General features: G+C 42.0%; 1 long non-coding RNA gene and 1 pseudogene across 1 annotated transcript; both read left to right on the forward strand.

The window, feature by feature from the left end:
- Positions 1 to 15,462: 15,462 nt before the first annotated feature.
- On the forward strand, positions 15,463 to 15,557 carry LOC116978840 (annotated as a pseudogene).
- Positions 15,558 to 19,658: 4,101 nt separating this feature from the next.
- Positions 19,659 to 39,284, forward strand: LOC116978774. Its single transcript, XR_004413546.1, has 3 exons — positions 19,659 to 19,703; positions 23,309 to 23,311; positions 39,274 to 39,284. It is a non-coding gene; the product is annotated as an uncharacterized LOC116978774 (long non-coding RNA).
- The last annotated feature ends 32,805 nt before the right edge of the window (positions 39,285 to 72,089 follow it).

Consider the following 72,089-nt stretch of genomic DNA (forward strand, 5'->3'; position numbering starts at 1 on the left):
ATATATGGTCATAATAAGATGATTTCCTCTCCAACATGTATGAGTACAGGTGGAGATGGGCATTATGCGAATAATAACATAATTTGGTGTGCAACTAACATTGGGAATACTCATTGGATGCATGGATGTAAACTGTGCATGGAAATATCGATCCTATATCATTCTGAATTGATCTCCAATGTTAACTACTCAGGAAGCTTCAAAACTAGAAGACACCCCAGAAACAATCCAGTTTTGTTCTATAGCTTAAAAAAGCCTTTCAGTTAGCTTAAGTCGACTATTAAAGTTTAATGAGAAAAGAAAAATAAACTCATCCCTTCCAAAAACGTTCAACTACAATTCTTCCCCTGGTCATCCTGGTTATTAGAGAAAGTTGGAAACATAACCATTAAAATACCTCACCTTAGTAACCATTCTTTTTACATGCATATGTGATTAAACTAAAAAGATTAATTCCTGTTGAAACCATGGTGACAGTTTTATTCATCAGAAGAGAAACACGAAGCAGAAAACAGACCTTGTGTGTTTCCTGTAAAGATTGAAGTCACACTTAACGTAATTTTTTCTATCCTTGGGGGCCTTTACAGAAACAATGTGGAGAATTTTAATTTCCTGATGCATTTCTTCCTTTACCTATCTTATACTTATAATGATGCAGAATGAAGCATCGACCCATCAGAGCCACGTTGGCCCCATAGGAAGAAATTCATTAGTCTCATTCCTTCTCTCCTTATTCCTCTGTAGACCTGCAACGTTCTTTCTCCCAGATCCCTTTTGATTTAATTCACTATATAGCTGCACTAACCAGAAACATATCGTAGATGGTGGATGTGCAGGAGTGGGCGCCGTCTGTGTATGGCAGCCTGCCCGCAGTCCGTCTCTTCACCTTTTTTTTAATTTTAAGTCCTGTCATAAAATGTCATTAAATGTTAGTTGGAGGTCTTTAATGTGGTGGGTGGGGGGGGGGAAAGGGGGGGGGAAGGGGGAAACTTAATTTCTTAGTCCCCTACCTGGTCGGAGAGGCATCATCCCTTCGAGCTGCTTCTTCGTCCCGTCCTCGCAGCCTACCATCGAGAATGGAGCGGCGTTTCCTGTCAGGACCGGCCGGGACTACCGCTTCGGCCGCGGTACAGCGCTGGGACACCATCATGGAGCGGGTGATGCCTTACTGGGTCGCCGTGCAGTAAGCTCCGGAGCGCTGTGGCCGCCTACTCCCAACATCACGGAGCTGTGGCTGCAGGCGTCCGGCGCTGGATTTGGAGCACCGCTGAGCCTGGGATCGAGTTCGCCGGGGTCGGAGCTCCAACCGACGTGAGGGCTTGAGGGCTACGAGTGCCCCGGTCTCCGGTCTCCGGGGAGGAGGCAGCCGCTCCAGACTTTCCAAGCCGCTGAGGAATGTTTCACCCGACGCCGGTGTTCCATCTTCTCGGGAAGAGGGCCCTGAAAATTATCGGACTGGCTGCAAGGCCACAAATGGGCCCCGACCTCGGGTGTTTCACAGAGGAACAGGACTTAACTTTCTGGTGCCTTTCCCCACAGTGGAAATTTTTGATTCTGTGGGGATCGTTTGTGTTGAACTCTATAATGTGTTGTGTCCATTTTCTTTATTTTTTAAACCTTTTTCTATGGTTTGTATGGAAACTTATTATCTATTTAATGTAAAGCACTTTGGTGTCAATGCGAGTTGACTTAAAATTTGCTATATAAATAAAACTTACTTACTTACTTACTTACGTACTAGAGAATTAGCCTACCAGTATATCATTGGGATATGAGAGTAATCCAGAGAACTCTAAGGAAATCAGAGCACGCAAAGCAAACCAATGTTGTTATGGTTGAACCAAATGGGTGTGGTCATGGTGCGCAGGCAATTAGCAGGAAAATGTCAGTGCAGTTGTGAAGATGGGATGGCTTGGTCTGCTTCAGCCCTGGGGTGCCCTGCTGAAGAGACAACTGAATTAACTGAATTGTCCAGTGGATGGATGGATTTCATTGTACTGTTCTTGGACTTCATTTCTTGTGTTCCTCTGGGTATTATCTGGAGGTTGGAGTGCCTCAGAATGAAGCCAGGAAATTTTGCACATCCTTGTTTGGAAGTCATTTTGTGGTTCATCGGCAGTTGTGAGTTATAAATGTGAAAAGCCTTATGGTGGGCAAGTACCCTAGAGGAACTTTGATTGGAGCACTCATGCTACAATCATTTTTTTAATACCATGTGCAGCAGTCAGGCACATGGGACAACTATTTACTTCTCAAAAGAATGAAGAGGCCTGTTGGAGGCTTCAGTACTCTAAGGTAAGGTATATGGTGTAATGCCAATACTTATTGTCCATCCCTAGTATGCTTAAGATGTTGGAGGTGAATGTCACTAGTCTTCTGGTGAAGATACTTCTACATTACATATTAAATAGGGAGTTCAAAGATTCAGACCCAGTGACGATCAGGGTGGAGTGAGATTTAGAATGGAATCTGTAAGTTCTCACCATCTTCTTTGCCCTTCTCTTTGTTGGTGATAAAGGTCATTAGGTTAGCAGGTACCGTAGGAACACCCTAGGTGAGTAACTGCAGTGGTTTTTGTAGATGATGAACACATCAGTCAGTTGTCAAGTCAAGTCACTTTTATTTCTATAGCACATTTAAAAAACAACTCTCGTTGACCAAAGTGCTTTACATTGGTGGAGGTACTAACGTTATACAACATTGGTTCATAGATTAAGTACATACATAAATACATATATATAGCCCTCCCTCAGAGGATGTCAAGAAAGGCTTGAGAGTAAAGATGAGTTTTAAGTCTCGACTTAAAAGAGTCGATGGAGGGGCAGTTCTGATGAGAAGAGGGATGCTGTTCCACAGTCTAGGAGCTGCAACCGCAAAGGCGCAGTCGCCCCTGAGCTTATGCCTAGACCGCGGGATGTTCAGTAACCCCAAGTAGGCCAATCTGAGGGACCTGGAGGTGGTGTGGTGGGTAAGCAGACTTTTGATGTAGGTGGGGGCAAGCCCATTGAGGGCTTTGTAGACATAAAGAAGGATCTTGGAAATTATTCGGAACCGCACAGGGAGCCAGTGGAGAGAGGCCAGGATCGGGGTGATGTGGTCCCTTTTTCGGGTGCCCGTCAGGAGTCTCACTGCGGCGTTTTGGACCAGTTGCAGGCGGGACAGGGAAGATTGGCTGATGCCAGTGTAAAGGGAGTTGCAGTAATCGAGGCGGGAGGAGATAAATGTGTGAATGATCTTTTCAAGGTCATCAAACTAGAGGAATTGTTTTATTTTATCTATCGTCCGAAGCTGGAAGAAACTAGCTTTTACCACGGCAATATCTTGTTTGTCAAATTTCAATGCTGAGACAAATATCACGCCAAGGTTTTTGACGTGAGGTTTGAGTAAAGGGGTAAGGCTTCCAAGGCTGCCTGCTATCATTTTGATTGAGTCCGAGGGGCCAAGAAGGATGACCTCAGACTTACTCTCGTTTAATTGGAGGAAGTTCTGGGCCATCCAGTACTTTATATCCCCGAGGCAGCGGGTAAGGTTAAGTAGATTTGATCGTTTTTTGGGCTTCGGGGGGAGATAGAGTTGTGTATCGTTTGCATAGCAATGGAAGGAAATGCCGTGCCTTTGAATGACTTGGCCTAAGGGGAGCATATACAGGGAGAAGAGAATGGGGCCAAGGATGGAACCTTGTGGAACCCCGCAGCAGAGGCTAGCTGGGGAGGAGGAAAAGTTGCCTATATTAGTAGAGAAACTCCTACCTTTGAGGTAGGAGATGAACCAGCTCAGGGCAGTGCCATCAATACCAACCCCGTACCGGAGACAATCAATTAGGATGGTGTGGTCGACCGTATCAAGTGCTGCGCTGAGGTTGAGAAGGAGCAGGATTGCACAGTCGCCGGAGTCAACGGTGAGCAGTAGGTCATCATGTACCTTCAACAAGGCAGACTCTGTGCTGTGGTGGGCCCTGAAACCTGATTGGAAAGTTTCCAAAATAGTATTTTGGTGAAGGTATGGCATAAGTTGACTTAAATTTACCTTTTCATTACCTCAGTTGGTGCTGGTGGTATAAAGAATTATTTTTTAGAGTGGTGGCTGAGGTACCAATCAAGTGTACTGCTTTGTTCTGGATGGTTTTGAGCTTCTTAAGTATTGTTGGACCGCAGACCCCTAGGCAAGTGGAATGTCCTCCATCACACTCCTCACAAGTAAATAATAAGAACATCGATGAGTCATTCACCACAAGATACAGTTTTGACCTATTATTGCAGGCATAGAACAAATGAGTCTGCCCCAGATGAATTTCTGGTTAAAGTTGGTACCCACACTGTTGACGATGAGAAATTTTGCAGAAGTGATGTCATTGAATGTAAAGGGTCTCTTGCTGAAGAGGAAACTCAAAGAGGAAACTGATCTGTCACATATGTCACTTGCCTCTTGTCAGTGTATAAGATCGGTGTACGCTGCCTTTGTCTTGGTGCATACAGGGGTAGACAACTTCATTTTATAGGTTTTGCAAAAGTAACTGAACATGGTGCAGCTGTGAACATCCCCACATTCATCTTGATGATGGAAGGTAGGTCATTGATGAAGCAGTCAATGAAAATATTTGGGCTTAGGATGCTGTCCAGGCAACTCTTACAGTGATGTCCTGGGGCTTGGGCTGGAAATGATGACTTCCTCCAACCACAACCATCTTTTTGTACAGACATGACAATGATATTTATGGTCTGCAGTTCTGTACAGAGCAACGACAGAGAATGCATAGTAATATCATCAAAAGTACCTATAAGCACTTATTGTAGGAATAAACACTTTTGTTTGGAAGTCCTCTGTTCAATGACTTATTAACAATAAAACTTGCCTGAACATCAGCAAAATCGAAGTCAATTTAACAACGATAATTTGAAGGGAAAAAAATTTAATTAAAAAAGAGATCAATGTTGCACCTCTAAGAGAAACATTTTCATCTTGTGAACTCCACAATGGAGAGAAAAACAACAAAGGCAAAAAAGGGACAGGAAACGGGTTCTGAAGGTTAAATTACTTGTCTGCATGCAAAGTCAGAACATTTTGAGCAGTCAGAGCAAGAAAAATAAGACAATTGTGGCTTAAAGGGAAGCAAGCTTCCTAAGCAGCTGGGAATCATTTGTAACATGCAGGTTATGCTGCAATGAATGCTGCAATGATGGAATTGAAGAAACCAGTATTACTTATGGAAATCAGTTCTGAAGTGTATTGCACACTTCATACTCCTTCAGTGTTCCACAGAAAGCTACAAATATCACTATTGAAGAAGCAGCACAGACGTTGGAAGAATAATTTGATTCTCAGCTGCGTGAGGCAGAGCCACATAAATTCTAACAAAAGCAATCAAAAGCTGGGAGAAACTCCAAGTGATTATATTGTCACACAGATATATATATAGAGGTAGAGTAACTGACCGATTTTAGATTGCACACAGACAGGTTTGTGTGTTGGCTTGGGGAGACAAGTTCATTAGATGTCTAAGGAATCCAATTGAAGCTTTTAGGCACAAGAAAACATATTTTTGATTTGGCTTACGGTTTGTAATTTCCACGGAGATTACTGGAAAATCTGTCATGGAATTTTGTTCCATGCACCCATAAATGCATAGCAGCCTCTACGGAGGAAAATCTTCCAGCAGCCATTCCTCATGCCCCTGTTCACTTAAAGAACCAAAGTGACACTGTTACTGGAAGTAAGGACATGTATTTGGAGTGCATACAATGAAGCACAATCCATGAGAAGGAACTGTAATCTCATGTGCAACATTAGGATGGAAAGAATGCGTTTCTCATAAGGAGTCACATAATGAGAAAATGCACAATATTACAATCCACAGATCACACAGAATTTACACTGTATAACTTGAACACTGTAAGCAAATCATTGGAGAGAGGAAGATTACACAGTCCTGATTAATGGGAAGACATTGGGATATGGATTGATGTAGCAGCAAACCTTTCTTTTATGAGGTAACATTTTCAGTCATTGACTGTTTGAAAGGAACGAAACAGATGCTATGCATGCTTTGCAACAATAGCTATTGTCTTACATTACCGTAATTGCAATGCAAAACATAGACAGCTAACAAGATTGGACTAAGTTTTGGTAAACAGCATCAGAAATGGATTGGGCAGAAGAGTTGACAATTCACATATTTCCACTCAGAATATCACAGGAGTCATTGATGGTGGTTAGGAAAGCTTGTCTCTCACTGCAGCTTGAGTACTAAGATTTTCTGGTCTTTGCCAGTGTGATCACGTGGTTCAGCAAGATGAAATAATAAAACATGTCTATGAACACACTTTGGGAGGATGGACCCATGCACAGATTTACCAGCTTTACCAGAATTCTACAAGGTATAAATTATCAACTAGTCAATGCTTTTAAGATGATGATCTCATAAAGTTATTTCAAGTGTCCCAGGTAAAAAATAATAGGTGAACTACATGCTAAACATACAAGTCCTCAACGTGAAGTCCAAAGATTGATAAAGATGTAGCCATGTGTACAGTTTGCCAGCAAAACAGAGCAATAACACTTGAGACACTAAATGAAATGTCTGATTCACGTGCATTCATCAAAGGGATAACAATTGATTCCTTTTGCTTATCAATATATACATCAGAAATAGATTAAAATTTGATATTTTTATACATTTTGCTGCCATGAAAATATATTTCAATAATTGAGATCTTCGCTTCGCATGGAAAGTTTTACTCCAACGGAACTACAAATACATCATCAGTTCTGAGTACAACTAAACTTAGCGCAGCCTGCCCAAGAGGGGAAAGAGTGAGGCAGCAACTAAAGGATAGGACAATATTTAGAGGATGAATACGTAAGTTGAATTAAATGAGAGATTTAAAAACACCACACAAGCAATGGGATTCTGAGAAATTCTGAGTCCAAGACAGCAGTTGAAAAAGTTATTTAACTCATTTCTGAGCTACAGTAATATCAGAATTGACCCTAAGCTAGCAGCAACCCTTTAGACACTGAAGGAATGTATAATAATGAATTTAATCTTGACATTGATACAGAGTCAGCTACTGCTCAAGCGTCATGAAACAGTGGTGAGTCATGTTGTGATATTTTGACTTCCTCACTTTCAGCATTGAGATTGCAACCAGACAAATATATAGATGAAACCAGTCAATGGGCTAAATCAGAAATAACTGTGCATTGCGGTACAAAATGCTCACATACATTTTCATCAAAAGGAAAAATGTATTGCACAATTATATATCAATACCTTAATTCAGAGTACACAATGAAACTAACAATGATGTGAGCACAAGTTGTTGCACAAGTTGAGCGCAAGTGCTTTCCTGTTAGTCAGAAAAAATGCCTCCTGTTCAATCCTCCTATGGTCTGCAACTGTTATCAGAGGCCCAGGAGCCATTACAGAGGGAGGAGCGACCTCCGTGTGGTGAGTTAAAAAACCCATCGCGGGGCTTGTTTCAACAGAGGCCCAGGAGCCGTTACAGAGGGAGGAGCGACCTCCGTGTGGTGAGTTAAAAAACCCATCGCGGGGCTTGTTTCAACAGAGGCCCAGGAGCCGTTACAGAGGGAGGAGCGACCTCCGTGTGGTGAGTTAAAAAACCAATCGCGGGGCTTGTTTCAACAGAGGCCCAGGAGCCGTTACAGAGGGAGGAGCGACCTCCGTGTGGTGAGTTAAAAAACCTATCGCGGGGCTTGTTTTAACAGAGGCTCAGGAGCCGTTACAGAGGGAGGACTACCAAAATCTGCAACGTTCCATTCGCAGATCACACTTCAAATTAAGGGGGCTGGTGGAAGCCTCTGATTGGTCAAACGAACTAGAGGAAGCAGCCGTTACAGGACTAGAGGAAGCAGCAGATTGGCTTGTATCCCGGGAAAGGCTTTATTGTATTCGGATAAGGGGGAGAATGAGGGCCCGGGCAGTTTACTGTTCTGGATGTCAGATGTGGGAGGTCATGGAGTCTGAGTGCCCTCCAGACGCCCACATCTGCGCCAGGTGTGTTGAGATGGGGCTCCTAAGGGACCGTGTTAGGAACCTGGAACAGCAACTCGATGACCTCTGTCTGCTCAGGGAGAGCGAGGAGGTCATAGAAAGGAGTTACAGGGAGGTGGTCACTCCAAGACCACGGGAGACAGAAAATTGGGTCACAGTTAGGAAGGGCAACGGGCAGAGGTAGGGACTGGTGAGTACCCCGGTGGCTGTACACCTTGAAAATAAGTACTCATGTTTGAGTAAGGGTGGGGGAGACAGCCTACCTGGGGGCAGCGACAGCGGCCGGGCCTCTGGCACAAAGACTGGTCCTGTTGCTCAGAAGGGTAAGGAAAAGAAGAGTAGGGCAATTGTAATAGGGGACTCTATAGTCAGGGGGTCGGATAGGCGATTCTGTGGATGCAGACAGGAGACCCGGATGGTAGTTTGCCTCCCTGGTGCCAGGGTCAGGGATGTGTCTGAACGGGTCCAAGAAATCCTGAAATGGGAGGGAGAGGAGCCTGAGGTTGTGGTACATATAGGTACCAATGACATAGGTAAAAAAGGAGAAGAGATCCTGAAAGAAGAATTTAGGGAGTTAGGTAGAGAGTTAAGGAGAAGGACTGCAAAGGTAACAATCTCAGGATTACTGCCTGTGCCACGCGACAGTGAGAGTAGGAATGGAGCGAGGTGGAGGATAAATGAGTGGATGTGGGACTGGTGCAGTGGGTATGGATTCAAGTTTCTGGATCATTGGGACCTCTTTTGGCGAAGGTGTGACCTGTACAGAAAGGACGGGTTGCACTTGAACTCGAGGGGGACCAATATCCTGGCGGGGAGATTTGCAAAGGCTACTGGGGAGACTTTAAACTAGTATGGTTGGGGGGAGGGACTCAAATTGGGAAAGCTAGCAGTCAGTGTGTGAGGCAGGAGGCAGAGAATGGTAGCACACTGACCCAAAATGTAGGGGAGAGAGAAGAAAAAGACAATAAACAGAGAATAAGAGAGGGTGGGTTTCTTAAATGTGTATATTTTAATGCTAGGAGCATTGTAAGAAAGGTGGATGAACTTAGAGCCTGGATTGACACCTGGAAGTATGATGTTGTGGCGATCAGTGAAACATGGTTGCAGGAGGGCTGTGATTGGAAACTAAATATTCCAGGATTTCGTTGCTTCAGGTGTGATAGAATTGGAGGGGCAAGAGGTGGAGGTGTTGCATTGCTTATCAGGGAAGATATTACAGCAGTGCTTTGGCAGGATAGATTAGAGGGCTCGTCTAGGGAGGCTATTTGGGTGGAACTGAGAAATGGGAAAGGGGTAGCAACACTTATAGGGGTGTATTATAGACCGCCAAATGGGGAGCGAGAATTGGAAGAGCAAATATGTAAGGAGATTGCAGATATTAGTAGTAAGCACAAGGTAGTAATTGTGGGAGATTTCAATTTTCCACACATAGACTGGGAAACACATTCTGTAAATGGACCTCCTGTTAGGAAATGAGACGGGTCAGGTGGCAGAGGTATGCGTTGGGGAACAGTTCGGGACCAGTGATCACAATACCATTAGTTTCAATATAATTATGGAGAGGGTCAGAACTGGACCTAGGGTTGAGATTTTTGATTGGAGAAAGGCTAACTTTGAGGAGATGCGAAAGGATTTAAAAGGAGTAAATTGGGACAGTTTGTTTTATGGGAAGGATGTGGAAGAGAAATGGAGGACATTTAAAGGTGAAATATTAAGAGTACAGAATCTTTATGTCCCTGTTCGTTTGAAAGAAAATAGTAAAACTTGGAAAGAGCCATGGTTTTCAAGGAAATTGGACACTTGGTTCGGAAAAAGAGGGAGATCTACAATAATTATAGGCAGCATGGAGTAAATGAGGTACTTGAGGAGTATAAAGAATGTAAAAAGAATCTTAAGAAATAAATTAGAAAAGCTAAAAGAAGATATGAGGTTGCTTTGGCAAGTAAGGTGAAAGTAAATCCAAAGGGTTTCTACAGCTATATTAATAGCAAAAGGATAACGAGGGATAAAATTGGTCCATTAGAGAGTCAGAGTGGACAGCTATCTGCAGAGCCAAAAGAGATGGGGGAGATATTGAACAATTTATTTTCTTCGGTATTCACCAAGGAGAAGGATATTGAATTATGTGAGGTAAGGGAAACAAGTAGAGTAGCTATGGAAACTATGAGATTCAAAGAAGAGGAAGTACTGACACTTTTGAGAAATATAAAAGGGGATAAGTCTCCAGGTCCGGACAGGATATTCCCTAGGACATTGAGGGAAGTTAGTGTAGAAATAGCAGGGGCTATGACAGAAATATTTCAAATGTCATTAGAAACGGGAATAGTGCCGGAGGATTGGCGTACTGCGCATGTTGTTCCATTGTTTAAAAAGGGGTCTAAGAGTAAACCTAGCAATTATAGACCTGTTAGTTTGACGTCAGTGGTGGGCAAATTAATGGAAAGGATACTTAGAGATAATATATATAAGCATCTGGATAAACAGGGTCTGATTAGGAACAGTCAACATGGATTTGTGCCTGGAAGGTCATGTTTGACTAATCTTCTTGAATTTTTTGAAGAGGTTACTCGGGAAATTGATGAGGGTAAAGCAGTGGATGTTGTATATATGGACTTCAGTAAGGCCTTTGACAAGGTTCCTCATGGAAGGTTGGTTAAGAAGGTTCAATGGTTGGGTATTAATGGTGGAGTAGCAAGATGGATTCAACAGTGGCTGAATGGGAGATGCCAGAGAGTAATGGTGGATGGTTGTTTGTCAGGTTGGAGGCCAGTGACTAGTGGAGTGCCGCAGGGATCTGTGTTGGGTCCACTGTTGTTTGTCATGTACACCAATGATCTGGATGATGGTGTGGTAAATTGGATTAGTAAGTATGCAGATGATACTAAGATAGGTGGTGTTGTGGATAATGAAGTAGATTTTCAAAGTCTACAGAGAGATTTATGCCAGTTGGAAGAGTGGGCTGAAAGATGGCAGATGGAGTTTAATGCTGATAAGTGTGAGGTGCTACACCTTGGCAGGACAAATCAAAATAGGACGTACATGGTAAATGGTAGGGAATTGAAGAATGCAGGTGAACAGAGGGATCTGGGAATAACTGTGCACAGTTCCCTGAAAGTTGAATCTCATGTAGATAGGGTGGTAAATATAGCTTTTGGTGTGCTGGCCTTTATAAATCAGAGCATTGAGTATAGAAGTTGGGATGTAATGTTAAAATTGTACAAGGCTTTGGTGAGGCCAATTCTGGAGTATGGTGTACAATTTTGGTCGCCTAATTATAGGAAGGATGTCAACAAAATAGAGAGAGTACAGAGGAGATTTACTAGAATGTTGCCTGGGTTTCAGCAACTAAGTTACAGAGAAAGGTTGAACAAGTTAGGGCTTTATTCTTTGGAGCACAGAAGGTTAAGGGGGGACTTGATAGAGGTCTTTAAAATGATGAGAGAGATAGACAGAGTTGACGTGGATAAGCTTTTCCCACTGAGAGTAGGGAAGATTCAATCAAGGGGACATGTCTTGAGAATTAAGGGACTGAAGTTTAGGGGTAACATGAGGGGGAACTTCTTTACTCAGAGAGTGGTGGCTGTGTGGAATGAGCTTCCAGTGAAGGTGGTGGAGGCAGGTTCGTTTTTATAATTTAAAAATAAATTGGATAGTTATATGGACGGGAAAGGAATGGAGGGTTATGGTCTGAGCGCAGGTATATGGGACTAGGGGCGAATACGTGTTCGGCACGGACTAGAAGGGTCGAGATGGCCTGTTTCCGTGCTGTAATTGTTATATGGTTATATGGTTATATGGTTATAAGTAGAATCTACCTGAATTCATCAAAGGTCTACCTTAGGTCACATTACACTCTCCACTCAATCTTTAAATATAGCCACTTATCTATATTATTTCCTCTCATTTAACAGGTAGTCTTTGAAAAGAAGCCTGCTGATATTCCCCAAGCTTTGGATGATATTGTTGGTAGTCTTATCCATCTACAAGTTATGGGCAGAGCAACACCCTTTGCTGATATGGTTAAGTACACTCCGCAGACAATTACCTGTAAAATTTGACAACTGAACCACAAAGTTTGAAAAACTTTTCATTACATTGGTTAAAGAAATGTATCTTTATAGTTTTGCAAACAATCAACCAGCTCTACTCTTCTGCATGTCATTGTCAACCAACAGTCTGATGTTAGTCCACAACATTTCCTGGTATATTTGTCCATTAATTCTTGAGCCAGAGTCCAATATCAATGTTCTCTTGCCTTGTATTTACTGGTGAGTTTCAGGAATTTAAAATGAATGTACAAACTCACCATCTCCAGCCAAATAATATTGCTAACGTTGATTTTAGTAAATGGTTACTATATTGAAATTCTCAACTGCATCCCCTGAAAAAGCTTCCTGCGCACAGACAGATATTTTTGGTTAAAGGATGGAGGTCCATGAGCTGGAAATGGATTTGCAATGCATTCCACATTTAAGAGTCAAGAGTCAAGAGAGTTTTATTATCATGTGTCCCAGATAGGACAATGAAATTCTTACTTGCTGCAGCACCACAGAATATGTAAACATAATACAGAATGGGGGATAAAGTTCAGATGGCAACAGAGAGATGAGTGTGTGACCAGGATGGTGTGGGTCTTTGATGATGTTGGCTGCCTTTTTGAGGCAGCGACGACGATAGATCCATTCGATTGTGGGGAGGCCAGAGCCGGTGATGGACTGGGCAGTGGTCACATCTTTCTGCATTCTTTTCCGCTCCTGGACGTTCAAGTGGCCATACCAGGCCACGATCCAGCCAGTCAGTATGCTTTCCACTGTGCACCTGTAGAAGTTTGAGAGAGTCCTCCTTGACATACCGACTCTCCATAATCTTCTCAGGAACTAGAGGCCCTGATGTGCCTTCTTGATAATAGCATCAGTGTGCTGGGAACAGGAAAGATCTTTGGAAATATGCACGCCCAGGAATTTGAAGTTTTTGACCCTTTCCACCATTTGATATAAACGGGATTGTGGGTTCCTATCCTACCCCTTCCAAAGTCCACAATCAGTTCCTTGGTTTTGCTGGTGTTGAGAGACAGGTTACCGTGCTGGCACCATTTGGTCAATCGGTTGATCTCACTTCTATACTCTGACTCATCATCATCTGTGATTCGTCCAACAACAGTGGTGTCGTCGGCGAACTTGATGATGGAGTTCGCACTATATCCCAACTGCTTACTCTCTGGGAATAAATTGAAACACCCTCAGCCTACACCACAAACACAATCTAAAATGAGTTAACTGGTGCCTTTTGACCATGTCATTGGGGTGGATGAATAAGTTTTGATCAATGGTTGTGTTGCCAGATTTGTGGTTGTTTAGACAATTAATAGAAGCGAGCAACATTCTTGATTTTAGCAAAGCTAAATTGTGAATTGGCAGCTACATGTACCATATTAGATAGATTTAGAGCAAATATAAGAGATTTCGAAGAGAAATATAAGTACTTAGAGATTTAGAGAAAATAAATGTAACCAAGGTTCAGATGTTGGCACACTTCATAATGGATTTTTTTTATCACCTACAATGTGATAAATTTTGTGAGACACACCAATTGTATAAAAATACATTTTATTAGAATTTTTCTGTCTTCTTTCAAAAGTTGATAATTTTCATTGGCACCTTGGCATTTACCAGAGCTCGCATTTTGCCTGAGTCACTGTGTTTGTCAACTGTAATAAGCTCTTGTCTCATACAGTGTGTCTGAGATTTATACTATCACCTTTCTTATTAAATGTTTACCCAATTTTCATTTATAACATGTTAGCAAGTTTTTTTAGTGTTATTGATAAAAACATTCTGATTTTACTTCGGAGTCACGTGAGTGATTCCGTTAAGAAGCCCCGCCAGTCCGCATGCGTGTCATTACGTCATTCGCATGGTGAAGCACCGGACTGGCAGGCTAGTCGCTCCTGCCAGAGGTAAGTTTAAACCTAGGTAAGTTTTTATTTCTTACCAGGTTGTGTTTTCTTGCAGGAGCCTCTTCTTACAGAGGTTTCCTGCTGGATGTTGTAGCGCAGTCCGGACGAGCCGCGGGGAAACCGGCTTTGGGCTGTGAGGAGACTCCGGTCCAGACCGCGGAACGCGGGTAGCCGGCGGGCATCGGGTGCGCTACTCCAGCCGCTGACAAGGTGGTCAGCGGCTTCCAGACCGCTGTGGTTCCATTGTGAGCACTAATCCTGTGGGGAGGAAAAGCCATTTAAAAGTAAGCCCATGGACTCCGATGAGTCGGGCCAGGAGGATTCTCCTCCCACTAGAAGAGACATCTGTGGACGTCTTACAAATATGGAGCACCTGATGGAGAGGATGCTCCATCACGACATGCTCCAGGAGGAGCTTTATATCCGTGGGTCACCCCATGGGCCCATGGCAGCAGCTCTGTTCAAGGGCTGTATAGGGAAGATCTGCTCCATGAAGAGGAGCCTTATATCCACGGGTCTACTTGGGGGCCCATGGCAGCAGCACCAGTAGAAGGGCTGCATAATGTCTCCCTCATGGAGGAGGTGAGCTTACCAGGGCAGTTTTGTTCTGACCCTGAGGTTGGAGGAATTGCAGTGCATACCCCAAGGCATGAAAGCCAAGAACCAGGGGTGCCAGGCATGGCATCGAAATGTGCCATACCAACTGGGACTGGTGAGCCAATAAAAAGAATATCAGGGCTGGCTGGAAAGAGCTCCTGATGGAGGGGATGCTCCAGCACGATATGCTCCAGCAAGAGGAGCTTTATATCCTCGGGAGCCTCTGGCAGCAGCACCTATAGAAGGGCTGCATGATGTCTCCCTTTTGGAGGAAGTGAGCACATGGGGTCAGTTTTGTTCTGACTCCGAGATCGGAAGTATAGCTGGTGAGCATACTACGAGGCAGGTGCCTGCGGCAGCACCTGTTCAGGGCTGTCTACGAATCTCCCTCTCTGTGGAGGGGAGTGCGAGTGGTCAGTGTAACTGACTTCAAATTCTAAAGTATGTCTGTGGAACGTACTGGAATACATGCGTATGGATTCAAGGGAGTCCTCGCAAACGAAGGTGGCAGAATACCCGGAAGGGGCTAGAGTTCCCCTCATGCTATCAGTGCCGGGAATGAACAACGCTATCAGGGGTGACATTAAAAACAAGCCGCCGAATCTTCTCTTCAGGTATGACCTATTCAACAGGTAAAACCTGGATAAGGAAGCAAAAGCTGTCGGACCATTCGAGGTACCAACGACGAGCAAAGCTTCATCGTTGCGGCAACAACACACCCCACGCCTCCATTAGCAGTAAGCAGTTCACTGAAGTTGGTGGCAGCATGAAAGCTGGACAGAGGTCTTCAAATCCTAGACCCAAGTCGGGCTCAGGAAAAATATGGGACCATCTACAAGTTGGTAATATTTACACTTGTGTTTGTACAAATGATAATGATAACATGTGTTTAGTTTATGTGTTGTATGAAAGTAGCATTCCCTTTGATAAGGATGGAAGGGGTCCTAGTGGCCTTACAACACACACATGGTTGGCATCTAACCATGTAAAACTGCACAATACTAGGGTTCCAAGCACAGAATTGGGCCAGATTTGTCTTTACAGGCAAACTCAGAATTATGTCCAGAGTTGTCTTTCGAGGCAGGCTCAGTATTATGGCCAGGATTGGCTTTCGGGACAGGCTCGGAAATCGGGCCAGAGTTGTTGCTCGAGCAGGTGTGGCCTGTTCATTGTGAAAAAGATGCAGAATGTCGTTTAACTCGCATGTGCAGTATAAATTTTTCCGAATAGGAAACTTCACATCTGATTTCCTTAGGATGCTCCCATTTACAGAGATCACGGGAGACATTTGAAATTTATCTGAATAAAGGCAATGATAAAACATTGCAAAATGGGTTAACTTCAGTTCCCAGGTTATTTACCAGATTACTAAAACCGATGCGTGGACTGCTCAGAGCTCAAAAACATTTGTTATGTCTTGTCTGGAGGATATTCTAACACTGTATGTTGTTAAAATCAACAGTTTTAGCCTCAAACTATGTTTAAGAAAATTAAGGTGATACCAACTAGACTCGCTCATCATTGGGATTTACCTTTAACTATTAATTAGCCTGTGACTCCGCCCTGGGATAAGAGATTGGAATTAATTGGAGCCTCGAACAATCTTGTTGTGATAAAACAGCCTTCTACTCATCGTATAATTGGTAATATAGTGGCTGTGATTCAGCTGTGCAAGTGGGAGAACTTACATCGTGCAAAGTAGTAATCTCTCAAATGCCATGTAGGTCTTGTGACAGACCTTATGCTATTACCAGCTGAAGCTACCAAGGTCATTATGGTGGACGAACAGTATTCAGCATTGCCCCAGTAATCTGGTCAGTGAAATTTCAGTTATATTATAAACTGATGGGGCTCTAAGGTGGAAAATTATGAATGCCTTCTAGTTCGGAGGCGGAGGAGATTTGCAACAGTTAACAATTTTCAGTTATTGGTATGAACTACCTATAGACACTAGGTGCATTCTATAGGTTAAAGGGTTATTGAGTGAATATGCATAATCTGCATGCTCAACGTTAAGTTGATAGAAACATAGAAACATAGAAAATAGGTGCAGGAGTAGGCCATTCGGCCCTTCGAGCCTGCACCGCCATTCAATATGATCATGGCTGATCATCCAACTCACTATCCTGTACCTGCCTTCTCTCCATACCCCCTGATCCCTTTAGCCACAAGGGCCACATCTAACTCCCTCTTAAATATAGCCAATGAACTGGCCTCAACTACCTTCTGCGGGAGAGAATTCCACAGATTCACCACTCTCTGTGTGAAAAAAGTTTTCCTCATCTCGGTCCTAAAAGATTTCCCCTTTATCCTTAAACTGTGACCCCTTGTTCTGGACTTCCCCAACATCGGGAACAATCTTCCTGCATCTAGCCTGTCCAACCCCTTAAGAATTTTGAACGTTTCTATAAGATCCCCCCTCAATCTTCTAAATTCTAGCGAGTACAAACCGAGTCTATCCAGTCTTTCTTCATATGACAGTCCTGACATCCCAGGAATCAGTCTGGTGAACCTTCTCTGTACTCCCTCTCTGGCAAGAATGTCTTTCCTCAGATTAGGAGACCAAAACTGTACGCAATACTCCAGGTGTGGTCTCACCAAGACCCTGTACACCTGTAGTAGAACCTCCCTGCTCCTATACTCAAATCCTTTTGCTATGGTGGTGGCGTATGCTAGTCACATGGGTGCAATCAAGACAGAATATCCTGTAATAATTTACCTAATCTCATTTTATGTTGGAGTATCATCACGTACAATCAATGACAACACAAAATGGGTGTTGGATCACAAAGCGTTTAATGAAATTATGGCTCAATGGAACACCGAATCGATATGTTTGTTTCCAGGCTCATTTACCGGTTTCAAAAATATGTGGCATAACAATGGCAAAAGATACATTCTCGCTACAAGGAGAAAGAAATTATGTTTGTCTCACTTCATTTTGCCTCATTAGTCAGGTCTTGCAATAAAGTCAGCAAGATCCCGCTTTAGGTTGTCTTTCTGTCTGACTGGCCTATGCAGCCATGCTTTCCGCTTTGTCGGGAATAATAATACAACCTTTTACGGTTATTCTAAACATAAAACTTGCTGGTTCAGCCTGTGGCTCGGGAAACCAGCCTCTGCATGATAAAATCAATTTATTGACTTATAGATTTTGAGTAAACCGCTTCTGCGGCTCGGATTGTCAGACCGATCCATGTATGTGCTCGCTGCAAAGTGCAGGGATAGCAACAAGAAAGGAAAGCATTACATTTCCTCTTCAGGAGATGGGAAGCGTTTGTTTAAATACTAATGTTACATCTAATACGGTACAGATAACTGACGTGTTGGAGTACGTTTCAAATAGGTCTTTGACAATAAACTAAGTTATAGGACCATTAACTGTGCCCAACGTGCCTTCCCGTCATATTTGCTGCAGCAAAAGGGACCCGCTCTGTCGGGTTTCACCCCTGATACCGAGTTATAAAGGATATCTTTCACACAAGTTCTCCCAGGATAAGCACAGGGCAGTATGGGATATTGATGTGGTATTAACACTATTTCACCAGGGGGCTCCAGCTACATCCTTAGCTTTGCCGGCTCTCATAAGGTAGTTATCCTCATGGTGCTGGTCTCAGCGCAGTGGGTTCAGTCACTACATATTGTGACTGGACAGGATGGTTATATCTGCAAATAATATTATATTTTAATGTTTAGTTAAGCAGAGCAGACATAGGTCTCAAACTAGTTTCATGGCATACCCTATGGACCTTCGGTCATGTATGGGCACACATATACAACAATACGTCAAGGTCACGAAGAGCCTTAGAGGTTCTGAACTAGCAATGTTTGTTCATTACAAACACTTTATAAAAAGGTATTGGTTTACACCATCTCCAGGTGGTTAAAACGGGTGTTTTATGTACTCCTGTCTCATGCAGGAGTAGATACTGATATTTTTTGAGTCTCACTCCACCAGGGCTGCTACAACATCAGCAGCAAAGGTTATGTATGTTCCACTGGACCACATCCTGGTTACTGCAGGATGGTCGAACGAACAAACTTTCTGAACATTTCATAATAAACTATTGCCAGCCAAGGCGTATTTACCCACTCATTTACCCACTTACCCATTTTAAGTTCAGTGGTTAGATTACTCCTGGATGAGAGGAGTTACTATTATTTATTCATTATGAATGTTTCCCTCATCTGTCAATGAAGCAGTTGTGGTTGTGTAGACTCATTTCTCACGGCATGAAATCATAGAGCTTTGAAATCTTCACGGATTCACTCACGTGACTCCGAAGTAAAATAGTAAGATTAAACGAGAACTTACCAGTTTGAAGTTTGATCGTTATTTTATGAGGAGTTACGGTGAGCGATTATGTGCCCACCGCTCCCTGCCCTCTCTCATAAAGACCACTCGGTAGTTCTAGTCTTCTCTAAGTCTTACTATGTTACTTCGACTGCTGTTATCTGTGATTTCACACTGCTGCTTTGAAGATTGACATGCATGTGGACTGGCGGGGCTTCTTCATGTAATCGCTCACCGTAACACCTCATAAAATAAAGATCAAACTTCAAACTGGTAAGTTCTCGTTTAATCTTACTATTACAATATTATTCTCTCTGTATTTTGGGTATTCAGCATCATGAAGGTTATGCAAGGAGATTTCAGTGTAATGAGTTGAAATTATATTCTTTCGCCAATGGAAATTGAATTGAAGCCTACTGCACAGTGATGAGATTAAGATAATTTCTCTTTTGAGGTAAATACATCCCATCTGAAATTAGGTTGCATAGCATGAAGCTAGTTTGGGTTATTGTGACTACCTAACATATACATACCTATATGTTTTAAACTGTTTGCCAATCTCAATAAGCAGGAATTACAGATAACAGATGAAGGAAATTGAGATGTCATAGTCATAGAGTCATAAAGCACAGAAACAGGCCCCTTGGCCCAACTTGTCCATGCGACCAAGGTGCCCCATCTAAGTTAGACCTATTTGCCTATGTTTGGCCCATGTCCCTCTAAACCTGTCCCATTCAGGTACCCGTCCAAATGTATTTTAAATGCCTTAAATATCTCCCCAATCCATACACCCACCACCCTCTGAGTGAAAATATTGCCACTCAGTTTCCTATTGTATCTAGCCCGTCTCTTCGTAAACCTGTCCTCTGGTTTTTGATTCCCCAACGCTGGGTAAAATACTCTATGCATTCACCCATTTTATTCCCTTCATCATTTTATACACCTCTATAAAACCCCTCATCCTCCTGCTCTCCAAGGAATACAATCCTTGCCTGCCCAACCTCTCCCTGTAGCTCAGGCTCCACATTTCTGGCAAGTTCCTTTGTAAATCTTTTCCACACTCTTTCCATCTTAATGTTATTCTTCCTATGGCAGGGTGACCATAACTGAATACAATATTTCAAATGCCATCTCTCCAATGTGATGTGCAACTGTAACATAAAGACCCAACTGTACTCAATCCCCTACTGATGAAGGCTAATGTAGCTTCTTTACTACCCTACGCATCTGTGAAGCCACGTTCTGGAAACTTTGTATCTGTACTCATAGATCCCTCTATTTTATTATTCAGTATGAAGGTCGTGCCCTTATTTAACTACCCAAAATGCAATAGCAAACACTTATCTACATTAAACTCCATTAGCCATTCCTCAGCTTTTTGGCCAGCTGTTCATGATACTGCTGTAATTTTTGTTAACTAGTTTCTCTGACTACACTACCACCTCCTTTAATGTTGAGACCTGAAATCACCAATTCCTTCTCTCCAGAGATTCTGCCTATTCCGCTGAGTTACTCCAGCATTTTGTGCTTATCTTTGGTTTCAACCAGCATCTGCAGTTCCTACTAACACTAAATCATATGAGTTGGATATTGAAATATATTGGAAATATTGGAAAAATAGTTTGTTCTCCCATATTCACAGTCATTATGAAAAAGTTATTACAGAATTTCATTTCTGAAAAAGTTGAAATATGCAGTAATGCAAATGTAAAAATATTATTTTGTTTTCCCTTTCATTAAATAGAATACTTATTTATGAATAAAAGATGTTCTGTGGGTAATAGACTCGTATGGTTATACAGCATAGAAACAAGCCCTTCAGCCCACTTTGTCCATGGCAATCAATTTGGCATATGAGCTAGTCCCATTTACTGCATAGTCCTCTTAAACCGTTCCTATTCATATTTCTCTCCAAATGTATATTACAAGTTGAAATAGACTAGAATGTCATATAATTATAGAAAAATGCACCATGGAAACAGACTCTTTGCCCCATCATCCACACTGACCAATAATCATACATTTTTGACATCAATCCTACCCAAAGCCTACCCTACTTTCCCTATCAACTCATTTCAGATTCCACCTCTCATCTATATGATGAAGGCATTTTACAGTGGACAAATCCATAATGGAAACCAGTATCCCCCCCATCCACATCCCCATCAAATCTATCTACACTTCACACTGCCTTGGGCCAACATAGTTAAGGACCATTTACACCCTGGTCATTCCCTCTTCTTTCCTCTCCTGTCAGGCAGAAAATACAAAAACTTGAAAGCACGTAACACCGGATTCAAGAATAGCATCTTTCCCACTGTTATTATTCTTCATTGAACAGATCTGTCATAAGATAAGGATGTAAATTTAAATTTCTTTATTTATATAGCACATTTTTAGTCAACTTGCATTGACCCCAAAGTGCTTCACATAATTACATCCACACACACAGGCAAAGGTGGGTGAAGTGTCTTGCCCAAGGACACACACAGGCAAAGGCGGGTGAAGTGTCTTTCCCAAGGACACAACGACAGTATGCACTCCAAGCGGGATTCGAACCAGCTATCTTCCGGTTGCCAGCCGAACACTTAGCCCATTGTGCCATCTGTAGTCCCCATCTAGATAGATAGATAGATAGATAGATATGCCTTTATTGTCATTCAGACCAAAGTCTGAACGAAATTGCAGCAGTCATACATATAATACAATAAAAAAACAACAATAAACACATATTAACATCCACCACAGTGAGTCCACCCAGCATCTTCTCACTGTGATGGAGGCAAAAGTCTTAGGTGTGCAGTCTCTTCCCTCCTCTTCTCCCTCTGCGCTGAGGCGATACCACCCAGGCGATGTTATAAATCAGTCCCGCGGCTCAAACACTGCGGCCCGGGGTGGTCGAAGCTGCCGCCCGCCAGTCCTGCAGACGCAGCCGTTGGCCCGTGGCTGAACCCCGGACTCAGGCCACCACCGCCAGAACACCGTCCCAGCCACCCTCACGTGAGTATCGTGCCGTCTTCAGCCTCGGGCTGGGCCGCCCCCGACATGGGCGCCGAACCTCCACCGGGCCACGCCGCCCCGACATGGGCGTCGCTTCTTCCCCGGGCCGGGCCTCCCCGACTTGGGCGTCGCTTCTCCCCCCGGCCAGGCCGCCCCGACTTGGGCGTCGCTTCTCCCTCTGGCCAGGCTGCCCCGACTTGGGCGTCGCTTCTCCCTCCGGCCGGGCCGCCCCGACTTGGGCGTCGCTTCTCCCTAGGGCCGGGCCGCCCCGACATGGGCGCCGAACCTCCCTCGGGCTGCGATCGCCGCACCTCCCCGAGCTTGGCCGCTCCGACGGGAGCCTCGTTCCACCCATGGGCTGGCCGCCCTCACGAGAGCGCCACAGCCTCTCACGGGAGCACAGTTCCAGCCCTGAGCCGGACCACCCTCACGGGAGCGAGCTCAGGGCGAGTCCTGACGGGCTCTGCCTCCGGAGCCTCGAGGTCATCAGCTCCATTAGGCCTCAGCGCAGACGGAGACAGAGAAGGGGAATACGACAAAAAAGTCGCATTCCCCCGCAGGGAGAGACTGCAAACCCCATTTCAACCCCCCACCCTCCCAAAACACAAACAAAAAACAAAAAACTAGACTAACCAAAACAAAATAAACAACACAAAAAACACAAACAAACGGGACTGCCGGTGAGCCGCTGCAGTCAGTGCCGCGCCACCACTCCAACCCACCTTGATATGATTCTTGCACTTTAAATAAAAAAACTTCACGTTTACTATAGCTTAACACCATATTCTGCACTGGTTATTTTGCTCTTTGTACTACCGGTTCTGCTTGTGTATAGCTTGCTTGTACCTGCATTTTAGTTTAGATTAGTTTAGAGATACAGCATGGAAACAGGCCATTCGGTACCCCAACTTCATGCCGACCATTAATCACCCATTCTCACTTGTGTACTCTATATGCTATCCCACTTTCGCATCCACTCACTACACACTCGAGGCAATTTACAGGGGCAAATTAACCTACAAACCCACACATTTTTAGGATTTGGGAGGAAATTGAAGTGCCCAGATTGAAGCAAATCCATATTGTCACAGGGAGTACATGCAAACTCTGCACAGACAGCATCCAAGGTTAGGATCAAACTCAGGCCTGTGATGCTGCGAGACAGCAGCTCTACCAGCTGTGCCACTGTGCTGCCCTGTATAATATAATGTAACTGGATACCATGGAAACCAAATATTTTTACTGTATCTTGGTACACACAACAATAATAAACCCAATACGAATCTCAAGAGATCCAAAGGACCTATGTTACAGACAATAAGCAATCTCTCGCCCTGTCTGACCAGACAATCGTGTGGCTTACTTTTGTGACTTCAAGGCAATTAATCAACCTGGAGAACTGGATTCCATGGCTGCCTTGTGAAGCTCCCTGCTGTCAAAAGTCTTTGAGCTCGTTTTCAAATGTTTCAAATGGCCCTCTTGCTGTTTGGCGCTCGTTCCTGACATGTGTTTTTTTTTTAAGGTGCCTACGTGCAACATGGCAAGCATCCTATCATCTTTGCAGGAGAATTGATATCATGAGTTGTGTACTCTGTGTTATTCTGGCCTGCAGTGTGATACTTGTGATTTTTTTTAAACTAATTAGTGATATGCTGTCAATTGTTAAGGATTTAGATTCTGACTGACGTGGCATCTTTTCCCACTGATAGAAACTATGCTCCAGTTTCTAAGCCTGCCTTAATGCTGCATTTCGGGTGGAAAACAGCAGCCAATGCTTCACTCTGCCGCAGTTGCTGGAGGACAGGGTAAGTACAAGATCCCAAGGCCTGAGAGCCTATTGTCTGTGCCTTAAATGCTCCTGTTTTGTGATTGTCGAAAACCTTCCAATGTCAGGACACAACTTCGTGACAACCGATCCACCCACTTACCAATTTGTAATTTTCAGTGCCATGTGGTACTATTCCAAATGAAACATGTTGATAAATGGCAACAGAATTCAACAAAGCTGTCACAGGCTGCATAAGTGAAGGAAGAAAACCTGGGAGCAGTCAATCTCTGCCATAACAAATGTGTAAGGCGATGGCTGCTGTAATCAGAAACTTGTCAATCTGTGTCAGTCATTTGAAAAGTGAGGAACATTTTGTATTTTACACTGTGTTCCAGTAGCATTCTGGGGAACATTCACCTTTTGACAAGGAGCTTAGCAAATCATGTAATACAGCAAATCATTTGCTATGTCGCTCTTCCAGGGAGATGCTAAATGCATTTCGTTGTCTCTGTACTGTACACTGACAATTAAAATTGAATCTGAATCTGAATCTGACACCAGGAAAGAGGTTGAATTTGATATCAGGAAAATTATGCTTGTAGGAAGATCATTTTCACTTGTAAAAATTGCAAGGACATTTTTTTGGAAAAGGTATGGGGAATTCAGAAGTAATTGACATTGAGTGTGCCTGTCATTTTGCAGAAGCAATGCATGGGAGATCTAATTAATTGCAATCTTGCACTCACACCTCAAGAACCCGATTTCTTAAAATCAGTCCTGATGTGACCAAATGTCCTTCCAGCTTTAAGGCCCCTACACAAAATGAACATTGTCGGAGGGTGCTAGGCCCTAGCATCAAAATGATCAATCTCACACTGAGAACTCATTAGCCTTTGGTAAGTCAAGCCTGAAAAAATGGCCTTGTGAGGTTAAGGTTAAAACGAATATAGGAGCAGAGTGTAAAGAGTTTGACCCTTTGTCTGTTTATGTTATACCTAGCATCTGAATGCATGCTGCTGGTTTCCCCCTGCTCACAATTAAAGATATTATTGTTATTAGTATTTTATTGATGAGCACCAATGCTGATCTTTTAAGAAATTATAGTAATCAATTGAAATAAATGAAAAAATGCTTGATTTTGATATAGGTTTTAAAACACTACACAATAACGCTGTTATCAGCTAAAACTCTTCTTCTTGCATTGCCGCGCTCTAAGTATAAATACTATCTATCATTGATCATTGCCTCCTGAAGGAGATATTTGTCTGTAAACATATGCATTGATCTCAGTAATAAACTTGGGAATCAATTAACCTCACACCTGATGCCTGAAAATCAATCCCAAGGCCTAACACTTCACCCAGAAATTAAATATCACCTTGGAAACACAATTACTCATCCAACCTGGAAGAACTTCTTTAAAAAGGAACTAATTCCAAGCTAAATTTTGTCCACAAAAATAAATCCTGGGGCAGATTTTGAAAGACATCTGCCATTATATTCATTTAATTACTGATTTTTTGTTACAATATTTTAGAATTAGGTTTATAATAGTTCCCTTCTATGATTGGTTAATGTACAGATTCATCAAAATGAAAATGAAAATACCTAATTATGACATGTTAAAAAGATTATTGGTAATACACAAGGCATGAATAATTTAAAAATAAAATCTACATTCCAATTTTAGAAGATTGAGTTAGACACATGCTCCAAGGCCCTAAGCAATGTTGCCCTTTCGGTATGACTGGGCTTTCAAGTCTTTTCAATGATTTTAATGAGATTTAATTTGGTTTCCTTCTGTTAAGGCTAGAGGCTGGAGATTCACAACACAGTAAATCCACAAGTCAGTGTAGTTGACTGCAATTCTCTCACATATGTGAGAGTTGACAAAAAATGGAGGTTGGCCTCTTTAAAGTAATGTTCTGCTGCCTTTATAATCTGTGATAAATTTGTCATGGTCTACATTGGCAGCAGCATCTCTCACTGATACAAAACACATTTAGGATTTTAAGGAGGTAGAGACAGAACGTGTTGTTGCCAGGAAACAGAGACAAGTTTTCAACATTTACTGAGAAATGTGTTTAATTCATGTGAGAGACCATTGTGCAGATTGGAAATGGCATGGGCATTAACATGGAACATTGAACTGTTTTACTGTTGATTCTGAATTTGTGTTAATAATACATTCATATTTTGTATTTATTGATTATGTTCTGCATTTTTCATATTATTTCTATTGTGTTTAATGTCAGTTCCAATACAATCTTACAGTCTTTCTCATAATAACTTGGAAAGATTAACAGCATAACAGGCGGCACGGTGGCGCAGCGATAGAGTTGCTGCCTTATGCCCCTGTCCCACTTAGGAAACCTGAACGTAAACCTCTGGAGACTTTGCGCCCCACCAAAGGTTTCCGTGCGGTTCCCGGAGGTTTTTGTCAGTCTCCCTAATGGTCGAAAGTGTTTTCCGCTTCTTCTATGTTCCGGCGATTATTTCAAAAAATTCAAAACCGGCGGCGACTCAAAATAGGTTGCCGTTTTAAAAATCGGTGATTTTTTAGTCGAAGCCGGTTGCGATGCTAGTTGAAGGTGGTTGCCGGAGGTTGCAGGTAGTGGAAGGTCTTACAATCACGAGCTCCACGATGGTAACTCCGCTGGCTCCCGCCGTTGGAGCTCCCGGTCGGGTGCTGTTCTGTACGGAGTTTTTAACGTTCTCCCCGTGACCTGAATGGGTTTTCACCAAGATCTTTGGTTTCCTCCCAGGTATGTAGGTGAATTGGTTTGGTAAATGTAAAAATTGTCCCTAATCTAGGATAGTGTTAATGCACTGGGATCGCTGGTCGGTGCGGACTCGGTGGGCCGAAGGGCCTATTTTCTAAACTAAACTAAGGTATGAATAGCTTGGTTTGGAAGTGATAATTTCACATTGTCCATGTGTAGGCATTAGCATTTTAATGCTATGAAATTAGGAAGATACTATGGGCCGGATTAATTCTATTGATGGCTGCACATTTTTTGCACAATAGAATTTTATCAAAATAAAATAAAATGAAAGCACTCATCCTGAAATTGGATATGAGTCGTCGATAATCACGATGTGAATGTTCCTGCAAGATAAAGTGATCTCAAAAGCTTGTGTGGGGTAGGATTTTAAATGGTGCTGCTTATCAAAGTAAAAAAACAAGAACAGCGCTACCAGCAATGCTTTCTTTATTGAAAGTAGCCAAATCTCAACTAATGCTAATGTCTGGTATAATAATGTATCGGAAGGCATACCATATGGAATACCCGTTTTCAAAGATATAACTTAACTAATCCACTCCTTCCCTTTTAAAGAAATAGCAATTAATCCATAGGAACCTTAGTCTTTTTTGAAGTACCTATGACAGGTATGAGAAATATCAATAGATTCATTCTTCCAGTAGGTTGAGGCATATTGGATAGAGATGCAATTTAGTGAAGAAAGTAACTCCCAGTCAAGAGAGTAGACCCATGGAAAATGGACAGAGGACATTTTCACTGTGGTGCACACAGTAGAATCAAGGAATGGGAAAAGAGCATAAAGGATGGTAAATTTTCAATCTGCTTATTGGTTGAGAAGCAACCATATAAGCATTTGCTGCGGCAAGTCAGTCTGTTGCACGTATATTAGTCAAACTTGATACATTATTATTTCTCGCTACACAAACGCTGCCTGAACTGCTGAACATTTCCAGCACTTGTTGTTTCAATTCTATACAGAAAAAAGTTACTATTTTCTGTTATTCGACTGTTACACTTCAACATTCTAAGGATGTTCTATGTAAATTGTCTAAAGTAAATTTAATACAGAAAAATGAAACCTATTTCTATTTTTGCTTATTATCGCTTTAGTTATCTGGCCTATCCAAACATACAGGAACCATGAATTATAATTTGTTCTCAATTAACACAAGATTCTGCCAGAAAATTGCTTCTGAATAGATATGTACTCATTGCAAAGCTCCTCTTTCCAGACAAAATGGAGATAATTAGGAGATTTTCCTATCATTTGTACTTGGAGATTGGAGTTTTGTAAATAACCGAATTTGATTTTATGGGCATAATTTGTGTAATAAACACAACAAATGGTAGCAAACAAAAGCCAGGACATTTCCAGCAAAATGCAATAAGTGCAAGACAATTGCACTTAAAATCAGTTTTCATTATTAACAGAACTGTGAAGTTTCCAGCATAAATGGTATGGAGATTAATCCAATCATTTCTATTCTGCCCAGGAACACTCATTGCATGCAGCCCGAAGATATAGATCATTTCTTGAAAAAGGAGACAGAAGAATTAGCTGTAAAGCTATGGGGCAAGTTGAATTTAAATTGATTTAAAAAAACAAAGATGAATAAATGCACAAAATTAATAATACATTCAACTCCATTTCTTTTGAAGTCAATGAGACTGATATTCAGAAGCGAGGTAGAGGTACCAGTACGTGGCGTCGAAGGACGAGAAGCCGAAGCAAAGAAGTCAAAGCCAAATAGCCGAATGGAAACAAAGCCGAAACACCAAATAACAGAAAGCATACGAAGCCCAAACGCCAACGAACCGAAAGCATCTGAAGCTGAAACGCTAACGAACCGAAAGCGTACGAAGCCGAAACACCAACGAACCGAAAGGGCAGGATGCTTGAATGGCTGCATCGCTTAAAAGCAAACTCACCAAAATTGCTATCTTAGTTGTCCCATACAATGCAAGACCCTCGGCTCAGTAAATGCAGGAGTTGACAAGGAACATAGATTACTTCACACTATTCTCTCAAAGAACATTGTGTGGAGGCAAGAGACAATAACAATCATTCTGAGGTTATGAACAATTTATTGCAGGGGCTCACATTCTATCTACTGGTTCAGGTGACTAAGACACACTAAATCTGTTTTGTGGAAGACTATTCTGTAGGTGATAGCTACTGTGGAGCCCACACAAAATCTATCTGTTTCCATGCAGCTATACCTTGATCGTGCTAGCAGAATGGTATCTTCCACATGGAGCAACTGAAAGTTCTGCAGGAGCACATCACTGCTGTACCATGAGGTGACATGGCTGTGCAGTTCACTTCCCTCTTCAGCTTGAGTGGAGTCCTGCTCAGGTTGCAGTGGGACCCAAATCCAAAGAGAGAAGTGAACACTGCGAGAACCAGACACTGGGACCCAGGGTTTGAGGGCCGGATCGGCTCTGGGTCTGGAAATAATGGTGGTCCAGTTGGCATCTGTAGAGTAGTGCACCATTGCCCACTCAATCTGCATGGAAGGAGAGTTCAGTTCACTGGTGACCAACTCACCAAGTCCTCTTCCACTATAGTCTTCCACACAACAGATTTAGTGTGCCTTTGTGCCAGCGGTCCTGGAGTGTTCCTTCAATTGTCCTCGGCAGCTGTCTGAAGCTGACTCATTCAGGCCAAAAGTTTCACATGGATCACCAAGGGCACCTATAAGGTTGCAAAAGGAAATGAACCAGCCTTCTAGGAGCCAAACTGTGGTTACAAAGAGGACATTGCAAAGTAGGATTTGAACATCAAAACATTATCTAAGACTGTGATACAGGCAAGGGACGAGGGTGTATAATTTATTGAAAAGTTATGACGGTTGATTCTTCTATTATTTAAGTTGACTTCAGTGCAAATGATTCTGAACACATTTGTACTGTGCCTTCATTGAACCCATGTTGCTTCATTTAATCCCCAAAGTGAATGGATACCTATGCTGGCATAGTTTCAGTCCATGCTGTGCCCAGAAAGGCTGGAGAAAAGAATAGCCAGCCTTGTCACCACTGGGGCCACAGATGGAATGAGTAAATCAGTAACTGCATGCTGAAACCCTTCACTTTAATCAAGCACTGAGAATTTTGGAAGATGTTTGAGCAATCTACAGTGAGTTCAAATGCTGGCTGTATATGCTCTCCTTCTGTCAGCAGATGTCCCTTTAAATAGACATGAAAACATCACGATAGTGGGATGTGCTTCTACTTATACTGCGAGTGTTCAATGTCAGGCATAGTATGATTGAAAATGCTCAAATTTGTGACAGAAAGGGAAGAAAGGAATGGCATGCAACTCCTGACCAACACTGAGAAAACATGAACAGCCCAGACGTAAATAGCACATGGAAAATACAGGGCACATTTCCCAATGGATTCAACTTCAACCAAAAGTGATCTACCCTGGATAAATCTGTTCTGTTGCACGTTTTTTCCACCAGAAACGTTTGTCATTACTGGATCTGCTAAACTTCTGCATTTAGCCCACTTTAAACCCCAAATATCACAGGAGGTCACAAGCTCTCAACAGCGACGTATCAATCAAAACATGATGCCTATGTACAGAAGAAAGCAAATTACATTTCTAAATTGTGTCGGTTTCCATTGTTATTTGCAATGACTGCTGAATCGTGGCTGTCATTGCAGGGAAAAGGTTTTGCTGCAGGGCCACCCACACTGTTTTGCAGAAGTTTAATTTAAAGGAAATGATCATGCATGATGAAATATAATAGAATAATTGTTTCTGCCCGTAGCAAGGATTGAATGATGATGTGTGGTGCAATTTAAAAAAATCTAAAAATGAGAACTGGATGAAAGCATTGTAGTTCCTCTAATTCTGTTCCCAGTCCTTCCTTTAGAATTCTGAAATTCCACATCAAAACTCTTTGTTGCTTTTTTTGATAAATGCCCTCAATTGTTATATCCAAAGAATTGTAGAAAATTATGGAATCATGGAAATGTGCATCACATCAATGGACCCTTTCAGCCCATCATATCAATGCTAACGATATGTTGTATTGACTGTTGGTCAGCACCTCATATGTTGCTTGGGCAGCTTACACCCCAACTGTATGAATATTGACTTTGTTAATTAAAAGAACCCATGCTTTCCCTCTCTTTCCATCCCTCCCCCTTCCTTGTTCTCCAACCAGTCCGACTGTATCCCTGATTAAATTTTATCTTTGTATGCTTTGTTGTCACTGTCTCCTAGCTAACAATGATCTATTCTAGATTTTCCTTGAAACCATTCCCTTCGATGTCTTGTTTTCACACCTTACACTTCCTTATCTCTGTGTCTCCCTCTCTCCTGACTCTCAGTCTGAAGAAGGGTCTCGACCTGAAACGTCACCCATTCCTTCTATCCAGAGATGCTGCCTGTCCCGCTGAGTTACTCCAGCATTTTGTGTCTATCTGACGATGATGTTTATCTACACTATTCATATTGCATGCATTAGGCCCATATCCCTCTACTCCTTTCCTGGTCAGGTATCTATCCAAATGCAGCACATAAATGTTGAAATGTTCAATATTAGGCAGAGTTTGATTGAAAAACTTCCAATTTATGACAGTAATGGAGGCAAGGAGTGGCATGCAATTCCTGACCAACACTGGGAAACATCAGCTGCTCAAAGGTGAACAGGACATGGAAGGTACAGGGCACATTTCCTAATTAACTCAATTTCACGCAGAAATAATCTATATCTACCTTGGATAAATCTGTTCTGTCGCACAAAAACATGGGTATCTTCAGGGTTTATTTTATGAAAATAGATAGGTGCAACACCAGTTTTGAAACATTTCCACATCCAGGAATATTAACATTAGGAATCTCTAAACTCATATTTAAGATCAGATAAACCATTTCTTGCCACTAATGGATCCAAATGATTGTATCTGCTTTCATTTACAGTACATCCTCTGGCAGTTTGATCCAGATATTCACTATCCTGTGTGCAAAACGTATCCCTCAGAACTCCCTTAAAATTCTTTCCTCTCTTCTTAAACCAATGCACTCTAGTTCTATCATGGGAATAACAATCTGCCTATCTTTTCTATCAATGACCCCTGCCCTCAGTATTTTATAGACCTCTGTCATGTCTCCCCTTAGCTTCTTACATTTCTAGCCTATCCAATCTTTAGACTTTAGAGATACAGCTTGGAAACAGGCCCTTCAGCCCACCGTGTCCACACTGACCAGCAATTACCCTATACGCTAACACTATCCTAAACACTAGGGACAATTTACAATTTTACCAAAGTCAATTAACTTACAAACCTGTAATTCTTTGGAGCGTAGGAGGAAACTGGAGCACCCAGAGGAAACCCACATGGTCATAGAGAGAATGTACAAACTCCGTAAAGGCAGCACCCATATTGAGGATCGAACCCAGGTCTCTGGCACTGGGAAGCAGCAATGCTACCGCTGCACCACTGTGCAGTCCTCCATTCCAGACAATCTTCTGGTGAATCTCTTCTGTACAAAGCCTATGAAGAAAAGGTTGGATAAATTACTTCAGATCTTGGGGTTAGCACAGGGGTGAGCATAAATGAACCTCCAAGAATGGAGGTTGTGGAACTGAACTTAGCTGAGGATTTCTGCTTTCTTAGTTTCAATGATGACCAAACCAAAATCAGTCTCAACCTGCAACATCTAAAAATATATATTTTTTAAATTGTCAATGTTAATTTGTGAATTATGATTCCATTGTAAGCTTTACTCATTAGTTACAAGACCTTGGGTAGGAAGGGGAATACTCAGCCCAGTGGATTGGAATGACAACTACATTATCACATCAAGCTGGTTCTCTTACTGGATTGTGGATCAGGTAAGTTACCAACTCCTTAAAAAGGAATATTTTCCATCAAGTCTTGAATTTAATGCTCGGAGGGGACTGTTTCCCAGGCCATGAAACATGCAAAAAGAAAACTTTATATAGCCTGTAAAAGTGATTTAGTCTTATACATGATATGCCTACAAGTTTGAGATTGAATTTTAAAAGTGTTTTTTGAGCTGTGCAAAATATTTCAAATATTGGCCAATGCATCACTGTGAATTATGAACAAGAGAGGAATATTTTTCTGTTGGTTCTTTTGCAATGGATTCAGGTTGTGTTCATTTTCTGAAACTCAGTTTCATTAAGTGGAACAAAATTCAGATAACACATTTTGTACACTTGATCAAGTATGCATTTCTTCCCCAACCTGTTTTAGTGGTGTCGATTGAGGATAAATATTGGACAGATTATAAGGGATAATTCTAGAGCACATCTTGAAATAGTGCCATTAGAAAGGTATTTTGGAGATATCAGACCACAAGACCACACCTTCAGCACCCCTCAGTATTGTGATGTACTATCAGTCTTGATTTTTTGTGCTCACATTTTTTTGCGTGGACCTGAATGCATAATTATTTGACAAAAAAATTTAAATTATTTGCAATTGAGTCAAGGCTGATGCATTTGATATAAAGATTTGAAAATGAATTACCTAATTACCTGATGCCACTGATCCCTCCTCCTCCCCTCACCAACCCCCCCCCCACCCCACACTCCGTCCCTTACCCTTCCCCCTCCATGCACTTACTCCATACTCCTTTCAAACCCCCCCTTCCCCATCCACTCACCGGCGGCGCATCCATTCCCTCCCATTGGGTTCCCATTGTGACGTAGAACACGCAGGTATTACTGCGCAGGTGCAGCTGATGAGCACGGCAAGTGGAAAAGGGATTTATTAAAGATTAAATTGTGAATAACTCTTAAAATATAACAACAATTTAAATAGACAATAGACAATAGACAATAGGTGCGGGAGTAGGCCATTTGGCCCTTCAAGCCAGCACCGCCATTCAATGTGATCATGGCTGATCATCTCCAATCAGTACCCCGTTCCTGCCTTTTCCCCATATCCCCTGACTACGCTATTTTTAAGAGCCCTATCTAGCTCTCTCTTGAAAGAATCCAGAGAACCTGCCTCCACCGCCCTCTGAGGCAGAGAATTCAACAGACTCAGCACTCTCTGTGAGAAAAAGTGTTTCCTCGTCTCCGTTCTAAATAGCTTACTCCTCTTTCTTAAACTGTGGCCCCTGGTTCTGGACTCCCCCAACATCGGGAACATGTTTCCTGCCTCTAGTGTGTCCAAGCCCTTAACAATCTTATATGTTTTAATGATTATCCTCTCATCCTTCTAAACTCCAGAGTGTACAAGCCCAGCTGCTCCATTCTCTCAGCATATGACAGTCCCTCCATCCCGAGAATTAACCTTGTAAACCTATGCTGCACTCCCTCAATAGCAAGAATGTCCTTCCTCAAATTAGGGGACAAAAATTGCACACAATACTCCTGGTGTGATCTCACTAGGGCTCTGTACAACTGCAGAAGGACCTCTTTGCTCCTATATTCGATTCCGCTTGTTATAAAGGCCAACATGCCATTCACTTTCTTCACTGCCTGCTGTACCTGCATTGTACCTGCACCTGTACCTGTAATGTTAAAGGGCACGTGGAAAATGGATTTATTAAAGCTTAAAATGTGAATAACTCTTAAAATATAACAACAATTTAAATGTTAAAAAGGAGATTTATTCTGTCCATTCTTTCTTGTTGCATCTCTTGTTGCGTTCTGCAGCTGAGGGAGGGGGTCGGCTTCAGGCGGGGGCTGTCGGGGGCCAGTGGAGGGAGCGTCCTGCAGCCTGGGGAGGGGCACAGCTTCAGGCGGGGCTGTTGGGGGCAGGTGGGAGAGGGGGGAGCGTCCTGCAGCCGGGGAGGGGGATGGCTTGGTGGTGGCCAGTGGGGGTGAGGGGTTTCTGCAGGGCTAGTATGGGCGTTGTGGGCCAAAGGGATTGAGTTCTAGAGGGCTAGTATGGACTGTGGGCCGAATTAATCCTTGGGCTAGTCTTGCAGCTGCAGACGGGGATGCTACAGGTGGGGTCGGTTGGAGCGTTCTGTAGCCGGGGAAGGGGATGGCTTCAGGCCGGGGCTGGTGGGGGGGAAGTGCTGATGTGGCCAACTGCATCCGTGGCCTGCAGCAGCCATGGCCTGCCACTGGGAGGGGGGAGGGGTGGTGTGCAAGAGGAGGGGGATGGGGTGTGTGGGCGGGGGTGGTGAGCCTTCTGGACTCACAGTTCACTCAGCCACGGCTTGCAGACTCACAGTTCACTCAGCCACAGCTTGCAGTCTCACAGTTCACTCAGCCACGGCTTGTGGACTCACAGTTCACTCAATCACGGCTTGCGGACTCACAGTTCCCTCAGCCACGCCTTGCGGACTCACAGTTCACTCAGCCACGCCTTGCGGACTCACAGTTCACTCAGCCACGGCTTGCGGACTTACAGTTCACTCAGCCATGGCTTGCAGACTCACAGTTCAGTCAGCCACAGCTTGCGGACTCACTGTTCAGTCACTCACGGCTTGCGGACTCACAGTTCAGTCACTCACGGCTTGCAGACTCACAGCTCACTCACTCACTCACGGCTTGTGGACTCACAGTTCAGTCACTCACGGCTTGTGGACTCACAGTTCAGTCACTCATGGCTTGTGGACTCACAGTTCAGTCACATGGTTTGTGGACCTCTGGACTTGGTGGAGTAGGGGATGGTGGGGGTAGGGGGTGATGGGGGTCGGGAGAAGGGGAGGGTTGTGTGTGGGAGGGGTGTGTGTGGTAGAGGGGAGTGTGGGGGAATGGAGGGTGGGGGAGGGGAGGGGAGGGTGTAGGGGAGGTGGGGTGGAGGGGAGGTAGGGTGCAGGGGGGGCTGTGCAAAGAAAGGGGGGTGCAGGGGAGGGGGGTGCAGGGGAGGGGGGTGCAGGGGAGGGGGGTGCAGGGGAGGGGGCTGCAGGGGAGGTGGTTGTGTAGGCTCAGTGGCTCCCGGCCCTGGCTCCGACCGCACTCACTGGCTCCAGACTCACTCACCGTGTCTCATCCCTGGCTGCACACATCGGCACCCGGGTTGTCGTGGTGGTCGCCACTCCTGCTCGCAGAACACAGCACCCGCTCGCAGAACACAGCCCCTCGCTCGCAGAACACAGCCCCTCCCTCGCAGAACACAGCCCCTCCCTCGCTGAACACAACCCTCGCTCGCAGAGCACAGCCCCTGCTCGCAGAGCACAACCGCTGATCGCAGAACACAGCCCCTCGCTCGCTCAGCACAGCCCCTCGCTCACAGAACAGAGCCCCCGCTTGCAGTCCGTTTCAGCTTTATTCTCACTGCCGGATAGCGGGTGCTGGAAGGGGCGTTACCTTCATGGTGACTGACAGGCGAGAAGACCAATCTGCTCATCTCACAATTATTTTAACTTTCATAACTTTTGTAATATTCCACTGATCGGAACAAAACTTGGTGCGCTTGGAGCAGAGGAGAACGGTGAGTGAGGTGGCAAAAGAAATCCTAGCGATATAGGGTACCGGTTTTTGCACAAATTTAAATACATCGCAGACTGAAAGTGGTCAAGATGAGAGTTTTAGTAATAGTATAAAAGATAGTTAGATGATCACATTATGTATTTTATTGAGGTTTAATAAGTGATTAGTATTCTCACATCAGAGAGCTCTCCTGCCTGTCTGACAATGGCTGGGAATGTCTTACATCCACCTGTGAGAGCAGGTTGGGGTCTTGGTTCAGCTGTGACAGTGTAACTCCTTTATGATATGGAGAGACATCCAAGACTTCTGCGTTCGACTGCCCAGGATAAGTCTTGAACTGACAACCTAACACTAAACCAAGGCTTTTGATGACAGAGAAACCAAAGTAACCAACACATTTTACCAACCAGGGTGGCTGTACTATACATCTTATCCTATGAAATGATATTTGGATGAGAATTATATCTCAGCAGAGGTGTTGCACCAGCTGTAGTTTAGTCTCACTTTTTAGCTTTACACCAGCTGTAATGTAATTGCTGCCTTAATTACCCAATGCAGGTGAAACCAAATACACAAAACATGCTTAGATACAACATCTGAGCGATTCAGATCGCTGTAAATATTGACTCTCCATTCTTCCAACAGTGCACTTCTTGTCGTTAATATGATAATGTTGCTGCTATTTCAAACAGAGCAGAAATCTAATATGACGCAAAGCTGAGTTCATTTGCATCAATATGTTCCTGCAACAGAGGCAAGTTAGTACAAACCCCACTTCAATTTCTCTTGAGTTGATCACTTCACTTTCAGAAGATATTCATGAGATATCTGATGAAAAACGTATTGATGGAATCCAACTCGAATGTAGCGGTTGTTGATGTTCAATTTGACAAACACACAAATGATTAAAAGTAACGAGAATAATTTTGCTAGCAAGCATCTTTGGTACTAATCAGAACTGCCTGGGTTTAGTTTAGAGATACAGCGTGGAAACAGGCCCTTTAGCCCACTGAGTCCACACTGACCAATAAGTTCTATCCTACATGCTAGGGACAATTTTTCAGAAGCCAATTGACAGACAAACCGGCACGTTTTTGGAATGTGGGAGGAAACAAGAACACCCAGAGAAAACCCAAGCAGTCACAGGGAGAATGAGCAAACTCCGTACAGACAGCACCCATAGTCAGGATCGATAACGGGTCTCTGTCACTGAAAGGCAGCAACTCTACTGCTGCATCACTGTGCTGGCCAAATAGTTCAAAATGAAAGCTACAAGTATGTGAAGGAGTCAGAAAATGCCGCCTTTTGTCGGGCTATGCATATGCATCCATAATGTAGTGGAGAGGGAATACATACACATACAGTATGTCCATAACATTAAGACTTTTCAGATGATTGTAAGAAAAATGTTGGATGTATCCTTGATTATCCCTCTCCAATCCTCACCTTCCTTGCACAGATCCTTGATGAGGGCATGGATCTAAAAGGTACAGAGATAATCAACCGAATTTCCTATTTGTGAAGCTGTCAGAAAGAAATTTGCAGCTTGCTCGAAATCTTTAATAACTTCCAGACAGAATTTGGATCTATGTACTAGATAGAGGATGGATGAAAGGATTTATAATAAATGCCTTACTGAGTGACAATTACAAGTCTGCAGCTGTATAAACGTTGTTGAATGAAATCATGCAAGTTGTTGCACCAGCAAGCTGAAGTCAATGTCCGTGAATCAAATGTTTGAAATGATAATCCCAGGTCCAGTTCAGGGTTATCATTGTAATGCTCCGTTGATGGGCCTGAGGAGAAAGCAACCCACGGAAGCATGTCTACTGAACCAATTTGATATGTTTCACCACTGAGAATGTCAATTTAGTGGCAATTTATGGGTAACCAGGGGCCATTATGCTCACCAGCTATTGAATTGTGACTACGATAAATCATTTAATCTAGTATTCCAACAACAAACATACAGCAAAAGCTTCCAATTCATCTCACTAGAGGGAAACAGTGGTTCCCATGGAAGTGTTACATGGACAGCATGGTCATTCCATTTGCTGTTGATTGATTATCCCAGCCCATCAGTTTTCAGTATTGAGATCTTCTTTTATTGGTACCACATTCATTCAGTCGTGGTGTAGAAGTCAAGCTAGCACATAGCACCTTCAGCAAAGGTAACAATGGCAAACATCTTATTGATTCGTTGGTAAGTGCCCAAAGGAACTATATCTTATTAATGGTTTTATTTCTTAAATTTGAGCTAACTTTGGTGAACCAAGTATTCATTATCTCTCTAAATAGGCTCTAACCCAAAACATGAATTATCATTAGTTCTACTCCATTATGAAGTCATTTTCATTTCATTTTTCTTGGCCTGCCTTTAATGTGGGCACAGGGCTATTTATTGTAAATCAAGCATGTCCACTGTTTGATTATGTGATGGCAAGTTACAATCGATTGTGGAGGAGGCACTTTATTCTTCCAAGGATAAACAATCATTATGTTGTCCACATATGTGGTATACAGGCAGACAACTAATTTTCAGTTTATATGACGTAGCATATATATATACCTTGTTTATATGTTTATTTTCCTTAGCAAGTGCAACAGTAATATAATCCTCATCAGGTTCTGACAACCACATCTATAGTGATTTCCTGCAGATGGAAAACAAGGCCCTGCAAGGTTTGCATGACCTTCTAGAAAGGAATTTTAATATCCATGCCAGAAACTCACCACTCAACTCTTGGTTAAACTGTTGGACATTAGATCAGAACTTAGCTAATTATTTTCATTCTACTTAATTGGATGATCTGTCAAGTGATTGGAAAGCTCCGACACAGATAAAATGTGCACAGTGTTCTACTTGCCATGTGCTGATATTAGAACAGCTGATGGTACCTTGGTTGTGATGACCATATTGGTGATGGCGCCTAGTGGTCTGTTGTGTAGCAAGTTTGCCAAGCAGATCCTGAAATATTTCTGAAATAATATTTTATTTAAAAAATGTGATTCCTGTTTTCCAATAGGCAATTGCAAAACATTAAAAGATCTTTTGAATCTGGCTGCAGATGACCAGAAATGCTTTGATGAACCCGGTTTACAGTTTTCACCCAGAGATATGGGGGCCTTGGGACGCCTTCATTTCAATGGCAGTTCTTTTGAAGTTCAATATAGGTTTGGATAAGGCTACGTTCGTATGAAATGCATGAACTGACTGGAATTACTTGGAACACCCCATGACAATCAGCCTTGGTGTATAGAATGACCAGGTTGTACAATAAATTTCAAAATTTGTTCACGTGAGACCATTCATTTTGACTGAAAATTAGTAGGCATCTGGGAATGTTTACAGGCCAGCAAGGTCATCAAATGATCAAAATGGCTCTATTTGTGCAAAATAGAAGTTTTATGGTTGGAAAGTGTTCTCAAAAAACAGATAAGATGCCCTGAAATTATCCCGCGTTTGCTTTCTTGTATAATTTAAAAAGTAATATTATGCCGCAAGGAACACAAAGTGCAGGAGTAACTCAATGGGTCAGGCAGCATCTCTGGAGAACATGGATAGGTGATATTTTGGGTCAAGACCTGTGCTATGCCACGACAACAGACACATTATGGCCAGCTAAGACTCTAACATTTACAAAATTTGGACTTGAAGGATATGAGATGGTGCCTACAATGCGGTAACTCTAGTGTATGGACTCAGTGTGCACCACTACCTTATGCAAAAACAAATCTCACTGTACTTAGGTACATGTGACAATAAAGTACCATTGAAGCCAGAGTACAGTACCAAGAAAGAAATGGAGGCTGAATAATGCGAGAAGTTCATGGATAAAATACTGAATATGAATCAGTATTGATATTATAGTTTCCAATAACCAACTGCATTAGTAAATGCATGATTTAAGATCACAAGAGGATTCTAGGATCTACAGCAATTGTTAGGATATCCTGTGAAAGGAATCTGGAATTGAAGTTGCCAAAGTGAAGAATCAAAATTAAATGAATAAATGATTCACCAACAGCACAGTCCAGAGCCTAGGAGAGTTAGATTTTAAGTATCAAGGACTCAAAGGGTTTCAAATGGTTTCAAAGGGCTTTTATTGTCACTTGTACAAATTAAGGTACAGTGATATTCGATTTACCATACAGCCATACTAAACAAAAAGCGACAAGACACACAACTACATAAAAGTTAACACATCCACCACAGTGGATTCCACATTCCTCACTGTGATGGAAGTCAATAAAGTCTAAGCTTCTTCCCTCATTTTTTTCCTGTGGTCGGGGCAGTCGAACCATCCATCGGGGCAATCAAAGCTCTCGCAGCTGGCGATCGAAGCTCCCACTTTGGGGCGGTCGAAGCATCATGTGGACTCATTTCCTAGAAACATAGTCTGTTGACTTCTCACTGGAAAGTATTACAATGGGACTCAGGAGGCGAAAGTGAGAAAGGAATAGTTGAACGGCATGGTCTATTAGAATTAAACCCCAGAGTTTTGAGAAATATTACAAGTGATAGCAAAACCCGTGGACTTGATTGTTACTGGCCTACTCAGCTAAAAGACGAATAGCAATGGATTTCAATAACTGATGCTTGCTGTTGACATTTTCAGGCTCAGGGGCGATTTGATATTTTCACAGGAACTAATGACTTTAAATTGTGTGAAACTGATGAGTTAAATTGCTCCTTCCACCCCATTACCCACCACACCTCACCCTCACCCCACCCCATCTGACTGAAGGATCCAAAGAAAGCCATTAGAATAAATGTGGTAAGAAAACAAATCAACATTGAGATATGTCTTGTTAAAAAATGTTTGTTCGCAGGACTGTAATTACATTGACATTTTCTGGGCAGCATTCATGCTGTATCAATCATGCTAAGATTACAAAGCTAAAATTTAAGTAAATGGAAGATTGTAAAGTATAGGTCACAGCAGGTGGTGAGTTCAAATTGGAAATAAAATAATTAATTGCATCATAAAAAGGAAGGAGTTGGGTTAACAAGACACCTTTCCTAACCTTGAAATATTCTAAAAACTGAGCTACTTTTTGAACTGTGATCATCGTTAAAATGTACGAAATGCAGCACACAGTTTACCCAAAAGGCCCCACGAATATCAATGCAATAATCAGATAATCTATTTGTATGAATGTCAAATGATTGGGAAGCTCAAGAATATATATGGAATGGGAGGAGTAATGCCCATTCAGCCTCATATGCCTGCGCTGCCATTCACAGTGCATTTTCTCAAAACTGCTTTTCTTCTGTAACTTCATATCTCATGATTCGCTTAGTATTAAAAAAATATATCAATCTCTGTTTGGATACTCAGCGGTGGAACCTTGTCATTTCTCCTGGGTGGAAAATTCAGAAATTCACAACACTCTGGGTGCAGAAATGTCTCCTCATCCCTGTCCTGTATGGCTGTCCTGGTTCCAGATACCATAGCCAGAGGAACATTATCTCTGCATCTACCTAGGCAATTTCCACAAGAATGTTGTATACTTCAATGGAATTACCACATTCTGTTAAGCAAAAATATATATGTACATAAAAATAGAAAAAAAAACCCTGTGATGGAATGCAGAAAACACTCAGCAGGTTAGGCGGCACCAAAGGAAAGAGAAACTGGTTTATTGTTTCAGACCCCAGTTCTGACAAAGCATCAAATCTTGGAACAAACTCCAAGAAGAAATAAGGCAAACTACAAAAACTTGGATGTATTCTTTATTTCCAATCTACTTCATTACAGACATTGGACTTTTTATTTGGAACTGTAACACGACAATGCTATAAAACTATAAAACCCGAATTGTTCGGGTGGGCGGAGCGACCGATGTCGCAGCGGCCTCTGCAGTCTGTCTGTGTATTTTTTATTTTTTTGTCCTGTTGAGGGTTTAGTTTGTAATGGGTTTTTAAATGTGTATGTGTGGGGGGTGGGTGGGGGAAACTTTTAAATCTCTTCGCTGCATGGAGACCCGACCTTTTCTCTGTCGGGTCTCCATTGCTGTTGGGGCCTAGCGGCGTGGAGCGGCCTCCAACCGGAGCGACCTGGAGGCTCAAGTCACGGAGCCTGCGGAGCCTGTGGAGCTGCGGACCTACCTCCGTGGAGCTGTGGAGCTGTGGAGCTGTGGAGCTGTGGACCTACGGACCTACCTCCGTGGAGCTAGCCAGCTTCGGAGCGTGGAGAGCTGCGGCGGCGAGCTGCTGCGACCCGACTCAGGTGGATGGTGACACCGGGAGCTCGCGGGTCCATGGTGGGAGACCGCTTTGCGGGGCACCGGCAACGGCGACTTCTCCCGCCCAAATTGCGGGGTTGAGAGTGACCTGGAGGGGGGCCTTACAACGCCCGGCGCGGCTGTAAATTGCCGCGGACTTGCTAGTGCCTGCCGGGGGCTCCAACATCAAGACCCGGGGCAGGGCCCTACATCGCCCGGCGTGGGTTTGAGTGGCCGCGGACTTGCTAGCGCCCGCCGGGGGCTTTGACCTCGACTTCGGGAGAGGAATGGAGAGCAGGGGAGAGACAAGTCTTTGCCTTCCATCACAGTGAGGAGGAGACTCACTGTGATGGATGTTTATGTGAATTGAATTGTGTTGGTGTGTGTCTTGGTTCTTTTTTTGTATGGCTGCAGAAACCAAATTTCGTTTGAACCTCATGTGAGGTTCAAATGACAAATAAAAGGTATTGTATTGTATAAAACTCTGGTTTTCTCACATTTCAACTGATTGTACATGTGTATAGTATGATCTAATTTAATAGGATAGCATGTTAAAAAAAAGCTTTCGCTGTAGCTCGATACTTGACAATAATAAACCAATACCAATACTAATTCTAGGCCTGCCTAATCTCACCTTCATGAACAAATAATAGCATGGATTAGATCAAGGTAGTCTTATACACTTGTAATAATTAAACAATTCAAAGCAGCAATATTAACTTCCTGAGTATATGCCCATCTATCAATGCACCATAGGATTTCTAAATACCATGCATTGTTACACAGCTGATTTGTAAATAAAACATTAAATCAATGGAAACATGGAAGTATGATTCCGAAATAATAGATCAAGACACAAAAGATGAATCAATGTCCATTGGTGAGTAATTTACGGGGGAAAAAAATAGTATCAGGCAACTGCTACGAAAGTATGGATAACTGTAGATGAATGGTGCAAAAGCATTCAAGCACTGATATTTTCCTTCCCTCATGTCTTAAATTGAAATATTTTACACTCCTTTCCCCAAAAAATTGCTAGTAATTGACAGAGATTGATTAGTATAATTAGGCAACAATTCAATTATTGTTGTATCATGCAATCTCCAAGATGGTAAAAGGAGAAAGAAATGAACCAACTTTCTTTCTTCTATTACTAGTTATGTTTCTACTTTTTCACCATGACAAACTTCCCACAGTATTATAAATTAAAAGTTTCAGAAGATTTTTTATTTTTATATTTTTCAAATGGTAATGAATTTAGTGTTGTTGGGTTTCCAAGATAATATTAGAAAACAATATTTGAACCCTTGTACTAAATATGAAAGAAAGAAAAAGCATTGGCCTATAATTTGTGGACAACAGTGAAATGATTGGGTTCACCAATAATCTGGAAGAAAACATCCACGATGAAAGATACAATTTCCCCTTTTCTGATATCCGTACCCGTCAGATATATGTTCCTGTCAGTTCAAGGGATCTTCGGCATTCTCTCTCTGTCATGTCGTCCAAGTCTACTTAAACTCTCCCTATAGCTCACACCATCAGGTCCTGGCAACATCCTTGTTAATCTTTTATGTACCCTTTCCAGCTTGACAACATATTTCCTATAACATGATGCCCAGAACTGAATACAATACTCACCAACATCTTATATGACCTCCCAACTTCTATACTCAATACTCTGACTGATGAAAGCCTACGGGCCAAAAGCCTTTTGGCCACCCTATCTACCTATGTCTTCACCTCCAAGGAACCATGCACATGCACTTCTAGATCCCTCTGCTCTACAACACGCCCGTAGAGCCCTACCATTCAATGTGTAGGTTCTGCCCATGTGACACTTCCCAAAATGCAACACCTCACATTGCTCTGTATTAAATTTCATCAACCATTCCTCAGCCCACCTGGCCACCCGATCAAGATCTAGCTGTAATTTTTCACAACCATCTTCACTATCTGCAATACCACCGACTTATGTATCATCTGCAAACTTGCTAAACTTGCCATCTACTTTCTCGTCCAAATCATTGGTATAGGTGACAACTGTAACAGGCCCAGCATCAAACCCTGAGGCACACCACTAGTCTCAGGCTTCCTGACAGAGAAGCAACCTTCCACCATCATCCTCTGCTTCGTTCCATGAAGCCAATTTTCTATCCATTCGGCTATCTCTTCTTGGATCCGATGCGATCTAATCTTCTAGAGCAGCCTACCACATGGAACCTTGTCGAATGCTTTGATCAAGTTTGAAAATGCTGATGAGCGGACCATTCAGTTGCCTGATAACAGCTGGGAAGAAACTGTCCCTGAATCTGGAGTTAATCGTTTTCCAGCTTCTGTACCTCTTGCCTGATGGAAGAGGGGAGAAGATGGTGTGAGCGGGGTGAGACTGGTCTGTGATTATGCCTACGGCTTTGCTGAGGCAGCATGAATTGTAGATGGACTCAATGGTTGGGAGGTTGGTTTGCATGATGGACTGGGCTACATCCACAACTCTTTGCAATTTCTTGCGGTCTTCGTTCAAGCTCTTTGAAAACCAGGCATTGATGCATCATGATAAAATGCTTTCTATGTTTCATCTGTGGGAGTCGTTCAGGGTTGTTGGTGACATGCTAAACTCCCTAAGCCTTTTAAGGAAGCAGAGGAGGTGGTGTGCTTTCTTGGTCATAGCTTCAATGTGGCTGTTCCAGGACAGGTGATATTTATTCCAAGGAACCCGAATAACCTTTTGACCATTTCTACTTTGGCAAGTGGGGTGTGTATTTTGATTTGCTTCCAGAAGTCAATCGCAAGTTTGTTAATCTTGCTGACATTGTCTTGGCACCAGGTTACAAAGTTCTTCTTCTATTCCGTCTTGTCTTTATTTGCTAGCTGGCCCACTATGTTGGTGTCGTCTGCAAACTTGTAGATTGAGTTGGATTGGTATTTGGCTGCACAGTCATGAGCGTATAAGAAGTAGTTGTAGTTTAAATCTTTTTATTTGAATTTTGAATTTAACAGCAATTTGCATACATACAATGATAACAGACATTGATAATCAGGACATAATTGTACAACAGTATGTAAACGACCCTCAAAACCCTTACCCTTACCCACCCTCGCCACCCGGGAACAAACAACACTCACATACATACACATCCACACAAATACGATTAAAAAAATAAAAATTTAAATTTAAAAAAAAATGTTTTAATACAAAATAAATAAAAATAAAAAATAAATTAAAAAATTGTGGGGAGGGAGGGGGGGGGAGGGGTTGAGGGGATAGCAGCTGCAATAAGACAGAGCTGTGATAGAGGACACTCAGTCCTCTTCCGAGTCCAGAAACAAGTTAAGAGAGTTAACAAGTTCCAGGAAAGGGTTCCATGTATCTAGGAATGTCTTGGTAGAGCCTTTGAGAGAGAACCTAAGCTTTTCAAGCTTTAAGTTGTAGAGCACCTCCTTGATCCAGCGGGCGTGTGTCGGGGGACAGGTAAGTCTCCAGTTAAGCAAAATCAGTCTCCGGGCTAACAGGGTTGTAAAAGCCAGGACCCGCTTCAACGCAACAGAGAGGTTGGTGTTGGGGGGAATACCAAAAATAGCTGACAGTGGGTTTGGAGGAATAGTCTGGCCATAGGCTCTGCTTAGCACGTCGAAAGCACCCCTCCAAAAGGTTGCTAGGTTAGGGCAAGACCAAAACATATGACTATGGTTGGCAGGGGATTGATTGCATCTGTTGCAGGTGTCTTTAACAGCGGGGTATATTCTAGATAATCTTGCGTTTGTGTAGTGGACTTTGTGAAGGAATTTGCATTGGCTTAGGCCATGACGGGCACATATGGAGGAAGAATGGATCAAATCCAAGGCAGAGTCCCATTGCTGCTCTGTTAGTTTCATATTCAGCTCGCCCTCCCACGCAGCTTTTAATGAGGTATAAGGTTTCAATATAACCGACCCTAACAAGTTGTACAAAAAAGAGATGCATTTCTTCCGGTTGGGATCTAGAGCTAGGATGGAATCGGTCAGGGTTTCAGGGGGACGATTTGGGAAATGGGGGGAATATCTTCTTCACAAAATTCCTAATCTGGAAAAAACGAAAAAGGTGGGAGTTTGGGAGGCTATAGTTGTACGAAAGCTCCGCAAAAGACGAAAAAATACCATCCTTGTATAGGTTTTTGATACTACTGATGCCATTACTATGCCAGGTTTTGAATGCGGAGTCTGTACTTGAAGGTTTAAAGATGTGATTTTTAAGCAGTGGGGTCAAGATGGAAGGGCCTTGTAAACCAAAGTTTTTCCTAAATTGACTCCATATCTTGAGCGAGAGGGACGCAATTGGGCCTGCACCCGCAGATGTTATAGAAAGGGGGAGTTGAGAGCATAGGACAGACCGCAATGGGAGATGTGAACTCGCCTTTTCCATGTGTACCCAGGTCGGTAGGTGGTCGCAATCATCATTCATCCAGTACAGGATTTTTTGCAAGTTAGCAGCCCAGTAGTATCGCCTAAAGTCAGGAAGTGCCAAACCGCCGTCACTCTTAGGAGACTGTAGTAGCGTCTTTCAAATTCTGGCCGGTTTGCTACCCCATAAAAATTTAGATATTCTCCTTTCTAATTTATCAAAAAAAGATTTAGTGATAAATATAGGAACATGCTGGAAAAGGTACAGGAATTTGGGTAGGACGACCATCTTGACCAGATTTATCCGGGCCGCGAGGGATAACGGTAAGACTGACCAGCGGTCAAAGTCTCTTTCAGCTTTCTCAACCAGAGGCAGGAAGTTTGTGCGGAACATATCAAATATAGGTATTGTGATAAAAACGCCGAGGTAGCGAAATCCGTACTCCGCCCATTTGAATGAGGTTAAAGAGCGAGGGAGTTGCTTAGCCAATGAGTTAATCGGTAATAGTTCACTTTTTTGGTAGTTAAGTTTATAACCAGAGTACACCCCAAACCGTTCTAAAATATTCATAATCACAGGTAGAGAGCTGACTGGATTCGAGATGTACAGGAGCAGGTCATCCGCATACAATGAGACTTTATGAATTGTGTCAAACCGTGTGATACCTTTAAAGCCCTTCTCTGAGCGTAACCAAACCGCCAAGGGTTCTATCGCGACAGCAAACAGAAGTGGTGATAATGGGCAACCCTGCCTGGTACCTCTCCGAAGGGGGAAGTGGGGCGACAGTGTGTCGTTTGTTTGTACTGAGGCCACCGGGGACGAGTATAATAGACTGACCCAATGAATGAAACTATTGCCGAGGCCAAACCTGTCCATCGCCTCGTATAGGTACTTCCACTCGACCCTGTCGAAAGCTTTTTCGGCGTTGAGGGAGACCACTATCTCCGGGGTCTCACTACTTGGTGAATGGATGATGTTAAGGAGACACCTAGTACTGTGGGAGGACTGTCGGCCTGGCATAAACCCTGTTTGATCTAATGAGATAATAAAGGGCATCACTTGTTGAAGACGGAGCGCAAGAACTTTAGAGAGGATTTTGAGGTCCACATTCAAGAGTGAAATTGGTCTATAGCTACTACAAAGCAGAGGATCTTTCTCCTTTTTAAGAATTAGGGAGATAGTAGCCAACGACAAGGTGGGCGGTAGGCGACGATGTAAAAATGCCTCATTGTACATATCTCTCAGGACTGGTGCGAGGAGAGCAGAGAAAGCTTTGTAATATTCTACAGTGAAGCCGTCAGGGCCGGGTGACTTTCCGCTTTGCAGCGATGTGATGGCTGCTTGGACCTCAGTGACAGTTATGGGACCACCCAAGACTTTCGTGGCTTCATCGTCAATTCGGGGAAACGTCATACTACGGAACATGTCATCTGCAGTGGGAGGACAATCGGAAGCGTATAGCTCAGCGTAAAATTTAGCAAATGCTTCATTAATTCTAAGAGGATCGGTATGAATCTCCCCTAAGCTGGATCTAATGGCTGGAATTAGCCGTGAAGTCGCCTCGGTTCTGGCCTGATGGGCCAAAAGCTTCCCAGCTTTATCCCCAGATTCAAAAAAGTGTTGCCTAGATTTAAGCAGTCGTAACTTGGCTTTATTGGTAGACATGAGGTCAAAGTCTATTTGTAACCTAAAGCGTTCTTTATAAAAATTAGGGTCTGGGTCAGATGCGTATTTATCATCAATGTCCTTTATTTTTCGTAACAGGTCTGCCATTTGGGACGTCTCGGCTCTTTTCAGGTTGGAGACAAAAGAGATAAGTTGGCCCCTAATATAAGCTTTTGAAGCTTCCCAGAGTATACCTCTTGCTATTCTTGCGAGTCATTCAGCTCAAAATATAAGGTGATTTGGGAGTGCAGGAATTGCTTGTAGTGAGCCTCTGCTAGTAATGAGGAGTTGAACCTCCACTGTTTAAAGGGGTTAGTTCGTTTACGAAAGTGAAGATCGAGGGAAGTCGCAGCGTGATCTGATATCACGATACTATGATACTCGCTGGATTTAATTTTGGAGAGCAGTCTGTTATCTAAGAGGAAGAAGTCTATACGGGTATAGGTACGGTGCACACGGGGAAAAAATGAAAATAATTTAGTCGTGGGAAATGTATGTCTCCATGGGTCAGTGAGCCCAAGTTGTTTGGTAAAAGCATGCAAAGTCCTACCTGATTTAGTTAAAGTGGAGGCTTTGTTCGAAGATCTGTCCAGTATAGGGTCTTGGACCAGATTAAAATCTCCACCCACAATGATGTGGTAATTTTCAATGTTTGGGAGAGATGTAAAAAATTTGGTTACAAATGAGCTGTCATCCCAGTTGGGACCGTAAATACTGGCCAATATGACAGGTGTGTCTGTGTTCAAAAGGGAACTGCAGATGCTGGAATATCGAGGGTACACAAAATTGCTGGGGAAACTCAGCAGGTGCAGCAGCATCTATGGAGCGAAGGAAATAGGCGACGTTTCGGGCCGAAACCCTTCTTCAGACAGGTGTGTCTTGCAGTTTGCCAGAGACCATGACAAAGCGGCCAGCAGGGTCTTCCACCGTTTTCTGTGGTTCGAACATAACGTTTTTACGAATCAGGATAGCAGTACCCCTAGCCCTATAATTAAATTTTGAATGAAATAAGTGGCTAATCCAGCCTCTCTTAAGCCGTTCTTACCTCTCTGTTGCGAAGGTGTGTCTCTTGAATAAAAAATATATCACCCTTAAGGTATTGCAAGTGGGCCAAGATCTTATCAGTCTTAGTAGGACCCCCCACTCCCCTCACGTTCCACGAGACAAATCTAAGAGTGTCGTTTGTGTTGGCCATATTTAGCTATATCCAAACGAGTGGGCAGAGCGCTGTAATACTGCAGATTGAAATGAAAGAGCTCATCGAAGCCTGCTGCTGAGAGTGGGGGTGTGGGTGGTAAAAGGGGAAAAGAAAAAAAACAAAACAACAAAAAAAAATACATACATACGTATACACACAACAAACGGTCGGGACACATATCACTTAACCATCTTTCAAACCTGAGTCCCCGGACCTGAGGTCCCCAATGTCCCAACCGAACCTTGAGTGCCCATTGCACCAAGGTACGTTGTCCTCGCACCCGCATCTTAACTCCCAATATTTCCACATCCCAAAGCAGCAAAGTCGCTCAATATCAGTAAAGTAACATAAAATGAAATAACTATAATAATGAGAACAATGATAATAATAATTTGAGAAATGGACAATAGAAAATAGAAATAGAAATAGAAATAAAGTGAAGTAAACCTAAATGAATAGATACAAAGTTAAAATAATAGCCTTGGTAGTTGTACTACCAATGACATTGCTAACACTAATGGTAATAATAGTAGTGATGATAGTAATAATACAACAAGACAAATTAACAAAATTAACAAAATAGTGATACTAAATAAGTAAGCCAACGTATAAGTGAAACAGGAATAGCTTCCTTTGGTATAACATAGTATAACTTAAAGTTGGTAAGGTATAAAGAAAGAGTTAGCATTAGAGAGATTAACAAGTGGCAAACTGGATTCTTGGATTAAGGCGCAGGGCAGAAGAACATCAATTAAGTTTTGTTAAACAAAAACGCTGTAAGAGCTAATTGGTGTAACGCAGCCTTGACTATAATGAGTTCTTATCAGCCCCAGACAGTCCGCTATTAAGACTAGTGTAAACAAACCATTCAAATGCTGGCCAGCTGCTAAAAGCAAGAAGGCAGAGATCAAATCACGAACCACAATGTGGGTCCCTTTAGCCCTATTTTATAGCATGTACAGGGGAAGAGCCTTTCAAGTATGATTACACATAAACATTAAAAGGAAAAGTTGGTAAGACATAGTCATTGATATAACAGCAAGGCCGAGCGCTAGCAGTGGCTAATTGCTAAGGGCAGTCAAGCTAAAGTTAGCCATAATGTAACCCATAATGTAACCGTAGATTAACTGGATCCCTGTGCCATTCGGATGTAAACGTACCGAGCAAGGTCAGTCATCTGTGGGTCCCGGTCTGCATCAACGGTAAGATGAAATGAAAGCCTGAGCGTCCTCGGGAGATGTTAACTGTCGCCTCTTTCCCTCCTGATGAACAGCTTGGCCGGATAATGAAGGGAGGGTTTGAGACCCAGGTTGTACAGCTCCTTCATGACGTCTCGATATGCAGAACGTTGTTCAACTATCTCGGGACAGTAATCTTCAAAAATGTGAATCGGGCTATCTTTGTACTTCAGCTTACCCCTCTGCCTCCGAGCCTCATGCACCACCAACTCGCGGGTCTGGAATCTATGGAAGCAAACCACAACTGCTCTGGGTTTCCCACCAGGGCTTGGTTTGGCTGCTAGCGTGCTATGGGCTCGGTCTAGCTCCGGGGCTGATTCCAGTATGCGTTCGCCAAGTGTCTCGAGCAGGAGTTGAGAGAAAAAAGCTGTTGTTTGGGGGCCTTCGGTGTTCTCGGGGAGGCCGACTATCCTTACGTTATTTCGGCGACTCCTGCCTTCCAGGTCGATAAGCTTAGACTTAAACTTGGCGTTCTCTTCGATGACCGTAGTTAGCATTGTCTCCATAGCTCGCATGTCTTGGCTGGTGGTATCGGCAAATGTCTCTAATGACGAAAGACGCTGTTGTTGATCTAGAATAGTGGTCTGGATATTGTCCAGCTTCGTTTCCAGCTTGGTGAACGCTGCGTTGAATTCTGCCAGTAGCGATGCCTTGTGCTCTGTTAACAAGGCTGCTAGCGTAGCCATGATGGCGCTGGTAGTCGAGTCTTCAATATTTTGCTCCTCTTTCTTTCTTCTGCCTGCCATCTTTACGATGTGGAGGAGTGCTGTCGATGGTGTTAAATATTTATGGTAGTTTTAAAACTTAGGCTGAGCTGTAATAACAGTTGAAGGTTAACAGATTGGGAGCTTGGAAAAAGTGCGACTACTCCAGCTTGTTGCTCCGCCTCCTCAAGCGTATAAGAAGTATAGTATTGCATGGTTCATAAATATCTTGGTTGCATTAATTTAAATGTATTATTTTATTTAAACCTATATGTAATTCAGTGTCTTTGTTCCTTATTAAGTTGTGATTGCATGGTTCATAAATATCTTGGTTGCATCAATTCAAGTTTATTATTTTATTTAATCAAATATGTAATTTGGATTTGCAGTGTGCCTTTGCTCCTTAGTAAGTTGGTCAGTTGGTTAGATACTTTGTTTCCCCACATAACAAGCCTTCTGCACCATTACTGTCGGGTTACCTCCCCCTTAAAGTAATCACTTGACAGGATACTGCATGATTGTTTGACGAGAATGCTGATACATTGCTCCCATTAAATCAAAAAACTTCCTTTGATTCTATGGTGGTAGGCTGAAAAGAACACAGCTGTTGGAAAGAAAAAAAAATAGTCCAGGAATTTCAGAAAATGTTAGCAATGGTCTTGGAATGATGATGCATCATTTTGTATCTCCATCCAAAAATACTTACTCTGTGTAGCTGAGTTCGTGTGCACAGATGTGGCCTCTATGAAAATAATGCAGAAGCACATGAAAACCGTGAATACAATTTTACAAAAATAGTATCAAATTGCAGATTGAGAAATGTGTGAGCTGGGAATGGCTGTGGTAATCTTAGCCGTGGGAATGCTAAAACAAGGAGGAGGTTATTACAAGGCTAGAGGTTGTTGAAAATCATAAATAGTTTCGACAGGGTAGATGTGGAGAAAGTGTTTACACTTGTAGAAATTAAGAAAAATGAACTCTGTTTGTACCTCCATAGATCCTCCCTGACCTGCTGAGTATTTCTTTCTCACATTTTCTGTTTTTATTTGGGGTTTGTTGGTATTGAAGATTGTGGAGGGTGAAGAAGGTGTGGCTGGCCAAGAGACCACTGGAATAGTCAGTATGCAGGAAGGAACTGTAGATGCTGGTTTAAACCGATGAAAGTCACAAAAAGCTGGAGTACCTCGGCGGGAGAGGCAGCATCTCTGGAGAGAAGGAATGTGTGACGTTTTGGGATGAGCCGCTTCTTCAGACAGGAATAGTCACGTCTAGAATGACCAAAGGTGTGGATGAGTGTTGTGTTAAAAAAGGATCTGAAGTAAGAATAGGTGAGGGTTATGTTGCGGAGGTGGCAGGAGGCAAATTTCAAGAGGGAGTACTGGGAAGGAGACTTGTCTTAAGGCCATAATACCGAGCAGTGAATGTTCTTGTTCGGGTACACTAACAGGGAACGGAATGGACTTGCACTGAAAGAACAAAAAATCTATCATGGACTGAGGTATAGTCAAAGATTTCTTCATCAGTTCGAGCAGATTCACCATCAGATACAGATTACCGAGAAAATAATAAAATGCAATGGTTTTGGATGATGAGTTTTGATGACATCAGTGTAACGTTACACATCCTTTAACATGTTCAAATCCACATTAACATGATTTCCAATCCACAGTGATATCTTTTGATGTGCTAAACAGGATCCCATTTGCAAATTTCTACTTCAACCTTTCCTTCGGAACAGAATGCAAAAACATGTAGAGATATTTAATTTAGTTCTAGTTCTTGACATCTCTGTGCCAATTATAGAGACTGGTAAAGCACATGTATAATGACACTAATAAAATGCTGGATAATGATCAGACTTTAGAAACTTTGGGACAACTTAGAAAAAATTGGTAAGTTACAAAACTTACCTTCAGCGGCGCTGCAGTTCTGACGTGTGCGCGACTTCGGTGCCTTTGAGGGGGGGGGGGGGGGGGCCTGTCCAAGATATATTTTCTCGGGCTACTACCTGATTCTGAAAAATCGTTCCGACTGCCGTTCTCGGAAATTTAAAAATAAAAACGCTGGACAATTTAATCGCTGGAGTAAAATAAAAATCTACTTCTAATCTACTTCAACGGGACGGATCTCACGTAGGGGGACAAAACATAAGGTAAGTCGTTTATTTTACATATAAACTGGCTTCTTAGGATTACTTTAATCAAAATTTATTCGGCGAAAATGTGAATAAGGCCCAATACGAACCGGCAGTGCCTTTCCTGCCGATATGGGGTTTAAATTCACCGCAACCGCAACGTTCCAATTGATCGCGTTCCACAAAATCTCACTTGCAAGATTATTTAAATGGCCATTAATTTACGTGAATTAAACACTAAATTCCTTCCATTTGGCCTATAAATTCATGACAATGAGATTTTAAAATCTTGTTATATTGTGAATTCTTGTGTGAATGTTATTTGGACACTTAGGCTATTTAAAAATGTTAACCTTTTCTTAAGAAATGGATAGATGTTTAGATCTAGTAATTGAATTTTGTAATTAGCTACAATTAGGTAACTAACCAATTATATGCTTTAATTTCAGGTCATCCAAGTAAGATTGTTTCATATTTGTTTCAGAATGCTTCAATCTATAATAACTGAAAATGTCATTCAGTTCTCTTAATTCTTCAGAAATTTATGGGCTTTTGACTGTCCCCGATCACAGCTTTTGAGTTAAGTTAATGGAAAGGCAATAGGGATCAAGATGCTAATTTCAGTACGAAAATGGCCGTAACTTTTTTAATACTGAAGATATGAAAGTGAATTAGGTGTCAAATTAAACATAATTTTATGCTTTATCTGATGGGATAAATTGCAGACTTGATTATTAAAATCTCAAAATGTTGTAACATTGCTCTAAATCAACTGAAATATAATTTGAAAAATAGTCAATATTTTAAATATCTTTAAATCCGTGACTATCTGAAAAAATACACAAAAGACTATCATAACATGCCTCCAGACTTATTGGATGAAGCCATGAAGACAAAGGCTGAATCAGCAAATCTAATATCATACTTATACAACATTATTTTAAATATAGAAATACCTACAACTGATGGTATTAGAAGAGACTGGGAACAAGAACTAGCTATAAAAGAGAGCTGGGATAAACACTTACTATATGTGCATAAATGCTCGATCAACGTACGACATACTCTAATTCAATTCAAAACATTACATAGACTATATTATTCAAAAACCAAAATAAATAAACTTTTCCCCAATGTCTCACCCACTTGTGATAAATGTCAGTCACAAGAAGCTACCATAGCGCACTCTTTTGTTTTTTGTATAAAAATACAAAAATTCTGGAACGAAATATTTGAAATCTTCACAAAATTATTTAAAATAAAACGTACCAAAAGCAGAATGGATCATTTTTGGAATATCGGAAGGTAACCCCGAACTAAACGTGCTTCAAAAGAACTTACTTAATTACGGGCTAATTATGGGAAAAAAGCTTTTACTCAAATTCTGGAAAAACGCTCCAATACCAACAATAAAAATGTGGATTTCAAACATGTTCGAAACATTACACCTGGAAGAGATGAGACTCCTCCTAGCAGGCAAAGCAGACCACTTCCAAAAGACATGGTCTGCATTTATGGAACTATTACAAGCATAAGGTGCAATAGTAATTTAAAAAATAAATGGTACCAGGATCTGGTAACGGGGGGGTAAAAAAAAACAAAAAAAAAACACGGTTGGTATATCCTTTTTTGCAGAGTTTTGTGTTATAATAGAGCGATTGTTTCTCCTTTTTTTTTCCTTTTCTTTCTAGGGTCTATTTCCTTTCTTTACTTCCTTCTCTAACTTCTTATCTAAGGGGCTTTCTTTTCCCAACACTTTCCTGCACCTTCACGACTCTTGCTCACTTTCCTTACTTCTTTTATTTCTACCTTTTTTAAAGCTCGAAAAATGAAGTGGTACAACAAATGTAATGATATATGTGATGTGTATTACTGTAATTTACTGTACTTCTAATTTTAAAAAAAAAGAAAAAAAAAATATATATATCTAAGTAAGCTTCAGACATGTATTTACAGAAATCCGATCTTAATAAAATGTATGTGGACATTAGCCTTTAGTTCATCCATTCTCACACCCTCATGTTTCATGAGTTCATAAGATATAGGCACAGAATTATTCCATTCGGCCCATCGAGTGTTCTGCCATTCAATCATGGCTGATCTATTTTTCCCACTCAACCCCGTTCTCCTGCCTTCTTCCCGTAACCTTTGACACACTTATGCATGTAATTCCTGTCATTGCATTATCCTTCTCCAATCAACAAGCTTTTCAGTGAGGAATATGACATCAGATCCCGGGGCTGAAGAACATTATTTGTATTATTTGGACCAGAATTAGCTCCAAGAATGTGAAAAAAAAAGTCATAGGCATCTTTGGTGTTATCAGATTTTTGATGCTACTACTCTATTTACCAAAGGCAAATTATTGTGGGCAGACCTAACCAAGGCTGGGAATGCACTGTGAAAAATAGTAAGAGGAAACTCAGGAGATAAAGACATAACAATATAAACTTCCTTTTCCATTCAGAAGCACTTTACTGCCAATATGCTTTGGAGAAAGGGTTTTTTCTTCTTTTTTTGGCAAACAATTACCATAGAATTTCTTTGGTGGAACTGAGCAATGGCAATAAGCATGTTTATTTAAACTCAGGGAAGATTCTGTGATTTCTGCCCCGTCTCTTTATTTGACTGTTATATAGAATTAACGTGTAATTTAGGTATAATTTATATTTTTGTATGCTGTCTCATTCTATATGCCTGTGCAAGCATAATTTTCATTGTATCTTTACTTCATTGTACTTGCGCACGTGACAATAACTGATTTGGCTTGCGATCCTTGTACATCGCACTTATTTCCATTTCTTGGGCACAATCCTCATCTATTTAATGATGAAACGAATGATGAAGGTGCCAAACTCAGGACAGCTTTTGTGAAACATCTTAACTGAAAGTTGTGGGAAATTAATTAATTTGTCAGCATTCACGCTCTTTAAAGCGATGAGAACAGGATGATTAACCAAAAATATACCCCAAACCTTGCATAATCAACTCATTTTATGGTTGGTTAATTTATAATTAATTGGAGCTGTACAACAGTGGTTAGAATTTAGGACTTCTATTCCAAAATCTTTTCTAAAATAGAATAATCTAGTTAAATGAATAGATGGCAACCCTCTAATTATGAATCACAGTGACTCAAACATTTAGATTACAATAAACATCACAAAAGTAGCTTATTACAGCTGGACGATCTCCCACTTACTGGCAAAATAAATCCAGTTGAAGTAAAAGTCAAATCGACTCATTTTTTGCTTGTCAATTTTCTTTCCTCTTTTCATTCCTGAAAACAATGTCATTGGTAGAAGATTAGTTACCCTGCTGCCTGTTATTGATGTGGGAGTCCATAGCATGATTGTTAACAAGCTATTTCACTTTGAATCACATCTGAACAAAAGTCAATCCCTCTCCCTACCCAAAACATACAAAAGTCAACACTTTCAGGATCTTCGAATGGCGTCAGGAGGTGGTAGCATTGGTTTTAATAATGCTTATCATGCGATGAACAATAACGATGCACAAAAATGCAGCAACATGTCTAGGTCTACATTTTTGTTATATGTGGGTGCACAGCCCCAAAGATACCAATTAAAACTTCTTGAAATAAATGACAATGATATAGAGGAAGAGATTCTCCAAGCATGGGGGACAGAGCAGTCATTATAGCCCTCCCACCAATTCAGACTTGGATGCCAATGCAGTACTGAGGGCGTGCAATGTTTCAGAGCGACTGTCTTTTAATTTAAATATTAAACTGAAGACCCGCCTGCACACTTAATGATTACAACAGATCCAAGACAGTTAGGAAAAGGATGGGGTTGTGGGTGTTATCTCCTATGCCCAGCCCACAATTATCATTTAACAAGCTCCATTGAAAATTGTCAATTAGCTTGTCATTATCACATTGCTGTTGATGTTAAATTGAAATAGCTTTTTTTTTCCAAAACAATTGCAATGAAATGTAAAAAGTTTTGAGAATTACAAAAGTCATGAATGATGCCATAAAATGTAAATATTTATTTCACCTTGTTTCAGGTTTGTCTAAGAAGAAAAGTAAAATCCAGGGCCAGGAAATGATAGATGAATTGTGGAAAACTCTTCTTCGACCTCCTTAAATGATTAAAATGACCTTAGGTGCTAAGTTTCATCTTCTGAATGTTTTCTGCTAATCTACTTACTATTTTACGATACCTTGTCAGGAAGTGCACAAACATGCCCAAAACGTGAGAACAATTGATGTGTGGCTGTATTGTCTTAGTAGTTAAATGGCATGTAATGCTGTCAAGATTCATACTTGAATGATGGTCAGATAGACAGATTCTAGAAGACAGGTGGCATCAAATAAACATCAGCTTCTTGAAGAAATTTATCCCTTCAGGTGAGTAAGTAAGAAAACAGCTGAGATGAAAAAGGGAAGTGAATGCCTCTAGCAGATCTTCCAGTGATTCAGTTGGTAAGTGACATAACACTATCCACCACCAGTTCGATTTGCCATGAACTCACCATCAAGACCTTACTCTCTATGGCTGAATCAGGTATTAATGAGAGTGGAAATAACTTTAAATTGTTGTTTGAACAAGAATGAGACAAATAAAAGATAGTTTCCAATTCAAGGCACTGGCAGTGCAACTACTTGGTGCGGCCAAGGGTGGGTATGGATATGCAATCCACCTTTCTTTTTAGCATAATGACATCCTCCCTATAACAGGGTGACCAAAACTGAACACAATACTTCAAACGCAGCCTCAACAATGTCTAATACAACTGTAAAATAACATCCCAAATTCAAACATCGCAATCCACCTCCCACCATTTAACCTACAGAGCTGATCAAAGTGATGATCAACACTTCCCTAAATATAGGCTGTTTATCATACTAAATGACCTAAACAACTACTGTATCAGTAAGCACCATCATGGCAGAATAGTGATAAAAGTTAATTCGTTCCTAGTACTGAGTTCTTTGAAATGAATGGCACCAACTATTGACCTGATCCAACCACATTGATGCAACAGCCAAGAACACTTACCCATGTATCTGCTTCCTCAGATGGCTAAGGAAATTCAGCATCTCTCTAATGATTCTTACTGATTTTGAAAATGTGCCATGGAGAGCATCATATCATTTTGACAAGGTTCCTGCAGAAAGCTTTGGGATTTTTTTTATCACAGTAATAGTTTCCATTCCATATTCTCTTACTATATTGAGTCTATGCTGGCATTCTGAGTAACCCCACCAATCCCATTCCCCATTTGTTGCCCTGTCGATAACTGCTCATTTCCATCCTCTGAGCATGCCTCCAGCAGTTTGTTTTCTGATAATGATTCAAGCATTTGTAGTCTCTTTTGTTACCAACCTTCACCTCTTTGGGATGTGGAAAGAAATCAGAGCATCAAAGAAAACTCCATGTGCCCTCAGGGTGAACATACTATACAGACTCTACACAGGTAGCATTGGAAATTTGGCTTGAAGTTGGCTTGCTGGAGCTGAGGGGAAGTAGCTACCTGCTACATCATCATGCCCCCCCATTAAACCTGCTTAGTTAAGTTTAGTTTATAGATACAGCGCGGAAACAGGCCCTTTGACCCACTGAGTCCACGCCAACCAGCGATCCCCGCACACTAACACTATCCTACACACACTAGGGACAATTTACAATTTTTATCTAAGCCAATTAGCCTACAAAGCTGCATGTCTTTGGAGTGTGGGAGGAAATCGGGGCTCCTGGAGAAAACCCACGTAGGTTATGGGGAGAACGTGCAAACTCCATACAGAGAGTACCCACAGTCAGGATCGAGCCCAAATCTCTGGTACTGTAAGGCAGCAACTCTATCGCTGCGCCACTGTGCCGCCCACGTGCCGCCTGCTGTATAAATGGAAGTAGTTATTCTATACTTGAGTCCCACAGCTTGCTGGTACTTCTCTGCAGTTCTGACAGATTGCAGACTTTCGATGAGACTTTAAACTACAATCCAGTTTTTGTATGGTTAAAATTTAAATAGCCAAAGATGGATGGATGTGTGTGACTAAATTAATAGACTCTTCACAGTTACTACATGAATTTTATATCAAAACCACTGTATTCATCTTATTAAAGGGCAATTATAATGGTATGAAGGTAGAATTCTCTAAGGTGGACTGGGCACAAAAGCTAAAAGACAGGTCAGTAGATGAACAGTGGCAGATGTGCAAACAGCTGATCTGGAACACCCAGCGGGAATTGAATAGAAAGAGGAATTCCATGAAAAAGAGGCACTATCTGTAGTGGACATTAACTTGAAAAGGCAGGTACAAAATTGGCAAGGGAGACTGGTGAGATGCCAGTGATGCCAGCAGTTTTAGGATCCATCAGGTGAAGGCTGAAAAGCTCAGAAAAAAAGGAGAAATTGATTTTGAAAGAAAACATATGCATCATATCAAACCAAACACAAAGAGTTTCTATGGATAATAAACATGAGATAAGCAGCTGATAGGCCAGGTAGGTAAGGGACCTCTAGAGAATGAGGCTGGTAAATTTATAACAGGAGATAATCAAATGGCATATGTTAAACTATTTTTTTTTGCTTCAATCTTCACTCTGGACGATATTACAAATATCCCTAAGATAATAACTGGGCAAATTTCAAATAACAGAGATGAAGCAATAAGAATCTGAATTATAGGGATAAATTATTTGAGAAAATCATGGGGCTAAAGGTGAACAAATCATCCACATGGTACCTGCACCAAGGCTTTTAAAGGAAGTGGCTACAGAGATTGTGGACCCATTGATTGAATTTTTTCAAACCTCGCCAAATTTCAGGAGCACACCAGTAGATCAGAAAAGACCCAATGCAATTCTATTGTTAAAAAAGGGAGGAATCCAGAAGGCAAGGAATTAAAAGCCAGTTAGTTAAGCATTTATTGTTGTTAAGATGCTAGAATCAATAATTAAGGAGGAAATCCCTAACCTTTAGGAAAGTTGATCATAATCAAACCTGGCTAACATAGTTTTATACAAAGTCAGTTATGTTTGAGAAGTTCCTTGAATTCTGCGAGAGGGAGAGTGGATAGAGGATAATCTGTAGATGTAGTATGTTTAGATTTCCCTAAAACAATAGCCAAGGTGAAATACAAGAGCCTGCTGCAAAAATGAAGAGCCCAATTTACTGAAGGAAATGTGTTATTAGGGATTGAAAACTGACTGTTACACAGAAAAAAAGGGTTGGAATAAATAGACAACGGACAAATAGACAAATGGGTCCTGTTCAGTGTGGAAAGATGAAACTAACTTCTTGGCTCTTGGCCCAGGGGTGGAAATCCTGGGGGGGCAAGGGGGGGCCAGCCCCCCCCCCCCCCCCCCCTGTTTTGAGAGGTGGTGGATGATCCCCCCAATTTTTTGTTATCCGGATTTTAAAACTCGGTGAAATCTCCACTTTCTGCGAGACAGTGGGGGTGGAACTGATGATCGAGGGCGCCGATTGGACGAGAGAGACGTCGGTCAGCAGGCAATGGGGGGGACCCATGATGATTCAGCATGATGATTGGAGGAGGGAGACGTCCTGGTGAAGTAAAGATCATAGAGCGGAGCTTGAATTGCATGCCCAGGTCATAGGGTCACAAGCGAAAAACACTCTCGGCAGCCCTTGACACAGACCTGCACCTCATCCGCAGCCAGGATCGATCCCGGGTCTCCGGCACTGCAATCGCTGCCGAACCGCTACTGGACCATGGCTGTGGGCCTGGAGGCACCGCTCCCGTCTGATGTTAGGATTATTTAAAACTCCAAACATTGAGATGGACACAAAGTGCTGCAGTAACTCAGATGTTCAGGCAGCTTCTCTGGAGTTAAAAGATTGGTGACGTTTCGGGTCGGGACCCTTGTTCGCATGTGTGTGTGTGAGTGTGCACATGCGTGCAGGGCCGCCAGGAAATTGTGTCCCCCCCCATGTTTTGATAGCGATTTCCGTGCCTGCTTGGCCCACAATTGCTTACTATTTATATTAATGACATGGAGGAGGGAATAAAATGTAGGGTTTCCAAGTTTGCCAATGAAATAAAAATAGATAGAAAAGCACTGTGTGATGAGGACATTGTTATTCTACAGCAGGATATAGATGGGTTCAGTGATTGTGTGAAAACCTAGAAAATGAAGTTTAATATGTACATGGTCAGGCACTTAAGTCAGAAGAATCAAAAGGCAGAATATTATTCAGAAGCATCAAGGGTTTCTAGTGCATTAATCACAAAAAGTCAATAGGCAGGGCAATAAGTGGTTAATAAGGCAAATGGCAAGTTCACCTTTTGTTGCAAAGATGTTGGAGATTAGTGGTATATTGGCTTATATTACAAAGGGGTTGGAGATTCAGAATAAGGAGTTTTTGTCACAGTTGTAGAGGCAGTTAGTAAGGCCATGCCTGCAATACTGTGCACTATATTGGTTTCTCCTAAACTAAAAAAGGAATAAAGTGGCAGAGGTAAGGGGATAAGGTAGAGTCTGTTCTTGTGTGTGAGTCTTGTGATTTATTTTTTTGTCTGTTTTCGGTTTAGTGCTGTGGTGATGGCGGGTGAATTGGTACAATGCTCCTCCTGCAGGATGTGCGAAGTTAGGGTAACAGCTGGTGCCCCTGATGACTACAGTTGTGGGAATTATGTCCATGTGCAGTTTTTTGCAGGCTGCATTAGGAAACTGGAGCTGCAGCTGGACATCCGAGAGAATGAGAGGTTCTTGAATAAGACATCCAAGATCCAGGAAGAGAGAAGGTAGGTGCCCGATGAGGAAGGAAATAGACTCATACTCCCTATGAGTGACCTGTGTGGCCATCCCCCTTCAAAGCAGGCACACCCTTTTGGGTGCTGTCGGGGGATGGGGACAGGGGGGGACGGAGGACCGGGGGGACGTGGGGGTGTGTTTGGTGTCATGTCAGGGTTGAGCAGCAGTACTATGCAGGACTGTGGCACCAAGCCTGGCTCTCAGCCACAGCTGGGGGAAGTAATGTCAGACACAGCCATGGTGTTAGTGACCCTGAGCTGTGGGTACTGAAGAGCATGTTAAAAAAGGAAATCAGGAGGGCAAAATGGGGGCAGGAAATTGCTCTGGCAGATAATATTAAGGATAATCCAAAGAGATTTTATGTTAATTAAGAGAAAAGGGTTAACCAAAGAGAATTGGGCCCATCAGGAATCAAAGTGGTAATTTCTGTGTGATAAGCCATAGTAAGTAAATGCAAATGGTTTTTTTTGTAGCTCCTGGAGACAGAGACAGAATAAAATATTTGTTCTTTCCTTCAGCCAAAGAGATAAAACTATCTTTAGTTGCTATTTACATCCAAATACATAAAGAACCAACATAAGACAGGCCAACAATTCTGGAGCTGGAAATATGTTCTGTGTCTTCATAAATTTCTGTGCCTGACATTTGAAAAGCAGAGATGAAGCAGATTTCTTTGTCACGTTTGGGATGTATTTTCCTTAAAGCAGGCACAGGCCTCTGAGTAACCTTTCCATTGTCATTGACTTTTCTCTTTAATATTGTGCATGATCCCCTTTGTGACCATTTAAAGAGGTTTGCAAGGGTTGCCTGTGAGGACTTATGCCTGACTAGGAATAAGCTTTGTACACAAGGCAGCTCATACAATGGCACAAAGACTATTCTTGGAGATAAAAGGAAACAAAGTGCTGTTCATCATTGCAGCCAGGGGAAATTGAATAACACAGGTTCCTGGAAAATATAGGAAAATGACAGCTGTATACTTGCATGTTTGTGCTAGTATTGGAAGCATCAGTTTCTATCATGTAAACTGATGAAGACATTTGCAAATACAGAGGAGCTTAACATCCCTGCCCAATAACCTGACATCACCTATGCTTCTGGGCTTCACTTCCTGTCTGAAGAAGGATCCTGACCCAAAATATCGTCTGTCAATTTCCCTCCACAGATACTGCCTGATCCACTGTGTCCCTACTGCAAGTTGTATTTTGTTCTCCTTTTCCAATCCCTTCTACACTCCCTCTCCCACCTGGTTCCGTCTGCCCATCACCCAGCCCCCCATTCCTCCTCATCTGGTTCATTTGGTTCACCTACTACTCACCACCCTTTATTCCACCCCTCCATTATTCTGCCATAAATTGACAACCTTTATCAAAATGTTCCAAAAGCAGTGCAAATGAATCTTTAAGTAACTTATTGTGGTAACTGAGTTACTACCAATTAGTAAAATGCATGCACAAATCGGTCTTTGCCAAAAGATTGACCGTGTTGTACTGATCAATTAATTATTGAATGTTCACTTAAGCTATGCACCACTTGCTAAGTCACTGCTCAAGGACACATTTGATCCAATCAATTAGTCAAACAAGGTTTCCAGATCTGAGCATGCTGCAGCCACAGCTCTCCATTTATTAAACCACTGTGACACTGGACAAGGATTCTGGCTAGGTTAGATCCATTACGTAAATCTTATTTAAGTAATGATCAACAATTGATCAGGCATATCCAGTAAAATGGTTCAGTTTACGACATATATCTTTCTTTATTTTCTGTTCCTACATGGAAATACATATTTTTGGCTGCACCTTATTTTTACAGCACTCTTTTCGATATAGTTACTAGCTAATAAAAGTGTAAAGGAATGTTCATTAATCAATTGAAGAAGAATAATAGGGACAATATTTTGTTTTGTCACAGACATACACAGACTTCATTCAGTGTGGGAAGCAATGGAAATCAATATATTAGTAAATACAATTAGTATTTAATATTTATTGGACTGCCTAAGTTAAATGTTTTAACTTTCTGATAAATTTAGAGGGGTTTTGGAAGTGCAAGGATACTGTACATCGGCCTTCACAAACAGGTATTGAGTATAGAAGTTGGGAGTTTTGTTAAGTTTGTACAAGACATGGGTGAGGCCACATTTGTAATATTGAGTTCAATTTTGATCACACTGCTATAGACAGGTTGTAGTTAATCTGGATAGAGTGCAGAGAAGATTTACGAGGCTGTTGCCAGGACTTGAGAGCCTGAAATATAAGGAGAGGTTGGGCAGACCAGGGCTTTATTCCTTGGACCATAGGAGGATGAGGAGTAATTTTATAGAGTTGTATAAGTCCATGCGGTGAATAGATAGGGTAAATGCACAGGCAGGTGTGACTAGTGTTGCTGGGGCTTGTTGATCAGCATGGGAAAGTTGGGCCGAAGGGCCTGTTTCCATGCTATATGACTCTATGACTCAATAACTTTGACTTGTGCTTTGTCAATTCTTATCAATCCTATGAAATCAGGAGGTGAGATACCTACCAAAGAATAGGCAGACTTTATTTATTTTTTTGGTGCAGTTGCAGTATAATTTTGGCAGTGCAGTAATATTTCAATAATATTATATAACTTAAATATGCCAGGATATGATGGTGGAGGATTTTACAACAGAAAGGTCTGACTCATACAACAGTGTCTAGCTTCTTTTAAGCTAAGAAAGATTGTGGTGATTGGAATCAGCAAAATACTGTCATCTATCATGGAGATAACCAGAGGATGATTTCACTTATCTGCAGAGTTCTGCTTTGTTAAAGATGGGAATGCAGAAAATTATCTGCACTAGGGACCAGTGTTTGCAGTGCTAATTTTTTAGGTGCCAGAGCTGTCAAACAGAACTCATCTTCCCAATCATTCAACCCACTCACTTACCCACCCACTCACTCAGCCATCCACCACCAACCCCAACCCACACACTCACTCACTCACCACCCACTCACCCACTCACTCACTCACTCACTACCACCACGCACGCACTCACTCAGCAATCACTCACGCACGCACGACGCACTCACTCACTCACCACATCACACCACGAACCCCTCACTCACGCACTCAACACTACGCAAGCATCCCACTCAACACCCACCCACCCATACCCCACTCATTACCCACTCCACCCCAACCACTCATCACTCACCCACCCACCCACCCCATTCACCCACAGCCACCACACACTCACCCAGCACCTACCCAAAACCCATCACCCACACCCACCCACACTCACTCTCACCCACTCACTCACCCACTCACTCACCCACTCACTCACCCACTCACCCACCCACACCCATTCACCCACACCCATTCACCCACACCCACTCACCCACCCACTCACCCACTCAATCACCCACTCACCTATCCACTCACCCACCCACTCATTCACCCACTCATTCACCCACTCTAGATAAAGAACAATGAATGAAACATATTCAAAAAAGTAACAATGATAAAGGGAAAAACAGTTTGTAGGATGAAGTTGAGAAGCTAGTGCGACTTGGGTGGGGGAGCGATAGAGAGAGAGGGAAGTGAGAGGTAGCTACCAGAAGTGAGAGAAATCAATATTCATACCACTGGGCGGCAAGCTGCCCAAGCAAAATATGAGATGCTGTTCCTCCAATTTGCATTTAGCCTCAAGTAACTATTGGTGTGCCACAGGAATGACTGCTGAGGCCTCAACCCTTTACAGTTTGTACAAGTGACCTGGATCGACAGGTGCGACATTTCTTAACACAGAGAATGGTAAGTAAGCTTTGAAGAAAACACAGGGAGACTCAAAAGGAATATCGTTAAGTTAACTGAGAAGGCAAAGATTTGGCAAATGTAGTATAATGCAGGTAAATGTGAAATTGTACATTTTGGCTTGGGAAGTAAAAACTATATTTAATGAGTCAGAGATTATAGAGTTCTGAGATAGAGAGGGTCTGGGTGGGTCCTATTGTATGATTCATATGATTCACAAAAGGCTAGTGTTCAGCTTCATTTATATTGGTCTGACATCCTGCAAAGTCAATGCTCCTCCCATTGTTATAATCATCTTCATTAGAGCCCAGAGGATGATTAAGCCATTGTGACTGCAGTGTTGTGAGATCTTACTCAATACACAGAGTGAGAAGATCCATTGGAAAACACATATCAAACAGGATGTCAAATACAGTTCACAGTTGAAACTGCCGCCTCTCCATCAAGACTGGAAAGAACAAGGCTCAGACACTCTTCAAGCCCATGACGCAGTGGCAAGACCATCGTCACTTTGCCAGCGGCTGATTCCAAATTTTGAGTGAACTCAAGGGATCTGATACATCCACTATAGAAATTGCCCAGTGGAGCAGGGGAAGTGGCAAACTGCTGGAGGCATTAGAATTAAGCAACTTACAGTAAGCAGGAAGCGAATGTCAGAATAGTTTCTGCAGCAGCAAGGTTCACAAAAGACTGACAACACAAAGATCCTCTACCCTGGAGGTCGAAAAGTAAACAAGATAGAGAAGGTAGGCCCTTTTTGTGATTGTGAAGAAGATAATGGGTCCTGATCATAAGTCCAGAAGAAGGGTCCTGACTTAAAATGTGTTGCGTCCATTTCCCTCCACAGGGACTGCTTGATGCATGGCATTCTTCCCGTGGTTTATTTATTTTGCTCTTTGTGATCAATGTTTTGTAGGTGGGCAAACAGTCTTAAATGGTTGCAGAGTGTTAATAGAGCACCAGGAACACCACAATGACATTATGTTTGCACGCATCCTGATTTCATCAAATCAAAGGGTATTTCTACAGAGAGGGAAATGGGAAGTTAGAATGCGTGCTGGTCACTGATGATAACCCTTCATCCATATTAATGCTTTGCTAATACCTTCATCTATTGTTTGAGATCTTATATACAGGTTCAGGTTTCGGATTCCCAAAGACTGGGGTTGAATTTCTGCTGACCCTGAATTTCCTGATTGCCTTCCCCAGATGCAATGTTTCTTCTGTGGTCTGGGATGTAATGATTCAAGATGTCCCACATTTTAACAGCAATTAGGCATGGACATAAACTCTGGCCTTTCTTTCTAACAATGATTAAAACAAACATTATTAATTAAAAGTAAAATTTCCATGTTAAAAAGTGGAAATCCTTCAAGTCTCACTTACAAATGTTTATGTCTGATCTACTGCAACTATTCCCTGGTGTATAATAACATGGATTAATCTTTCCTATGAAATTACAAAAGAACAAGTTGAAGAGTTCAAGCTTCAACTTGTCATTGTAGTTTTATAGTAGAAACAAACAAATTCACCGTCCTATATGATTTCCCTTGAGATTTTCATTCAAAGTCATTTTTCGTCAGGCAGAAAGCCACTGGCATTCTTTGTGAATAATCAAGTTTGCAATGAAATTTGAGTGAGCTATTCCAAAAAAAGGGCATCTCATCCTACTCTCCTAACTGGATTTGTGTCACCAATAATTGGGAGTGCATTCATTATCTAGGCAGATGTAACAAAATGCATGTATTTTAATATATTTTATTTAGTATTGTATTGAACAAATTCTCAAGAACACTTAAAATTAGTGATGCACATGCGCCCAAAGATCTTGAAGCATTGTAAGTTAAAGGGCAAGATGAGAGAATGCATTTGATTCATGAATGGGACTTGTGAAACTGAGACATTGTCAGATGATGAGTGAATATAGGCCATTGAGTACCAACAAGATGGGGGAATAGAGTAGATTAGTAGATCCTCAACCTCCCTCTTCTAAAGTCAACAATCAGTTCCTTGGTTTTATTGATGTTGAGAGCAAGGTTGTTGTTCTGGCAACTTCAATCAAACGATCGATCTCCCTCCTATACTCTGATTCAACATTATTTGTAATTCATCCAACAACAGTGGTGTCAACAGCAAATTTAAAGATGGAGTTGGAACTGTGTCTGGTTACAAAGTCATGGGTATAGAGTGAGTGGAGCAGGGGACTGATAACAGAGCTTTGAAGTATCCCTTTGCTGCTGGTTATCAAGGAAGAAGTGTTGTTGCTATTTCGTACTGATTGTGTTCTGTTGATGAGGAAGTTGAGGATCCAGTTGTAAGGGGATGTGCCCTGAGCTTGGTAACACATTTGGAGGGGTTGATGGTGTTAAATGTCAAGCTGTAGTCTATAAAGAACAGCCTGACAAATGTGTTTTTATTGTCCAAGTTGTCCTCTGCTGTGGAGAGCCAGCGAGATCACATCCCCGTTGATCTATTGTGGTGGTAGGCAAAATGTAGTGAGTCTAGTTCCTTGCTGATGTAGGGGTTGATATGCACCAAAACCACCCTCTAAAAGCAATTGATCATCACGAACATTAGTGCCACCTATTGGTAGTTATTGAGGCACGTTAAGGGCCTGTCCCACCTTCACGACCTAATTCACGACCTTTTTTCCTCGTGGACATTTTTCATCAGGCTAGAAAAAGGCCCCAACCTACTTGATGCCACGACTACCTACGACTAGCATCACAACCTACCTACGACCTACCTATGACCTCCTACAACCTCCTACGACCTTGTGACGACCATGCTACGAGTATGAGTCATGGGCAAACTCTGCAGAGGTCGTGAATTAGGTCATGTAAGTGGGACAGGCCCTTTACCTTGCTCTTCCTGGGCACTTATATTTTTGATGCCTTTTCAAAGCAGCTGGGAACCTCAGACCTCAGTAATGAGAGGTTGAAAATGTCCACATAAACTCCAGCCAGTTGGTCCACGAAGGTATTGAGAACACTATCAGGTTCAGACAGTTTCTGAGGGTTCAACATCCTGAAAGATTTTCTGACATTGACCTCAGTGACTGAGATTGCAATGCCATTGCAGTGTCATCTGCCAGCTTATTACCAATAATATAGGGGCTGAGAAGACACATCAGTGTTCTCCCTATTGAGGTGGATGTAGAACACATTGAGCTCATCCAGGAGTTATCGTTTGAGCTGCCACTTGATTTCAAGATGGCGATCAAGCGCTGCTACAGTTGCTAAATGTCGGTCGTCCTCCAGTTTAGAATGAAAGTCCCTTTAAGCCTTTCTCATGGCCTTATCGGGGTCATAACTGGGCTTCTCATAAGAATCAGCATTGCCAGTCTTGAATGCCTGAGGGTCCTCAGAACATTGCATACCTCCTGGTTCATCCATGGTTTCTGATTGAGGAACATGGATGGTTTTTGCTCAAATTTGGGGTGGTAAAGAGAAATTAGCGTTACGCCAAATGTAGTAAGCATCTGGACTGTGTCAAATTTCAGATATATGAGCATTAATTTTGATTTCAGTACAACTCTGCTGTTAATGTGACTTCACATGGAAAATATTGCAAGCACAGTCTACTCAAGTAAAATAAATACTTACATTTGTAACATCTGAGAAAACAATAATTTGCTATCTAATTTCTAGTCTTATGTCTTTTCTGTTGCTCGATTTGTGGAACTGGTGTAGTGGAACAATACATGTATATATATATATATTAGAAACATAGAAAATAGGTGCAGGAGGAGGCCATTTGGCCCTTCGAGCCAGCACCGCCATTCATTGTGATCATGGCTGATCGTCCCCAATCAATAACCCGTACCTGCCTTCTCCCCAGATTGTCATATTGTCTATTCACAACACAAGAGAAGGCTATCAGGGCAGATAGAGATGGATGTCAGAATTTACTCTAGAACATATGGCTGAAAGATACTGAGTGATATTACAAAAATAACTGCCACCTCCCATGTCTCTCCTTAGACTTTAGTACTCAATGTTTGGTGACCAGCAGCCTTGTTAATGAAAACAATATATTCCATTCCATCTCCTTCAGAACTTGCTGTTATGAATTGTGCCTCCCACTGCACTCCTGCGTCAGTCAGAAGCTTCTGTTTTCTTGTCCCTTTCCAAAGCATTAAGAGGAAAATGTTAGACTGGTACTTCAACTGAGGAAATGCTGCACTGCCTCAGGGGCAGTCTTGCACGGTATCTTAAACTAAGGCTTATCCTGCTCTATCACCTGGATGTTAAACTCTCATTTGAACGAAGAGTGGAAGGTTCTTCATGATGCATTGGCAAATATTGATAGACATTTATAAAACCAAACAGAAAGACACCCAACATTAAAGTTGAAATTGAAATTGCAGGAAATCCACAGAAGGTCATTCAATATTGGGAATCCAAATATTGGTTAATGTATTTACGCCATCCTCTCAAGTTAATCACTTAAGAAAGAGTACATTGAATTTGATTATGCCAATTTTCAGAAGCAGCATAAAATGTGCAATACAGTGACAAAGGATTAGTTTCTATAATATGTGCCAACATTTCTAAATATTTCTAAATATTAACATTCCTTCACAACATATTTCATGATGAGCTGTATGCTTCTTATTCTTTTCTTTGACTCTTAAGATGCCCTTACTGCACTCAACTACTTGCAGGTAAAACTAAATCCACAGAAATTTGAAACTGATTGGCATCAACTTTCTAAACAATGTAATGTTAAAACGCAGAACAGTGAACAATACAGCACATATCAAACATGATGGCAAATTAAACAGATGTCCTCAGCCTCCATAACCCTCCATTTCCAGCATATCCATTTACCTATCTAAAAGCTTTATAAATGGCACTATCGTACCTGCTTCCACCATCGACCCTAGCAGAGCATTGCAGACATACACCGCTTCCTGTAAATAAATTGCACCACACATCTGATAGTCATAGAGTCATACAGCGTGAAAACAGGCCCTTTGGTCCAACTTGTCCATGACGACCAACTTGACTCACCTGCCTATGTTTGGCCCATATCCCTCCAAACCTTTCCAATTCATGTACCTGTCCAAATGTCCAAACATCTCCTCTAAATTTCCTCCTCTGACCGTATAGTTTCGCCCTTTGGTCTTTAACATTTCCCCCCTAGGGAACATGTTCTGACCACCTTTTCTAACTATGTCTCTCATTATTTTATAAACTTCTATCTGGTCTCCCCTCAGCCTTCGACACTTCAGGGAGAACAATCCAAGTTTCTCCAACCTGTCCCAGTAGCTAATACCTTATTAGCTGGGCAGCATCCTGGTGATCCTCATCTGCACCCTCTCCAAATCCTCCACATAATTCCCTTTGGGGCAAACAGAACTGCATATAACATTTCAAATGCAGAACATCCACTGTTTACAGATATCCACCCTTCCGCCTCTCTCCTCTCCCTTTTATGGGTGAGCAAGTTCTGGATCCAAATTAGCAAGTTGTTGGTTAAATAATGGATAATATAAATATGCATAGTCTACCTAAACAGTGAAACAATTTCTGCTGAAATGAAATGGTAATTTGGGTAAGGGCTTTATGCAGAACCTTGATTTCCATTATCTTTGATTTTGCTGAAATCCTTCAAGAATTGTGACTTAAAGGGTAAACTTGGGGTTTTAAAACTGAAATAAAACTGAATAAATATGTTGTTTAATATCCATCATGACTTTCTCTCTGATTATTTTTGTCAGTTTGAACAGATTATTCAAAAAAACAGACTTTGCTATATCACCAAAGGAATTCAATGGAACATATTATAGGGCCTGCAGGAATTAATACCTGCAGATATGGAGATCTTGCAATCCCACCAGTAAATAATGTATAGAGGTTGTCAACACATTTTGTCTAAACAAATGTTTGCATATTGTTGAAGCAATATTAAAATCTCTAGCTTAAAGTTTCCAATAGATGCTGGAGAAAGATATTTCAGAAAAATGCGTTTGGGGTTTCTAATCTCAATGTAATTTCAAGGTCACCATTTTATAGTTTACTACATTGACCTTTAACCATACAGAAAATGGCACTGCTGTATTTGATAAATTGTTGCCTGCCACCTAAACAGAAGAGAACTTGACAAACCTTGTTGAATTGTGTTGTATTTGAATGGGGTAAACTATAAATATTGCCAAGCAACACTCCTGTGGAGCTTTGTTTGCTTAGAGGTTAATACTGTGATCTTTATATTCCTCAAGAGTGTTCAAGTGTGTGT

This window comes from Amblyraja radiata, chromosome 11 (genome assembly GCF_010909765.2).
Source record: "Amblyraja radiata isolate CabotCenter1 chromosome 11, sAmbRad1.1.pri, whole genome shotgun sequence".
Taxonomy (NCBI): domain Eukaryota; kingdom Metazoa; phylum Chordata; class Chondrichthyes; order Rajiformes; family Rajidae; genus Amblyraja; species Amblyraja radiata.